The sequence below is a fragment of the Lolium perenne genome, chromosome 6, assembly GCF_019359855.2.
Source record: "Lolium perenne isolate Kyuss_39 chromosome 6, Kyuss_2.0, whole genome shotgun sequence".
In the NCBI taxonomy this organism is placed as follows: domain Eukaryota; kingdom Viridiplantae; phylum Streptophyta; class Magnoliopsida; order Poales; family Poaceae; genus Lolium; species Lolium perenne.
The window spans coordinates 43,319,488-43,391,576 of record NC_067249.2 but is presented as its reverse complement, the minus strand read 5'-3'; the positions used below and the strand labels follow the sequence as shown (position 1 = coordinate 43,391,576).

Here is a 72,089-nt window from a genome sequence, read left to right as displayed (position 1 = left end):
CTCTAAAATGAAGCTTTAATTTTGGGAGGTTTTTGAAATTTCCATGTTTGAAACCAAAAACCACTTCTCTTCATGCTTGACTTCATAAGACAGAGTTTATGGTTTTAGAGGGGTAGATACATGATTTGTCTTATTTGAATATGTCTAGCTAGACCTTGTTTATCAACTTTTGAATGCTTACTATATATATGTATGTGACATAAGAAAACCATGTGCTTTGGTTTTTCATTTTTCTGATTTTTTTTTGGAATTTTGATGCACATTTGAATCTTGGTCAAATCCTAGGTTTGACCAAGATTTAAACAAGTATAGAACATGAAAATGAAAAGGGAAGCCTGTATCCTTCTTAATTAGTCACCCTAAAATGAAGTTTTTGGGAGGTTTTTGAAATTTCCATGTTTGAAACCCAAAACCACTTATCTTCATGCTTGACTTCGTCATAAGACCGAGTTTAGGGGTTAGGGGGTAGATACATGATTTGTCTAGCTAGTTTGAATATGTCCAGACCTTGTTTATCAACTTTAATGCTTACTATATGACATATAAGAAGACTATGTGCGCTTTGGTTTTTCATTTTTCTGTTTTTTTATTTTATGCCCATTTGAATCTTGGTTAAATCCTAGATTGACTTCATAAGACAGAGTTTAGGGTTAGGGGTAGATACACACATGATTTTTCTGGTTTGAATATGTCTAGACCTTGTTTATCAACTTGAGTGTTTACTATATGACATAATTAAGAAGGCTATATATGTGCTTTGGTTTTTCATTCTTTAGATTTTTTGTCTGAATTTTTATGCCCATTTGAATCTTGGTCAAATCCTAGGTTTGACCAAGATTTAAATAAGTTTAAAACATGGAAATGAAAAGGTAAGCATCGATCCTTCTTAGTAGCTCTAAAATGAAGCTGAATTTTGGGAGGTTTTTGAAATTTCCATGTTTGAAACCCAAAACCACTTCTCTTCATGCTTGACTTCATAAGACGAAGTTTAGGGTCGATAGGGGGTAGATACATGATTTGTCTGGTTTGGATATATCTAGACCTTGTTTATCAACTTGAATGCTTACGATATGACATAAGAACACTATGTGCTTTTATTTTTTATTTTTTTGTGCCCATTTGAATCTTGGTCAAATCCTAGGTTTGACCAAGATTTAAACAAGTATAGAACATGAAAATGAAAAGGGAAGCCTGTATCCTTCTTAGTCACCCTAAAATGAAGTTTTGGGAGGTTTTTGAAATTTCCATGTTTGAAACCCAAAACCACTTCTCTTCATGCTTGACTTCTTAAGACATAGTTTAGGGGTTAGCGGGTAGATACATGATTTGTATGGTTTGAATATGTCTAGACCTTGTTTATCAACTTTAATGCTTACTATATGACATAAGAAGACTATGTGCTTTGGTTTTTCATTTTTCTGTTTTTTTTTTGAATTTTCGGCCAATTTTGTTTGACCAAGATTTAGACAAGTTTTACACGTGAAAACGAATAAGTAAGCCTGGATCCTTCTTAGTCACTCCAAAATGTACCAATTGATAGGTGCGTTAACTTTGCTTCATGGAAAAAATAATGTCATGTAAATGAGTTAACTTGGATTTCCTACCCTTGAATCCATAGGAAACTTTGTTCTAATGCACTATAATAATCAACCGAGCTTTTACACCAGCAGGTCTGTCACTTGCGTGTGGTGCCCATGCGTGAGGTCCCACACTTCAGTGAGCACAAGTCACGTGCAATAGGTACGCAAACTCCCAGCCATTTTCTTTGTCAAGAGAAGACGCATCAGGATGCGTATTGGAAGTCTATGGGTCCTTCTGGATCCTTCGGTTGTCCCTCTCACACAAAAAAAACAAATCTCTCTCATTCTCGGCCTCGCTCGACTCGCTCGCTCGCTCGCTCGCACCTCCTGCTCACTGACAAACCCTGCACAAAAGTCAACATCATCACCCGAAAAAGGGGAGACACCATAATTCTCTCCCTTCTTCTCTCCTTCCGAGTGATCCCTCTTCCTCCGAGTTTCACTCGACGGGCAAACACACATGTGCTGCATAGTAATAATAAAAAGGTAGAAAAATTGACCTACGAATCTATAATTAAATAGGTTAAACTAGGGTTTTGCCCAGTACTACAGATCAAGGTTCAAAAAATCCAACTACGGGGTTCGAACAACCCCATTTCTAATCCAAGATTTTTTTCGACCTCATCCAATGGCCTCAAACTATAGGCCGGGTTAGCATCTAGTGTAGTATGTGTGAGAATGTATGCACTATGTGTGCTATAACTTGTGTGTCTTTCAAATTTGAACCAAATTTGAATAAGTTTGAAATATTTGAAATGGGGCTTTTGGCTTAAACGTTTGAAACCCAAAACGACTTCTCCTCATGCTAGACTTCATAAGACCGAGTTTAGGGTTAGGGGGTAGATACATGATTTGTCTGGTTTGAATATGTCTAAACCTTGTTTATCAACTTGAATGCTTACTATATGACATAAGAAGACCATGTGCTTTTGTTTTTCATTTTTCTATTTTTTTAAGAATTTTATGCACATTTAATTCTGGTCAAATCCTAGGTTCAACCAAGATTTAAACAAGTTTCAAGCATGAAAATGAAAACGTAAGCCAAGATCCTTCTTAATTAGTCACTCTAAAATATATGAAGCTTTTGGGACGTACTTGAAATTTCCATGTTTGAAACCCAAAACCAATTCTCTTCATGATTGACTTCATAAGACAGAGTTTAGGGTTAGGGGTAGATATACACATGATTTTTCTGGTTTGAATATGTCTAGACCTTGTTTATCAACTTGAGTGTTTACTATATGACAGAATTAAGAAGGCTATGTGCTTTGGTTTTTCATTCTTTAGATTTTTTGTCTGAATTTTTATGCCCATTTGAATCTTGGTCAAATCCTAGGTTTGACCAAGATTTAAATAAGTTTAAAACATGGAAATGAAAAGGTAAGCATCAATCCTTCTTAGTCGCTCTAAAATGAAGCTGAATTTTGGGAGGTTTTTGAAATTTCCATGTTTGAAACCCAAAACCACTTCTCTTCATGCTTGACTTCATAAGACGAAGTTTAGGGTCGATAGGGGGTAGATACATGATTTGTCTTGTTTGAATATGTCTAGACCTTGTTTTATCAACTTGAATGCTTACTATATGACATAAGAGGACTATGTGCATTGGTATTTCATTTTTTGATTTTTATGCCCATTTGAGAATCTTGGTAAAATCCTAGGTTTGTTGAGCAAGATTTAAACAAGTTTAACATGTGAATATGACAAGGTAATTAAGTCTGGATCTTTCTCTTAGTAACTCTAAAATGAAGCTTTTGGGAGGTTCTTGAATTTACCATGTTTGAAACCCAAAACCACCGTACTTCTGTTCATGCTTGACTTCATAAGACAGAGTTTAGGGTTAGGGGTAGATACATGATTTTTCTGGTTTGAATATGTCTAGACCATGTTTATCAATTTGAATGCTTACTATATGACATAAGAAGGCTATGTGCTTTGGTTTTTCATTCTTTCGATTTTTTTCTGAAATTTTATGCCCATTTGAATCTTGGTCAAATCCTAGGTTCGACCAAGATTTAAACAAGTTTAAAACATGACAATGAAAAGGTAATTAATCATGGATCCTTCTTAATTAACCAGCCAGTCTAATTAAAATGAAGCTTTTTGGGAGTTTTTTGAAATTTCCATGTTTGAAACCCAAAACCACACTTCTCTGCATCATGCTTGACTTCATATATAATTAAGACAAAGTTTAGGGTTAGGGGGTACATGATTTGTCTGGTTTGAATATGTCTAGACCTTGTTTATGAACTTGAATGCTTACTATATGACATAAGAAGACTATGTGCTTTGGTTTTTTATTTTATTTATTTTATATTTTATGCCCATTTGAATATTGGTCAAATCCTAGGTTTGACCAAGATTTAAACAAGTTTAAAACATGAAAATGAAAAGGTAAGCCTGGATCCTTCTTAACTAGTCACTCTAAAATGAAGCTTTAATTTTGGGAGGTTTTTGAAATTTCCATGTTTGAAACCAAAAACCACTTCTCTTCATGCTTGACTTCATAAGACAGAGTTTATGGTTTTAGAGGGGTAGATACATGATTTGTCTTATTTGAATATGTCTAGCTAGACCTTGTTTATCAACTTTTGAATGCTTACTATATATATGTATGTGACATAAGAAAACTATGTGCTTTGGTTTTTCATTTTTCTGATTTTTTTGGAATTTTGATGCACATTTGAATCTTGGTCAAATCCTAGGTTTGACCAAGATTTAAACAAGTATAGAACATGAAAATGAAAAGGGAAGCCTGTATCCTTCTTAATTAGTCAACCTAAAATGAAGTTTTTGGGAGGTTTTTGAAATTTCCATGTTTGAAACCCAAAACCACTTATCTTCATGCTTGACTTTGTCATAAGACAGAGTTTAGGGGTTAGGGGGTAGATACATGATTTGTCTAGCTAATTTGAATATGTCCAGACCTTGTTTATCAACTTTAATGCTTACTATATGACATATAAGAAGACTATGTGCGCTTTGGTTTTTCATTTTTCTGTTTTTTTATTTTATGCCCATTTGAATCTTGGTTAAATCCTAGATTGACTTCATAAGACAGAGTTTAGGGTTAGGGGTAGATATACACATGATTTTTCTGGTTTGAATATGTCTAGACCTTGTTTATCAACTTGAGTGTTTACTATATGACATAATTAAGAAGGCTATATATGTGCTTTGGTTTTTCATTCTTTAGATTTTTTGTCTGAATTTTTATGCCCATTTGAATCTTGGTCAAATCCTAGGTTTGACCAAGATTTAAATAAGTTTAAAACATGGAAATGAAAAGGTAAGCATCGATCCTTCTTAGTCGCTCTAAAATGAAGCTGAATTTTGGGAGGTTTTTGAAATTTCCATGTTTGAAACCCAAAACCACTTCTCTTCATGCTTGACTTCATAAGACGAAGTTTAGGGTCGATAGGGGGTAGATACATGATTTGTCTTGTTTGAATATGTCTAGACCTTGTTTTATCAACTTGAATGCTTACTATATGACATAAGAGGACTATGTGCATTGGTATTTCATTTTTTGATTTTTATGCCCATTTGAGAATCTTGGTAAAATCCTAGGTTTGTTGAGCAAGATTTAAACAAGTTTGACATGTGAATATGACAAGGTAATTAAGTCTGGATCTTTCTCTTAGTAACTCTAAAATGAAGCTTTTGGGAGGTTCTTGAATTTACCATGTTTGAAACCCAAAACCACCGTACTTCTGTTCATGCTTGACTTCATAAGACAGAGTTTAGGGTTAGGGGTAGATACATGATTTTTCTGGTTTGAATATGTCTAGACCATGTTTATCAATTTGAATGCTTACTATATGACATAAGAAGGCTATGTGCTTTGGTTTTTCATTCTTTCGATTTTTTCTCGAAATTTTATGCCCATTTGAATCTTGGTCAAATCCTAGGTTCGACCAAGATTTAAACAAGTTTAAAACATGACAATGAAAAGGTAATTAATCATGGATCCTTCTTAATTAACCAGCCAGTCTAATTAAAATGAAGCTTTTTGGGAGTTTTTTGAAATTTCCATGTTTGAAACCCAAAACCACACTTCTCTGCATCATGCTTGACTTCATATATAATTAAGACAAAGTTTAGGGTTAGGGGGTACATGATTTGTCTGGTTTGAATATGTCTAGACCTTGTTTATGAACTTGAATGCTTACTATATGACATAAGAAGACTATGTGCTTTGGTTTTTTATTTTATTTATTTTTTATTTTATGCCCATTTGAATATTGGTCAAATCCTAGGTTTGACCAAGATTTAAACAAGTTTAAAACATGAAAATGAAAAGGTAAGCCTGGATCCTTCTTAACTAGTCACTCTAAAATGAAGCTTTAATTTTGGGAGGTTTTTGAAATTTCCATGTTTGAAACCAAAAACCACTTCTCTTCATGCTTGACTTCATAAGACAGAGTTTATGGTTTTAGAGGGGTAGATACATGATTTGTCTTATTTGAATATGTCTAGCTAGACCTTGTTTATCAACTTTTGAATGCTTACTATATATATGTATGTGACATAAGAAAACTATGTGCTTTGGTTTTTCATTTTTCTGATTTTTTTTGGAATTTTGATGCACATTTGAATCTTGGTCAAATCCTAGGTTTGACCAAGATTTAAACAAGTATAGAACATGAAAATGAAAAGGGAAGCCTGTATCCTTCTTAATTAGTCAACCTAAAATGAAGTTTTTGGGAGGTTTTTGAAATTTCCATGTTTGAAACCCAAAACCACTTATCTTCATGCTTGACTTTGTCATAAGACAGAGTTTAGGGGTTAGGGGGTAGATACATGATTTGTCTAGCTAGTTTGAATATGTCCAGACCTTGTTTATCAACTTTAATGCTTACTATATGACATATAAGAAGACTATGTGCGCTTTGGTTTTTCATTTTTCTGTTTTTTTATTTTATGCCCATTTGAATCTTGGTTAAATCCTAGATTGACTTCATAAGACAGAGTTTAGGGTTAGGGGTAGATATACACATGATTTTTCTGGTTTGAATATGTCTAGACCTTGTTTATCAACTTGAGTGTTTACTATATGACATAATTAAGAAGGCTATATATGTGCTTTGGTTTTTCATTCTTTAGATTTTTTGTCTGAATTTTTATGCCCATTTGAATCTTGGTCAAATCCTAGGTTTGACCAAGATTTAAATAAGTTTAAAACATGGAAATGAAAAGGTAAGCATCGATCCTTCTTAGTCGCTCTAAAATGAAGCTGAATTTTGGGAGGTTTTTGAAATTTCCATGTTTGAAACCCAAAACCACTTCTCTTCATGCTTGACTTCATAAGACGAAGTTTAGGGTCGATAGGGGGTAGATACATGATTTGTCTGGTTTGGATATATTTAGACCTTGTTTATCAACTTGAATGCTTACGATATGACATAAGAACACTATGTGCTTTTATTTTTTTATTTTTTTGTGCCCATTTGAATCTTGGTCAAATCCTAGGTTTGACCAAGATTTAAACAAGTATAGAACATGAAAATGAAAAGGGAAGCCTGTATCCTTCTTAGTCACCCTAAAATGAAGTTTTGGGAGGTTTTTGAAATTTCCATGTTTGAAACCCAAAACCACTTCTCTTCATGCTTGACTTCTTAAGACATAGTTTAGGGGTTAGCGGGTAGATACATGATTTGTATGGTTTGAATATGTCTAGACCTTGTTTATCAACTTTAATGCTTACTATATGACATAAGAAGACTATGTGCTTTGGTTTTTCATTTTTCTGTTTTTTTTTTTGAATTTTCTGCCAATTTTGTTTGACCAAGATTTAGACAAGTTTTACACGTCAAAACGAATAAGTAAGCCTGGATCCTTCTTAGTCACTCCAAAATGTACCAATTGATAGGTGCGTTAACATTGCTTCATGGAAAAAATAATGTCATGTAAATGAGTTAACTTGGATTTCCTACCCTTGAATCCATAGGAAACTTTGTTCTAATGCACTATAATAATCAACCGAGCTTTTACACCAGCAGGTCTGTCACTTACGTGTGGTGCCCATGCGTGAGGTCCCACACTTCAGTGAGCACAAGTCACGTGCAATAGGTACGCAAACTCCCAGCCATTTTCTTTGTCAAGAGAAGACGCATCAGGATGCGTATTGGAAGTCTGTGGGTCCTTCTGGATCCTTCGGTTGTCCCTCTCACAAAAAAAAAAAACAAATATCTCTCATTCTCGGCCTCGCTCGACTCGCTCGCTCGCTCGCTCGCACCTCCTGCTCACTGACAAACCCTGCACAAAAGTCAACATCATCACCCGAAAAAGGGGAGACACCATAATTCTCTCCCTTCTTCTCTCCTTCCGAGTGATCCCTCTTCCTCCGAGTTTCACTCGACGGGCAAACACACATGTCTTTGCATAGTAATAATAAAAAGGTAGAAAAATCGACCTACGAATCTATAATTAAATATGTTAAACTAGGGTTTTGCCCAGTACTACAGATCAAGGTTCAAAAAATCCAACTACGGGGTTCGAACAACCCCATTTCTAATCCAAGATTTTTTTCGACCTCATCCAATGGCCTCAAACTATAGGCCGGGTTAGCATCTAGTGCAGTATGTGTGAGAATGTATGCACTATGTGTGCTATAACTTGTGTGTCTTTCAAATTTGAACCAAATTTGAATAAGTTTGAAATATTTGAAATGGGGCTTTTGGCTTAAACGTTTGAAACCCAAAACGACTTCTCCTCATGCTAGACTTCATAAGACCGAGTTTAGGGTTAGGGGGTAGATACATGATTTGTCTGGTTTGAATATGTCTAAACCTTGTTTATCAACTTGAATGCTTACTATATGACATAAGAAGACCATGGACTTTTGTTTTTCATTTTTCTATTTTTTTAAGAATTTTATGCACATTTGATTCTGGTCAAATCCTAGGTTCAACCAAGATTTAAACAAGTTTCAAGCATGAAAATGAAAACGTAAGCCAAGATCCTTCTTAATTAGTCACTCTAAAATATATGAAGCTTTTGGGACGTACTTGAAATTTCCATGTTTGAAACCCAAAACCAATTCTCTTCATGATTGACTTCATAAGACAGAGTTTAGGGTTAGGGGTAGATATACACATGATTTTTCTGGTTTGAATATGTCTAGACCTTGTTTATCAACTTGAGTGTTTACTATATGACATAATTAAGAAGGCTATGTGCTTTGCTTTTTCATTCTTTAGATTTTTTGTCTGAATTTTTATGCCCATTTGAATCTTGGTCAAATCCTAGATTTGACCAAGATTTAAATAAGTTTAAACCATGGAAATGAAAAGGTAAGCATCGATCCTTCTTAGTCGCTCTAAAATGAAGCTGAATTTTGGGAGGTTTTTGAAATTTCCATGTTTGAAACCCAAAACCACTTCTCTTCATGCTTGACTTCATAAGACGAAGTTTAGGGTCGATAGGGGTAGATACATGATTTGTCTTGTTTGAATATGTCTAGACCTTTTTTTATCAACTTGAATGCTTACTATATGACATAAGAGGACTATGTGCATTGGTATTTCATTTTTTGATTTTTATGCCCATTTGAGAATCTTGGTAAAATCCTAGGTTTGTTGAGCAAGATTTAAACAAGTTTAACATGTGAATATGATAAGGTAATTAAGTCTGGATCTTTCTCTTAGTAACTCTAAAATGAAGCTTTTGGGAGGTTCTTGAATTTACCATGTTTGAAACCCAAAACCACCGTACTTCTGTTCATGCTTGACTTCATAAGACAGAGTTTAGGGTTAGGGGTAGATACATGATTTTTCTGGTTTGAATATGTCTAGACCATGTTTATCAATTTGAATGCTTACTATATGACATAAGAAGGCTATGTGCTTTGGTTTTTCATTCTTTCGATTTTTTACGAAATTTTATGCCCATTTGAATCTTGGTCAAATCCTAGGTTCGACCAAGATTTAAACAAGTTTAAAACATGACAATGAAAAGGTAATTAATCATGGATCCTTCTTAATTAACCAGCCAGTCTAATTAAAATGAAGCTTTTTGGGAGGTTTTTGAAATTTCCATGTTTGAAACCCAAAACCACACTTCTCTGCTTCATGCTTGACTTCATATATAATTAAGACAAAGTTTAGGGTTAGGGGGTACATGATTTGTCTGGTTTGAATATGTCTAGACCTTGTTTATGAACTTGAATGCTTACTATATGACATAAGAAGACTATGTGCTTTGGTTTTTTATTTTATTTATTTTTTATTTTATGCCCATTTGAATATTGGTCAAATCCTAGGTTTGACCAAGATTTAAACAAGTTTAAAACATGAAAATGAAAAGGTAAGCCTGGATCCTTCTTAACTAGTTACTCTAAAATGAAGCTTTAATTTTGGGAGGTTTTTGAAATTTCCATGTTTGAAACCAAAAACCACTTCTCTTCATGCTTGACTTCATAAGACAGAGTTTATGGTTTTAGAGGGGTAGATACATGATTTGTCTTATTTGAATATGTCTAGCTAGACCTTGTTTACCAACTTTTGAATGCTTACTATATATATGTATGTGACATAAGAAAACTATGTGCTTTGGTTTTTCATTTTTCTGATTTTTTTTGGAATTTTGATGCACATTTGAATCTTGGTCAAATCCTAGGTTTGACCAAGATTTAAACAAGTATAGAACATGAAAATGAAAAGGGAAGCCTGTATCCTTCTTAATTAGTCACCCTAAAATGAAGTTTTTGGAAGGTTTTTGAAATTTCCATGTTTGAAACCCAAAACCACTTATCTTCATGCTTGACTTCGTCATAAGACAGAGTTTAGGGGTTAGGGGGTAGATACATGATTTGTATAGCTAGTTTGAATATGTCCAGACCTTGTTTATAAACTTTAATGCTTACTATATGACATATAAGAAGACTATGTGCGCTTTGGTTTTTCATTTTTCTGTTTTTTTATTTTATGCCCATTTGAATCTTGGTTAAATCCTAGATTGACTTCATAAGACAGAGTTTAGGGTTAGGGGTAGATATACACATGATTTTTCTAGTTTGAATATGTCTAGACCTTGGTTATCAACTTGAGTGTTTATTATATGACATAATTAAGAAGGCTATATATGTGCTTTGGTTTTTCATTCTTTAGATTTTTTGTCTGAATTTTTATGCCCATTTGAATCTTGGTCAAATCCTAGGTTTGACCAAGATTTAAATAAGTTTAAAACATGGAAATGAAAAGGTAAGCATCGATCCTTCTTAGTAGCTCTAAAATGAAGCTGAATTTTGGGAGGTTTTTGAAATTTCCATGTTTGAAACCCAAAACCACTTCTCTTCATGCTTGACTTCATAAGACGAAGTTTAGGGTCGATAGGGGGTAGATACATGATTTGTCTGGTTTGGATATATCTAGACCTTGTTTATCAACTTGAATGCTTACGATATGACATAAGAACACTATGTGCTTTTATTTTTTTATTTTTTTGTGCCCATTTGAATCTTGGTCAAATCCTAGGTTTGACCAAGATTTAAACAATATAGAACATGAAAATGAAAAGGGAAGCCTGTATCCTTCTTAGTCACCCTAAAATGAAGTTTTGGGAGGTTTTTGAAATTTCCATGTTTGAAACCCAAAACCACTTCTCTTCATGCTTGACTTCTTAAGACATAGTTTAGGGGTTAGCGGGTAGATACATGATTTGTATGGTTTGAATATGTCTAGACCTTGTTTATCAACTTTAATGCTTACTATATGACATAAGAAGACTATGTGCTTTGGTTTTTCATTTTTCTGTTTTTTTTTGAATTTTCTGCCAATTTTGTTTGACCAAGATTTAGACAAGTTTTACACGTGAAAACGAATAAGTAAGCCTGGATCCTTCTTAGTCACTCCAAAATGTACCAATTGATAGGTGCGTTATCTTTGCTTCATGGAAAAAATAATGTCATGTAAATGAGTTAACTTGGATTTCCTACCCTTGAATCCATAGGAAACTTTGTTCTAATGCACTATAATAATCAACCGAGCTTTTACACCAATGGTCTGTCACTTACGTGTGGTGCCCATGCGTGAGGTCCCACACTTCGATGAGCACAAGTCACGTGCAATAGGTACGCAAACTCCCAGCCATTTTCTTTGTCAAGAGAAGACGCATCAGGATGCGTATTGGAAGTCTGTGGGTCCTTCTGGATCCTTCGGTTGTCCCTCTCACAAAAAAAAACAAATCTCTCTCATTCTCGGCCTCGCTCGACTCGCTCGCTCGCACCTCCTGCTCACTGACAAACCCTGCACAAAAGTCAACATCATCACCCGAAAAAGGGGAGACACCATAATTCTCTCCCTTCTTCTCTCCTTCCAAGTGATCCCTCTTCCTCCGAGTTTCACTCGACGGGCAAACACACATGTGTTGCATAGTAATAATAAAAAGGTAGAAAAATCGACCTACGAATCTATAATTAAATATGTTAAACTAGGGTTTTGCCCAGTACTACAGATCAAGGTTCAAAAAATCCAACTACGGGGTTCGAACAACCCCATTTCTAATCCAAGATTTTTTTCGACCTCATCCAATGGCCTCAAACTATAGGCCGGGTTAGCATCTAGTGCAGTATGTGTGAGAATGTATGCACTATGTGTGCTATAACTTGTGTGTCTTTCAAATTTGAACCAAATTTGAATAAGTTTGAAATATTTGAAATGGGGCTTTTGGCTTAAACGTTTGAAACCCAAAACGACTTCTCCTCATGCTAGACTTCATAAGACCGAGTTTAGGGTTAGGGGGTAGATACATGATTTGTCTGGTTTGAATATGTCTAAACCTTGTTTATCAACTTGAATGCTTACTATATGACATAAGAAGACCATGTGCTTTTGTTTTTCATTTTTCTATTTTTTTAAGAATTTTATGCACATTTGATTCTGGTCAAATCCTAGGTTCAACCAAGATTTAAACAAGTTTCAAGCATGAAAATGAAAACGTAAGCCAAGATCCTTCTTAATTAGTCACTCTAAAATATATGAAGCTTTTGGGATGTACTTGAAATTTCCATGTTTGAAACCCAAAACCAATTCTCTTCATGATTGACTTCATAAGACAGAGTTTAGGGTTAGGGGTAGATATACACATGATTTTTCTGGTTTGAATATGTCTAGACCTTGTTTATCAACTTGAGTGTTTACTATATGACATAATTAAGAAGGCTATGTGCTTTGCTTTTTCATTCTTTAGATTTTTTGTCTGAATTTTTATGCCCATTTGAATCTTGGTCAAATCCTAGATTTGACCAAGATTTAAATAAGTTTAAACCATGGAAATGAAAAGGTAAGCATCGATCCTTCTTAGTCGCTCTAAAATGAAGCTGAATTTTGGGAGGTTTTTGAAATTTCCATGTTTGAAACCCAAAACCACTTCTCTTCATGCTTGACTTCATAAGACGAAGTTTAGGGTCGATAGGGGTAGATACATGATTTGTCTTGTTTGAATATGTCTAGACCTTTTTTTATCAACTTGAATGCTTACTATATGACATAAGAGGACTATGTGCATTGGTATTTCATTTTTTGATTTTTATGCCCATTTGAGAATCTTGGTAAAATCCTAGGTTTGTTGAGCAAGATTTAAACAAGTTTAACATGTGAATATGATAAGGTAATTAAGTCTGGATCTTTCTCTTAGTAACTCTAAAATGAAGCTTTTGGGAGGTTCTTGAATTTACCATGTTTGAAACCCAAAACCACCGTACTTGTTCATGATTGACTTCATAAGACAGAGTTTAGGGTTAGGGGTAGATACATGATTTTTCTGGTTTGAATATGTCTAGACCATGTTTATCAATTTGAATGCTTACTATATGACATAAGAAGGCTATGTGCTTTGGTTTTTCATTCTTTCGATTTTTTTCTGAAATTTTATGCCCATTTGAATCTTGGTCAAATCCTAGGTTCGACCAAGATTTAAACAAGTTTAAAACATGATAATGAAAAGGTAATTAATCATGGATCCTTCTTAATTAACCAGCAGATCTAATTAAAATGAAGCTTTTTGGGAGGTTTTTGAAATTTCCATGTTTGAAACCCAAAACCACACTTCTCTGCTTCATGCTTGACTTCATATATAATTAAGACAAAGTTTAGGGTTAGAGGGTACATGATTTGTCTGGTTTGAATATGTCTAGACCTTGTTTATGAACTTGAATGCTTACTATATGACATAAGAAGACTATGTGCTTTGGTTTTTTATTTTATTTATTTTTTATTTTATGCCCATTTGAATATTGGTCAAATCCTAGGTTTGACCAAGATTTAAACAAGTTTAAAACATGAAAATGAAAAGGTAAGCCTGGATCCTTCTTAACTAGTCACTCTAAAATGAAGCTTTAATTTTGGGAGGTTTTTGAAATTTCCATGTTAGAAACCCAAAACCACTTCTCTTCATGCTTGACTTCATAAGACGAAGTTTAGGGTCGATAGGGGGTAGATACATGATTTGTCTGGTTTGAATATGTCTAGACCATGTTTATCAAATCCTAGGTTTGACCAAGATTTAAACAAGTTTAAAACATGAAAATGAAAAGGGAAGCATGTATCCTTCTTAGTCACTCTAAAATGAAGTTTTTGGACGGTTTTTGAAATTTCCATGTTTGAAACCCAAAACCACTTCTCTTCATGCTTGACTTCATAAGACATAGTTTAGGGGTTAGGGGGTAGATACATGATTTGTATGGTTTGAATATGTCTAGACCATGTTTATCAACTTTAATGCTTACTATATGACATAAGAAGACTATGTGCTTTGGTTTTTCATTTTTCTGATTTTTTTTAGAATTTTGATGTACATTTGAATCTTGGTCAAATCTCAGGTTTGACCAAGATTTAAACAAGTATATATAGAACATGAAAATGAAAAGGGAAGCCTGTATCCTTCTTAGTCACCCTAAAATGAAGTTTTTGGGAGGTTTTTGAAATTTCCATGTTTGAAACCCAAAACCACTTATCTTCATGCTTGAGCAAGATTTGACCAAGATTTAAACAAGTTTAAATCATGAAAATGGAAAGGTAAGCATGGATCCTTCTTAGTCGCTCTAAAATGAAGCTTTTGGGATGTTCTTGAAATTTCCATGTTTGAAACCCGGCCAAAACGACTTTTCTTCACGCTAGACTTCATAAGATCGACACGGGGTACATACATGATTTGTCTGGTTTGGATATATCTAGACCTTGTTTATCAACTTGAATGCTTACGATATGACATAAGAACACTATGTGCTTTTTGTTTTTCATTTTTTTGTGCCCATTTGTATCTTGGTCAAATCCTAGGTTTGACCAAGATTTAAACAAGTTTAAAACATGAAAATGAAAAGGGAAACATGTATCCTTCTTAGTCACTCTAAAATGAAGTTTTTGGGAGGTTTTTGAAATTTCCATGTTTGAAACCTAAAACCACTTCTCTTCATGCTTGACTTCATAAGACAGAGTTTAGGGTTAGAGGGGTAGATACATGATTTGTCTTATTTGAATATGTCTAGCTAGACCTTGTTTATCAGCTTTTGAATGCTTACTATATATATATGTGACATAAGAAGACTATGTGCTTTTGTTTTTCATTTTTCCGATTTTTTTAATTTTATGCCCATTTAAATCTTGGTCAAATCCTAGGTTTGACAATGATTTAAACAAGTTTCAAATATGAAAATGAAAAGGTAAGCATGGATCCTTCTTAGTCACTCTAAAATGAAGCTTTTGATAGGTTTTTGAAATTTCCATATTTGAAACCCAAAACCACTTCTCTTCATGCTTGACTACATAAGACAAAGTTTAGGGTTAGGGGGTAGATACATGATTTTTCTTGTTTGAATATGTCTAGACCCTTGTTTATCAACTTTAATGCTTACTATATGACATAAGAAAACTATGTGCTTTGGTTTTTCATTTTTCTAATTTTTTTGGAATTTTGATGCACATTTGAATCTTGGTCAAATCCTAGGTTTGACCAAGATTTAAACAAGTATAGAACATGAAAATGAAAAGGGAAGCCTGTATCCTTCTTAGTCACCCTAAAATGAAGTTTTTGGGAGGTTTTTGAAATTTCCATGTTTGAAACCCAAAACCACTTAATCTTCATGCTTGACTTCGTCATAAGACGAGTTTAGGGGTTAGGGGGTAGATACATGATTTGTCTAGTTTGAATATGTCTAGACCTTGTTTACCAACTTTAATGCTTACTATATGACATATAAGAAGACTATGTGCGCTTTGGTTTTTCATTTTTTCATTTTTTTATTTTATGCCCATTTGAATCGTGGTCAAATCCTAGATTTGACCAAGATTTAAACAAGTTTAAAACATGAAAATGGAAAGGTAAGCCCGGATCCTTCTTAGTCGCTCTAAAATGAAGCTTTTGGGATGATTTTGAAATTTCCATGTTTGAAACCCAAAACCAATTCTCTTCATGCATGCTTGACTTCATAAGACAGAGTTTAGGGTTAGGGGGTTAGATACATTATTTGTCTAGTTTGAATATGTCTAGACTTTGTATATCAACTTGAATATATTATTGTACCATGTCTCCACACAGCCGAAAATGCACATATTTTCAAAAGTTTTCATGCATGAGTACTTGTAACTAGTAAAAATAGAAAGTAAAAATAGGAACCCCATGTATGAAGGATACTAAAAAGAACTCTTTCACATTTTTTTGGTATAGATTATGAGTTTGCTTGGCTTCATACACAAGTGAGTACATGTCATGCAAAAATTAACACGAAATTTAGTTATCATGACCCATTTTTGGCAGGCATTGTGCATATCGCCTTGAGAAACATCTTTGCGAGCTAGTGTATTAAACGTTTATTCACATAAAATGGATTTTTTTTTACTTTATTAGTGCACACAATGACATAATCGGCCAAATGTGTATGATTTTTGTGAAGGTGCTAGAAAAACAAGATGCACTACGATGAAGCATGAAAGGAGGCAAGGGGAGGGATAGTGAAGAGGTGGGAGAGACCGAGAGATGAACCGCAAGGTAATTAAAAAATTGGGGCCAAAACGATTCCAACTTCCTAGGCATTGACCAACTTTGCCCCTCTTAACCCAACGTGGCAGTGAACCCGTATAAGCAACAACTTCCTCTTACTCCGCTTCTCCGAAATGGTAAGAGAGCCTCTCCAGTTTAAGTGACCAATCGACATAGCTATGGCCTTCCGACTTGGCTCTGGTCGCCGCGCGCGTAGTCCTACCACCGACGAGGAAGCGGAGCATCAGCGCCGCCTTCGCTTCGTCCATCGCGCACCAAGGCATAAACCGCCCGCTCTGCACTGGCCGGTTGTTCAGCCCGCGGCGGCGGCGCTGGCCGTGGAGCCCTCGCCAGCCGCTTCCCGTGCGGGCCGATGGATCCAGAGGCAGGGATCTCCCACGCAACCCCGCATGCGACGCCCGCTCGGCCCTGGCCGGCTTTTCCGCCCGCGCATGCCGCATGGTTTTCTTTGCCAGCAGGTGAGATCCCCTTCCCGGCCGGCGTGAACGATGCGGAGGCAGGGAGCTCCCGTGGCCAGCCGCCTAATCCGACCGCACTTCAGGCGGTGCCGGCCGTGGAGCCAGGCCGTTCTTTCGAAGCGCATCACGGCGACGCCCTTTGCAGGAGCAACACCACCAAGGAGCTCGTATATAACGTGATGTTCCCGGCACTCTATAGATGCCGGGATGCTCTGCAAGCTTTCGTGCGAGGCTAAGAATGCGGCGGCTGCAAATCCCAGGGACGCAGCATTGCAGCGGCGCGCCGATGAGGCTAAGGTGGCGCACGCTTTCCACCAGGCGTGCCTCGACGGGCTTAACATCCGGCACGGCTTCGTGCAACCGCCAAACGCCGCTCCAGCTAAGATCCAAAAATACTCCGGTGAGCATATCACTCCGGAGTAGAACAATCCAATTTCTAGTACTGTAGGAGTACTTTATTAGTGCACAAACCTGGCGAAATTAAAGGTGTGTTCTTTGTGTGTGATGTAAATCTAAAAATTTGAAGGTTATAGCAAAAACATTTCTTCACAAATATTCGATGTGTTTGCTTGGCCTTATCTATATATCCGGTGAGCATATATGGATGCCAAATCCTTTACAAACTTAGGGCTCCTTTGATTCATAGGAATATGAAGAGTGTAGGAATAGGAAAGGTGTAGGATTGGAATGTCATGCCAAGTTGAATCCTATAGGAATATGGTGTGTCTTTGATTGTAGCAAAGGAATTTTTCCATGAGGTATGAGCTAATGCTTTTTTCCTATAGGATTTGTACTACAAGATTCATGTAGGAATAATTCCTATAGGATATGTTCCTATGAATCAAATGACTTGTATAGAAATTTTCCTATAGGATCCAATTCCTACATAATTCCTATATCAATCCTATGAATCAAAGGAGCCCTTATATTTTTTAAGAGATCGATGTGCATGCATCTATCTCGCCATGGTAAATTAATGAAACAAGTTGCATATTTGCCAGAATTCCAAACTTCGTGAGCAGTATAGAGATCGAGACCTTAATTAATTATTATGGGTAGGATGCATGCATGCATGGCCATTTTCTAGGGTTTTAAAGGATACTAGAGCTTTTCTAGGTTAATTTGCAACTATATGTATATTTGTTTTCTAGTTACGGGCTGATCATTAAACTCAACATTGAGTTGTAGATTATGTGAAATTAGTACATGCCATAAAATATAGTAATTTTTTATGTACCCTACGAGGCAGTACGTGTGGTGTACCCTTAATTATTAATTGGTAGACATGTACCGTTGGCATGTTTGAAGAAAATTTGAATTTGGAAGAAGTTTTTTAAGTAAAATTAACGCAAGCACAAAATCATGTGTGATGGTGAAATTTCTAGAACAAATTAATACAAACCTAGTAATATGAGTTTGTTTGGCTTTACGCCCACAAGTGAGTATTGTGCGCATGTACTTTGATGCAAAATCCCGCCATACAAAACTTTTTAGTTATAATATGACCTCAAGTTTGGAAGAGATCGTATTTTAAGCAACTTCACAAACAAGAGATTCTAACAATTATATGCATGCATGAAAGAATGATTTCCCTTTTTTATTACTCTACAAAAATGGCTAGATGTGTGTTATTTGTGAAGGAGGGCTACCAAATTTTAACAGTTGCACATTATTGTCATAATTCCACCTTTTGGAAGCAGTAGGGTAGACATGCTTTCCGCTTGGTAGGATGTGTTAGTGCCATCAATTTTGTAGATATAGGTTCAAGGATTTGTTCATCTTAATCTGCAACTATATATGGATTTTTAAGCTTTTGCCTAGTAATTAAACTCATAATTGAAATAATGTAGGTTATTTAACTACATACATGCCATAAATTCTGACAGGAAATACTTGGACGTGCCTTGCGAGGGTGGTAACAAACAAGAACACAATGACCAAACTTCAAATGCCAATCCACCCACCAAGCTATACGATTGGCATGTACAATCGATCGACTCCTTCTAATCAAATTTGAATACAATAGAAGAAGTTTAAAAAAATTTCAAAATGAGATCAACTTGTGCATTGAGTCATCCTTTGTTATTTATTTGCTTGTAAAAATAGAAACATAGGCATATGAATGTATTCGAAACACTTCACTTTTCAACGGGGAAGGGACCCGAAGGTCCCAGAAAAACAAAAAAAGATTACAATAGTAGTACTCCTTTGAGAAGGCAGTAGAAGAAGGATCCTCGAAGAGCCAAATGCTTTTATTATCCACAGCTGTTCGGCTCTTTTCCTTCTCGTGTAAGCTATCGCGCAATGATTATACTAATGGTCGGGTGGTAGTACAACCATTTTCGCAAACTTCTGCGCCCTTCGTCATGTCAGCATCGTATCCCAGTGTGCAAGCGATGCTGCTCGAATAAAATACTCCTAAGTACGTACGGTATTCCCTCCAAAGACACACCACACGGTATTCCCTCCAAAGACGCACCGTCGCCCCGATCTGCTCGAATGAAATACTCCAAAATACTTCTGCGCCCTTCATCATGTCAGCATCGTATCCCAGTGTGCAAGCAGTCTCCTATGAAATGGAGACGACATTTTGTTGAAAAGTGTCGGTGCATGCTATATACCACACTAGTATGAGAGTTTTTACAGCATTATTCCGATTTCCACATAATGCATTAAATTTGGACGCGATGCCACACTGACAAGAGTGGTTTAAACAAGGCCATTATTTTTATTATGTTATATTACTACAATACTCCAAGGTAGCACTAGTAGCCTTCGGTTGTACTCTGCCGGTCGCGCTGCCTCATTCGACCAGACTTTATTCTTCTTCTCATATATATATATACAAAATACTGTCTGCCGAGGTTCGATGACCGCACCGTCGCCCCTCTCCGCGCCGCCGTCTTGGGCCGCGCCACCATTCTCCCAGCCGAGTTCTCCCCCGTCCCCGACGCACCACCGTCAAGCACCACCGGACCGATCTTCGCAGGTATGTACATCTCCAACCTCCGGCGAGTACAGAGGTTCATCGGTCATTGTGTTCGATATAACCTTAATTTGGGGATTGCAATGTGAGTAACTTACTGGGTTTTCTAGGAAATGAAAACGGCGTCGCTCGATGCCTACACTGCGTCGGCGGATACATGGAAAGCGGAGACGGATGCTCTGCATGCATCGGCAGAGATATGTAAAGCGGATGCGGATGCGGATGCGGAGGCAAAGGCGAAGGCGGTGGCTAGGACGGGCCCGGGCGCTGTGGCGCTGGCAAATGCTCGTATCGAAGCTGCATTTTGTTGGAAAGTCTTGGTGCGTGCTTCGAGAGTTTTGGCGGCGCAGCCGGGAGAACCGTCGGAGGCTTCGAAGCTGGCTGCTTTGAACGCGTCGAGAGCTTGGATGGTGACTTCATCTAAGGCGGCGCTTGTTGCATATGATCATGACTCGTCAACCCCTTTGTAAGTTCTACCTTCCCCAACTGCAATGAGGTTAGATCTGGTGGATTGGGTTTTTTGCCCAAACCAGACGTGATGATGCATTGAGATGTTTTTGCATTTTTGATGATGCATTCTGCTTCTTTTGTAATTTGGGTGATTCATTATGCTTTTTAGGTAGTAATTTTTCTGATGCACTCACCTCTTCAGGAATTTTTCATGGTTTTTTTTGTTTTTTTTTTCTGTCAACCTAGCTAATGCTCTCTGCTGTTTAGACAAAAGTTGGATGATGAATTGTACTGTTTACATATATTTTACTCCGATGATGCATTTTGCTCTTTTAGCCTTTTAGGTAATTTTTCTGATTCCTTGAACAGTGTGGGAAATTTCGATGAAGAATTTTGCTGTCAACTTAGATGATGTATTGTGCTATTTACATTTTATTACCTATATCAAAGCTAACCCCATCTGATGTTACCACAGCGTTTTGGGTCCTGTAGAGGTCTCTTTTTCCTCCAATCGTGTTGACATGTTAGCAATTATTACTGTATATGCGAGATTGCCTTCCGTTGGTGCGTCCTATTTTTGTGGTGTTTTTTTTGCAAATTAAGGGCTTCATTGATTATGCAACAGGATTACAATTGCATTGTCCTGTTTACAATATTTTGATTTTGCTGATGCATTGTGCTGTTCACATTATTTTGATTTTGCTGATGCATTGTCCTGTTTACATTATTTTGATTTTGCTGATGCATTGTGCTGTTTACACTATTTTGATTTTGCTGATGCACCGTGCAGTTTAGGAAACTTTGATGATGAATTAGATGATGCATTTTGCTGCTTAGTCAAATTAGATGTTGCATTTTGTTTTAAAAAATAGATGATGCAGTGTGCTGTTTACATAATTTTGACGATGCATCGTGCGATTTGCATAATCCTACCAGCTTCAGTCGAAGGACACCCACAACAATCAACGATCTGCCTGGAGATGTAGTCTCTCAGATTCTTGTCAGGCTTCCTCCCCATCCAACCTGCTTACTAGCTGCATCAGGCACCAAGAAAGCATGGAGGCAATGTATGGGAAGCAATTATTTCAGAAAGCTAACTGTGTCACACAACGGAGGAAACCCGTTGCTAGGGTTTTTCACCAACAACTCCGAGGACAATCGATTCATCACAGAGCATGATCTTCACCCGGCCATCTTGAAGATGCTGGCAATCCCGTCTCAAGTGAACGGTCCCAAAATCTATGTCCTGGGATGCCGCGATGGTATGGTGCTACTCCATTCTAATGTATCCAGTGGGTATATATCAGTCTGGGATCCAATTAGGTAAGTTCTCATAGCGATACCAGAACCACCATTGTGGCGCAATCACACAATTGAAAGCAGCGGCTCAATTCTCTGTTCGAGAAACAACTCTGAACCGTTTACACATTGTGGCAAGTTCTCGGTTGTTTGGATAACAACTAAACGTTACGATGCACAGGCTCATATCTACTCACCAGATTCAAAAGAATGGGAGTTTCTAGCTCGATCAACTCCGATCTTTGTCGAGAGATTGACCGTAGACCGGCAACTCTCATAGGGGGTATTTTGTACTGGCCAACGAAGTCTAGATATATCATTGAGCTTGACCATGCAAAGAAGGCTCTGAAATATATTCAGTGCCCTCATGAGACGCATGATATATTCATGCTTAACATTCACATCTTCAAGGGACATAATGGAGATGTTGCCCTTGCTGTTATAAGAGACTTCACCCTACAAACATGGGCCAGTACAAGATCATCAACAGGCGATCACGAGTCATGGACATGTCATATAAATTTTGAATTGGATACTTTTTTTGGCCTTGACACATCATTTCCATACAATTGGAAACATGCAGTAAGGTTACTCTGCGTATTTGAGGACAAAAATGAGCTGGTTGTACGGGCAAAGGAGGGAGTATTCCAATTAGATATGAGCAATCGGCGTGGAGAAAGTACAATTCTGCTAGACGTTGGTGCACTTTACATCCCTACTCGGTTAGACCGGGTTAGTCATTCTTCTGTAACCGTTGCATTCCTTTACATATGACTTTTGCTGATCTATTTGTTCATTTCTGACGATGTAACCGACCTGATCCAGTGCAACATCAAGGACACGAAAAAGAACGCTACCGTCGAGAACCCATCTAATTCAAAGTTCAACATCCATAAGAGAAAAGGAAGTCGCATATGAAGGAGCAAGGCTTGTTTGGGCAAGAAGTGATAGCCCAGCTTTTGTTTGGTCTGATGTCTTTTAGTTTTCGTTCTGGTGGAAATGTCGCTGCACCATTTGTTTGTACTACAGCTCCATAGTGCTAGCTGCTAGTACGTTGGCGCTGTCCCACGCTCGCTTGTTTTGGGGGCATAAATATGCCACGAAACCTTTGTTTTATGTGATCAAACGGTCATCTCTGCATGTATATGTTCGGGTTACGATGAAACCTTTTTGTGATCTGTACATATATTTGAGTCGGTCTGTGTTTTGTTTTATGATGGGCAGGAGTATTTGTTTTACTACACCATTGTTTATCCGAATTGTATTACTCACTCTATTCAAAAAGTTAGCGGCTCACCTTTTTCCTTCAAGATACGGATGTATCTACACACTAAAAACATATATAGATGAAACCATCTTCAGACAAAGTTTAGTCACTTATGTATGGACGGGGGTAGTATTATTTATGTTGTGCTCCCAAACAAGTTGGAACATCGGACAGACTTTTGTTTAAAGTTCATATGTGTAATCTTATTCCCTTTGGAAGTTAAGCATTAAACTCTACTAGTACAACCGTGGTGGTCTTGTGATGTAGTACTCTTTTGATGCATTTGTGATGTAGTAGTACAGTACTTTTTTTTGAACTGGTATAGTACTATCTAAGAAGAGTACTCCCTCCGATTCACATTCATTTTACACCAAGAAATATGGATCGGAGCGAGGGAGTAAATTAAACATGGCATCTCGTGCATGAAGCTTGACAGATCGATCAGGTTGGCTAGAATGGCAATACAATGCTCCTCATTAGGCAAATGCATGCCATGTACGATAGTATATATCGATAAGAAGTCTATCTTGACATAAAAGACTACATTGGGGATGAGAGTCAATTGGGGAATCTACAATACATAAAATCTTGCTCGTAGCTGATTTTGGCTAAGAGGGTTTTACTCACATTACACGTGCCACTTTCCTTGTCTTCAAAACAAGTTCCAATAAAGGAAGAGGAAAGAAGAGGACATTGTGGGCGAGATTGAACACCTTTTTATGTGTTAAGCTGAGGCCTTGTTTAGCTGAGGATTTCGACTTAGGCCTAACAGCTCAGCACACCCAGAAATAAATTTCCTTGCGCGCACCATTGTCAGCAAAAATAACAAAATTAGCATGCAAGATTAAGAACGAAGTGAATTTAAGTAACTTGGTTAGCTTTTCAGCAATATATTCAGAGAAAGAGCACACATGTCCGGCTAGAAATAATCGTAAGAGAAGAACAATAAATCTAAGGCATCCCACTTCATATGCAGAAGGGACGCGACAGCGCATGGATTCATACCTTGAGTCGACTCTGGCTCGTAGAAGGGCGGTCGCGCCTCGAGGATGCCGGTGACGTCTCCACCTCGATCTCACATGTGACTGCTTCTCGGTGGGCGGTGCGCCACGCCATGTAGAAGATCTATCAAAAGAGGAGAGCCCGATGACGCTACCGACGCCTCAACCTTGATAGCACCGGCTTGTTGCTCCGCACCGAGATGCGCCACGTGCAAGATTTAGCGGATGCGCCAATTTTAGAGATATGTCATGATCATTGTAACAAATTTCAACATGATGATGATTTGATCCTGCACTCGGCCTTGAACATAAGTACTAGTACAGTCTCACAATTTTTTTTATCATTATACTTTGCGAGATTTAGCGGATGCGCCAAATTCAGAGATAGATCATGATCATGGTAACACAATTTTCAATGTAATGATGATTTGATGTTGCACTAGACCTTGAACATAAGTACTAGTACGGTCTCACAATTTTGTATCATTATACTTTGCAAGTTTTAGCGGATGCGCCCATTTTCAGAGGATCATGGTAACAAATTTTCAACGTGATGATGATTTGATGTTGCACTCGACCTTGAACAGAAGTACTACTACATCGTCTTACAATTTCTTTATCATTATACTTTGCAAGATTTAGCAGATGCGCCAAATTCAGAGATAGATCATGATCATGGTAACAAATTTTCAACGTGATGATGATTTGATGTTGCACTCGAACTTGAACAGAAGTACTAGTACAGTCTCACAATTTTTTTATTATTATACTTTGCGAGATTTAGCGGATGCGCCAAATTCAGAGATAGATCGTGATCATGGTAACACACTTTTCAATGTAATGATGATTTGATGTTGCACTCGACCTTGAACATAAGTACTAGTACGGTCTCACAATTTTGTATCATTATACTTTGCAAGTTTTAGCGGATGCGCCCATTTTCAGAGGTAGATCATGATCATGGTAACAAATTTTCAACGTGATGATGATTTGATGTTGCACTCGAACTTGAACAGAAGTACTAGTATGGTCTCACAATTTTTATTATCATTATACTTTGAAAGATATAGCGGATGCGCCAATTTCAGAGATAGATCATGATCATGGTAACAAATTTTCAACGTGATGATGATTTGATGTTGCACTCGGCCTAGAATAGAAGTACTAGTACGGTCTCACAATTTTTTTATCATTATACTTTGCAAGATATAGCGGATACGCTAATTTCAGAGATAGATCATGACCATGGTAGTGACCAATATTCAAGGTGACGATGATTTGATTTTGCACTCGGCCTTGAACAGAGGTACTAGTACGGTCTCACAATTTTTTATCATTATACTTGGACCTTAGCGAAATTCAAAATCTCATAGCGGCAAAACTTCCCGCCTACAAAATACAAAAATTTCACACGCTTCCAAATTCCCATTCTACCCCTGTGGAGATGACAACAAAGTCGGTTGGTGGGGGGGTCTGCCCGTCATTTTTTGGATCACCACCTCCCTAGCCCGGAAACCCTCCCAAAAAAAATTCATTTACCTCAGACCACCGGAACTTCCCAAGTCCCTCTCTCCCACCTCCACGACCACCGCACCGGAACATCCCCGCCGGACTTCCCTGGCCTACCCGAGCCCTCGCGATCCTCGTCATCCGGCTGCCTGCCGGAGCCGCTTCATTGACGCCGTCATCAACCGGATCGGATCATCCCCGCCGAACCTCGAAACCATATGCTCATCTAGCAGTCTACCGCAGTCGCTTCAGCTGCGGTATCGTCCACCCCACCGGAGCCGCTTCGCCGGATCCGTCGTCCACCGCATCGGATCTTGCTCACCGACACCGCTGTGCACGAACCGGATCTGCTTCATCGGCGCCGTGCATGATCTAAACTCTTCTCAAGCCGCTTTTCTATTACTTGCCCGCAAGTTCTTGTTTAATCTTGGGGAACCTATTTGTGCTAACGACGCCGTTACATTTTTGCAGATGAGATGAGTAATCATGAAGTGTAATGGCCGTCTCTCCAACCCCAAGTAGCACATGTAGCGTACTTCATCACCGGATCTATCAACCCCGGGAAGATCTGTGACTCCCACAGAGTGCTTCTCCTAATGTAAGTCCCTTGTTTTAGCGCCATGTTCGGGTTGAGATGCTTGTTTGTCTCAAGCTCTTTTAGTTCATTCCTAGCTATGACCGTAACACGTTGCTATTTTCTACTTCATTGCTAACTTTAAGCGATTGAACATTTTGGTTTGCATTCCTCGCTCTGTAGATGTAGCCATCATAACTTCTATCTTGCTCAGTCGTTGTTACAAAAATTATAGGTATTATAGTAACATCCTCGCTATTATTTAGTTCATGGCCAATTTTAAGTAATTGCACATGTTGGTTCGCATTCCTCGCTCTATAGCTTTTGGCATCGTAACTTCTATATTTGATTTACATTCCACTGCTCTGTAGATCTAGCCATCATAACTTTATCTTGCTCAGTCGTTGTTACAAAAATTATGGCCTGCTACTATGTTGTTTGTGCCAATTTTTTACTCCATGAACATGTTGGCTTGCATTCCCTGTACTACAGGTGATGCCATTTTTGTATCTAGTTCATTGTAAGCTAACAAAGTAAGGACTTAGTTTGGCATGCTATCACTCGTTTATCTAGCATGTAGTACAAATAAACTTGTCATACTACTAGATAATAATTTTGCGTGCCATCTTGTTCTTCAAAAGCTGCATTATTGACTTGTTTCTCCGACTTGGCATGACGCTCACATATGGAAAGCTGAACATATTGGTTTGCATTCCCTCTTATACAAGTTCACAGTGATCCCACTATATTACGTATCTCGGTCCATCCTAAGCTCCAAAGATTAACTATCCTCTATGTGTTGCTCATTACAAGTTTATATCCCGAAACATCTTGATTTGCATCCCCTTCACTATAAGTTCAGGAGTATTATTTAGTTCACGGCCAAAATGAAGTAATTGCACTTGGCACATGTTGGTTCACATTCCCTCCTCTTTAGCTTTTGCCATCGTAACTTCGATTTTTGGTTTACATTCCCTGCTCTGTAGATGTAGCCATCATAACTTCATCTTGCTCGATCGTTGTTACAAAATTTATAGCCTGCTACTATGTTGTTCATGCCAATTTTGTACTCCCCGAACATGTTGGTTTGCATGGGACTCGACAAGAGTAAGTCTCTTTGTTTCATTCTAACATGCTCTGTTATATTGGTTGTTGGTATGCGGCATGCACTCTTTGTTTGCTTATTGTGCGCATTACAATGATCTTGTTATAACGACGAAATGATGAGTTCCAAATTCTTTGGCAAACAATATTGTAGTGTCTTTGCCTTTCCATTGTTCTTTGTCTTAACTTGTAATGTCTTTGTTTCGGATATAGGTGCTGCATGGACAACTTAAAAGATTGCCGATCCCTTCATTGTATTGCTAGGTTTAATTACCATTCAATTTCTCTCGGGTTACGTAATATTTTTTCAATGCCTTGCAAATTGATGTAATATTTAGTTAGTTTTTATAGTTCTTTCGCGCATTTTTTCTTTGGTGCTTGTGGTAAGTGAGGCTATCCGACGTAAATCAATGCTGCGTAAATATTCTCGTATCTAAATCACGAATTCCCATCCCTTAAACGGCCCAATTAAGCGAAATCACATATGTGCCGCCCGCAAAATCCTAAAGCGCCTATTACGCGGCATATAAACAGCAACTAAACGGGCTGGCCCACTTACTTATTGGGCCACCCACTTGATTTATCGTGGACCCCCCACTCTTATTGGGCCGGCCCCCTGGCTTTAAGGTGGACCCCACCCACGACCGGGCCGGCCCACTAACTAGTTGGGCCAGCCCAATTGCTTTTGTGGTGGTCCCCACATACTCCACGGGCCGGCCCTTTAAGACGACAGTGGGACCCACTGTGTTTTTGGCCCGGCCCACTAACTTGTTGGGCCGGCCCACTTGCTATATGGTGGACCCCACATACTAAATGGGCCGGCCCTTTAACAGAAAGTGGGACCCACTGTGTTTTTGGCCCGGCCCACTAGCGTGTTGGGCAGCCCACTTGCTATACGGTGGACCCCACATACTAAATGGGCCACCCTTTAACAGAAAGTGGGACCCACCGGTGTTTTGGCGCGGCCCACTATCTTGTTGGGCCGCCCACTTGCTATATGGTGGACCCCACATACTAAATGGGCCAGCCCCTTTAACTGGAAAGTGGGACCCACTGTGTTTTTGGCCCGCCCACTATCTTGTTGGGCCCGCCCACTTGATTTATGGTGGACCCCACATACTAAATGGGCCGGCCCTGTAACCGGAAAGTGGGACCCACCGGTGCTTTTGGCCCGCCATCGGCTTGTTGGGCCAGCCCATTTGATCAAATGTGGACCCCACGTACTAAATGGGCGGCCCTGAGCACAGGAAAGTGGGACCCACGAGCTAATTGGGCCGCCCAATAACTTCTTGGCCGGCCAGTTGCTTTAATGTGGACCCCACTTTGTAAATGGGCCGGCCCGATACCAGGAAAGTGGGTCCCACATGTCTTGTGGGCCGGCCCTTTTGCCTGTTGACCGGTCAATCGAGTGCATTCGGCCCGGCCCACATGCTTAGTGGGCCGGCCCATTAAAGTTTTGACCAGTCTACCTTAGAGGTTAGGCCCGGCCCACGTAACTAATGGACCAGCCCAGCTATATAGTTGACCGGTCAAACTAAGTCAGCTGGCCCGGCCCGCAAACTTAATGGGCCGGCCCGCTTAAGACGTGGCAGGCCTCGTGTGGGCCTACCATCTACCACGGGGTTTCAGCCGGTTAACGCCGTTAATCGCGATTAACGGCGTACGCCACGTGTCGGGCTTTGCATGACGTCGTGATCAACGGGCTCCCGGAAACACTTGGGCAACGGTCCGATTTTCCGTGGCGGAAGGGCGCCCAAGCGCGACGGACCGAAAAAATCGTCGTAGGACTTTGCCTGACGCAGTTTCCACAACAGAACCCATATTGTCGGGTTAGGCCCATAGGCGACGAAAAATACCCCTTAGCGGACGATTTTGAGACGTTGTCTATCAGAACTTTTCTTGTAGTGTCAAGAAATGGGCGGACGCGGTAACGCGCGCTGATGACCCACAAGTATAGGGGGTGTATCGTAGTATCTTCGATAAGTAAGAATGTCGATCCCAACGAGGAGCAGAAGGTGTTGACAAGCAGTTTCGATGAAGGATTCACTGTAATGCTCACAGACAAGTATTCATGGGGTTTTGATGTAACAGATGAATAAAGTACGAGTAAGTAAAGCGCGAGAGAAATAATTGCAGCGAGTGGCCCAATCCTTTTTAGCACAAAGGACAAGCCGGTTTGTTTACTTATAATGACCAAACGTTCTTGAGGACACACGGGAATTTTAGTCTAGTGCTTTCGCTTCATACAGCTGATTAATCTTCATTGTTTTGATAAGTGTTGTGTGGGTGAACCTATGCTAATGTACCGCCCTTCCTAGGACTAATACATACTTGTGATTATACCCCTTGCAAGCATCCGCAAATACAAGAAATCTAACCACAACCTTAAACTCTGAGATCCTGCGATCCCTCCTGCATCGATATACCAACGGGGGCTCAGGTTTCTGTCACTCCGGCAACCCCGCAATTAGCAACCGAATACAAGATGCACTCCCCTAGGCCCATAAATGGTGAAGTATCATGTAGTCGACGTTCACACGACACCACTAGAAGAATGACACCACAACTTAAATATCATAACATTGAATATTACTCAACCATAGTTCACTACTAGCATTTAGACTTCACCCATGTCCTCAAGAGCTAAACGAACTACTCACGAGACATCATATGGAACATGATCAGAGGTGATATGATGATGAATAACAATCTGAACATAAACCTTGGTTCAATGGTTTCACTCAATAGAATCAATAACAAGTAGAAATCAACACCGGGAGAGTTTCCCCTATCAAACAATCAAGATCCAACCCGAATCGTTACAGCGGTGACGAGGTGCAGCGGTGGAGATGGCGGTGATGATGATGATGATGATGGTGATGGAGATGATGTCCAGCTCGATGACGGTGACGATGGCGTCGATTTCCCCCTCCGGGAGGGAATTTCCCCGGCGGATTCCTGCCCGCCGGAGAGCTCTTTTCTCTCTGGTGTTCTCCGCCCCGCAGAGGCGGCTGTGACTCTTCGCGACTATCCTCTGGGGCTTAGGTTTTCGGGACGAAGACGTACGCGAAGAAAAGGAGGCGAGAGAGGGTTGTGGGCCCCCTCCTCACAGGGCGGCGCGGCCAGGCCTTGGGCCGCGCCGGCCTATGAGGTGGGCCCACCTCGGGTCCCCTCGGCTCCCCCTTCTGGCTCCCTTCGTCTTCTGGAAAAATAGGAATTTTCATATAATTTTCGTCAACTGCTGATCTTCCGAAATATTGCATCCTGACGGTGCTTTTTCCAGCAGAATCCTGGCTCCGGTGCGCGATCTCCAAATAATCACGAAACATGCAAAATAGATGAAATAACATAAGTATCATCTCCAAATATGAAATATATCAATGAATAACAGCAAATTATGATATAAAATAGTGATGCAAAATGGACGTATCAACTCCCCCCAAGCTTAGACTTCGCTTGTCCCCAAGCGAAACTGAGCTCAGTAAACAAGACCACATGTTTATGGAGTGAAGAGTCGATAAATAAAATACGGACAAGAAGCATCATATTAATTCACACAAGATATAATAGTGAACAACTTCCTCATATAATTCAACTTGAAGCAAGTAAAAGGAAATCACAAGTAAAGGTGCATAGAAAATCATAATTGGTGATGGCAAACTTCGTTCTTGGTCAAAGAACAGTTAACAGATTATACTTATCTATCGAGCGGAGCTCTTATATTAAAGCTTATATATAGCACAACTTGCATACTCAATCATAATAATCTCCTCATAATCATTAATAATCTTCAAATCTATATTCATCAGATAAAACTTGTACTAAACAAGGAAGAATAAAAGACATGATTAAATATATCACAATATAGATGGTTGGATCACAACAACTCAAATGCTTGCTTAAGATGGAGGGAAATAGGTTTACTGACTCAACATAAAGTAAAAGATAGGCCCTTCGCAGAGGGAAGCAGGGATTAAATCATGTGCTAGAGCTTTTCAAGTTTTGAAATCATATAGAGAGCATAAAAGTAAAGTTTTGAGGGGTGTTTGTTGTTGTCAACGACTGGTAGCGGGTACTCTAACCCCCTTGTCAGACAAACTCTCAAAGAGCGGCTCCCATAAAGTTTTCTTTTTGGTTGACACTCCTTCCAACCTTTGCTTTCACAAACCATGGCTAACTGAATCCTCGGGTGCCTGCCAACAATCTCATACCATGAAGGAGTGTCTTTTTATTTTAGTTTTATTTAGATGACACTCCTCCCCACCTTTGCTTTCTCAAGCCATGGCTAACCGAATCCTCGGGTGCCGTCCAATCAATCACATACCATGGAGGAGTGTCTATTTGTAAAATTACGAAAGTTAATTAATTTGGGACTGGGAACCCCATTGCCAGCTCTTTTTGCAAAGTTATTGGATAAGTGGATGAAGCCACTAGTCCGTTGGTGAAAGTTGCCCAACAAGATTGAAAGATAAACACCACATACTTCCTCATGAGCTATAAAACATTGACACAAATAAGGAGTAATAAAGTTTTGAATTGTTTAAAGGTAGCACATGAAGTATTTACTTGGAGTGGCAGGAAATACCACATAATAGGTAGTTATAGTGGACACACATGGCATGGGTTTTGGTTTAAAGGTTTGGATGCACGAGAAGCATTCCCTCTCAGTACAGGTCTTTGGCTAGCAAGGTTAATTAGCAAGCATAGGAGTTGAGGGAAGCAAGCAAATATACATGTGATAGAAACAATCATGCATCTTACTTGTAAGTACAAACAATTTTAACTTCAGAATACTAAGCTAAGAACTAACAAGAAAGATAATAACATGTATTTCCTCTTCTCTACTTAAAACTCAAAGTGTTGTTGCTATTGACCAATGCTAAGTTTGCCAAAACCAATAGATTTACTCAATGCTCCCAAAGTGATACCAATACTAACAACAAGGTCAACCACATAATAGAGATTGCAAACTAAAATAGGATGTGCAATATGTAAATGATAAAACTTCTCATTAATATTTCATAACGATAACTCACACCAAGGGATACATAGATAACCAACTAAAGAGAGATACTTCCATACCGCAACACATCTTATATGATAACTTCCCTACTCATGATATGACACTACTTGATAATAAAAAGTAAAAGATAGCGATGATGTGATACCGCGGCACTCCCCCAAGCTTGGAACAAACCAAGGGGATGCCAATACCGATGGTGAATTACTCCTTCGGTGGTGATGGTGAATTCTTGACAAGCTTCTCAACAAGCTCCTGAAGCTCATCAATCTTGTACATGAGGTTGCGGATCATCTCCGAGTTATGCTCGACGCGGTTAAGAAGTATGTCCGACGGCGAGTCCCAACTCTTGGAGTTATTTCCCCACTCTTCAGTTTCAGACTTCATCCTTCCTGCAGTGTTAGAACGATCTATATCCCAATTGCTAGGCAATGCTGCCTTGGGAGTCCTTTCAATTTGATTATTGTAAATTAGATTGCGGAAGGGGTGATGAGTGCCTGGAGAAGATGTCTTTGGAGTTAGGTAGTGACGTGGAAGTCTTCCTCCGGTGTGAATTCTTGCGCTCTTCTTTGCATTAAAAGGGTTCTCCACCACCTCGATGCTTGCAATGGTAGCACGCGGGTACGCGCGCGAATCTTCCTCCACTTCTTCTTCATCTTCTTCCTTGACGCTCTCGTCCACCTCTTTCCACTCGGGATCTTGAATATTTTCCTCCATAGGCTCCTTGTCTTTGTTGTTGGAGACCATGGCGCTTCTAGATCAAAAATAGATCCTGGCAGAAACAGCTCGAAACAAAACACGTCGAGAAAACGATATACGGACCTCCAGGGGTCCGGGGGATTATATAGCAGGAATTTTTATGACAAACGGAAAGTACCAGGTCGAACCAGAGTCGGAGGGGGACAACGAGGCGGTGTCCTCATAGGGCGGCGCGGCCAGGCTGGGGCCCGCGCCGGCCTATGGGGGCACGCCCTCGTGCGTCTCCTCCACTCCGTTTCGATCTCGTAATTTTTCATATTTTCCAAAAACAGCAAAAACATTGTTCAGAAAGTAAATCACGGACTTTTTCTTACCAGAACTGTTACCTATTCAAAGTCGGATTCTGCAGGACTGTCAACTTGACTTTTGATGAAAGCCTCTGGTGTTTCCACTCGAATAACATCAACATCTACATTATAGGAATCACCTGAGATATAATGCTTGAGTCTTTGTCCATTCACCACTTGCGTGGCATTGCCTTGGAGAGAACTAATTTTAATTGCTCCTGAACGATACACTTCCTCAACAACATATGGTCCTTCCCATTTTGAGAGTAATTTCGCTGCAAAGAATCTGAGACGAGACCGATACAATAGGACTTTATCCCCAACATTAAATTCTCTTTTGATAATTCTTCTATCATGCCATTTCTTAACTTTCTCTTTAAAGAGTTTAGCATTTTCATATGCTTCACTTCTCCATTCATCTAAAGAACTCAATTGGAGCAATCTCTTCTTACCGGTAAGTTTGAAATCTTTATTTAGTTCCCTTACAGCCCATTAAGCTTTGTGCTCTAGTTCTAAAGGTAAGTGACAAGCTTTTCCATAAACCATTTTATAAGGTGACATACCCATAGGATTTTTATAAGCAGTTCTATAAGCCCATAATGCGTCCTTCAATTTAATAGCCCATTTCTTTCTAGATTTATTAACAGTCTTTCCCAAAATAGATTTAATCTCTCTATTTGATAATTCTACTTGCCCGCTAGTTTGAGGGTGATAAGCGGAAGCAATTCTATGATTAATACCATACTTAGCAAGAGTTTTTCTAAAACCTCCATGAATGAAATGAGAACCTCCGTCAGTCATAATATATCTAGGTACTCCAAATCTAGGAAAAATAATATCTAAAAGCATTTTTAAAGAAGTCTCACCATCGGCACTTTTTGTGGGTATAGCTTCTACCCATTTAGTAACATAATCAACAGCGACAAGTATATGAGTGTTACCTTCTGAAGAAGGGAAAGGACCCATGAAGTCAAATCCCCAACAATCGAATGGTTCAATAACAAGAGTATAATTCATAGGCATTTCATTGCGCCTGGAGATATTACCAACCCTTTGACATTCATCACAAGATAAAATAAACTTCCTTGCATCTTTGAAGAGAGTTGGCCAATAAAATCCTGATTGTAGAACCTTTTGTGCGGTTCTATCTCCGGCGTGATGTCCTCCATAAACACTACCATGACATTTATTCAATATCTCCTGTTGTTCATATTCAGGAACACATCTTCGCATAATACCATCCACTCCTTTTTTATATAAGTGTGGGTCATCCCAAAAATAATGCCTCAAGTCATAAAAGAATTTCCTCCTTTGCTGAGCTGAAAAGGTTGGAGGCAAGTACTTGGATACAATAAAGTTAGCATAATCAGCATACCAAGGGCTATCTCGCGAGTTTACCTTAATTACAGCCAATTGTTCATTTGGAAAACTATCATTAACAGGAACAGGATCATAAGTAATATTTTCCAATCTAGATAAATTATCAGCAACAGGATTATCAGCACCTTTCCTATCTATAATATGTAAATCAAATTCTTGCAAAAGAAGTACCCATCTAATAAGCCTTGGCTTAGCATCTTTCTTTGTCATAAGGTATCTAATTGCAGCATGATCAGTATGAATCGTGACTTTTGAATCAACAATATAGGATCTAAACTTGTCACAAGCAAAGACTACCGCTAACAATTCTTTTTCAGTCGTAGCATAATTTCTTTGAGCAGCATCAAGAGTCTTACTAGCATAATGAATAACATTTAATTTTTTATCTACTCGCTGTCCAAGAACAGCGCCTACAGCAAAATCACTAGCATCACACATAATTTCAAAAGGCAAATTCCAATCAGGAGGTTCAACTACAGGAGCAGTTGTTAAGGCTTTCTTTAGAGTTTCAAAAGCTTCCTTACAATCATCATCAAAAACAAAAGGTACATCTTTTTGAAGAAGATTAGTAAGAGGCTTTGAAATCTTGGAGAAATCTTTAATAAATCTCCGATAAAACCCAGCATGACCAAGAACACTACGAATACCTTTAACATCCCTCGGATAGGGCATCTTCTCAATTGCTTCAACTTTAGCTCTATCAACTTCAATACCTCTCTCGGAAATTTTATGTCCCAATACAAATCCTTCATTAACCATAAAGTGGCATTTCTCCCAATTAAGAACAAGGTTAGTTTCTTCACATCTCTGCAAAACTTTATCGAGGTTTCGCAAGCAATTATCAAAAGAATTCCCATAGACGGAAAAATCATCCATGAATACCTCTACAATACTCTCGCAAAAGCCATGAAAAATAGCAGACATGCATCTTTGAAAAGTAGCAGGAGCATTACATAAACCAAAAGGCATACGTCTATAAGCATAAGTTCCATAGGGACAAGTGAAAGTGGTTTTCTCTTGATCTTTAGTTTTAACAGCAATTTGTGAAAACCCAGAATAACCATCAAGAAAGCAAAAATGAGTATTTTTAGACAACCTTTCTAGCATTTGATCAATAAAGGGTAAAGGGTAATGATCTTTCTTAGTAACTTTATTAACTTTTCGAAAATCAATGCACATTCTATACCCTACAACTACTCTTTGAGGGATGAGCTCATCATTATCATTAGGTACAACAGTCATTCCTCCTTTCTTAGGAACACAATGCACAGGACTAACCCATCTACTATCAGCAATAGGATATATAATACCAGCTTCAAGAAGTTTTAATACCTCATTCCTTACCACCTCCTTCATCTTCTGAATTAGACGACGTTGATGTTCAACAACAGGCTTTGCATCATCTTCCATATTAATAGCATGTTGGCAAATAGAGGGAGAAATCCCCTTCAAATCATCAAGAGTGTAGCCAATAGCTCCTCTGTGTTTCTTCAATACTTCCAATAACCTTTCTTCCTCAATATCTGAAAGCTTAGAACTAATAATAACATGATATATTTTCTTATCATCAATATGAGCATACTTAAGATTATCAGGCAATGGTTTTAAATCAAAAACAGGATCTTCCTTTGGTGGTGGTGTTGTACCTAGATCTTCAACCGGCAAGTCATGTTTAAGAATAGGTTGACGAAGGAAAATTTCATCAAGCTCATTTCTTTCTTCCCTAAAGACTTCACTCTCACTATTCTCCAAATGTTGCTGCAAAGGATTATTAGGAGCAAGAGCAATAGACGCACACTGTTCAACTCTAAAATCATTATTAGGCAAATCAGCTTTATAAGGGGTTTTGGCAAATTTAGAGAAGTTAAACTCATAAGATTCACCAGCAAATTTAGTCAAAATCTTTTCCTTTTTGCAATCTATAACAGCTCCACAAGTATTTAGGAATGGTCTACCAAAAATAATAGGACAATATTTACTAGCAGCAGAACCAAGTACCAAAAAGTCAGCAGGATATTTAATCTTACCACATAGAACTTCCACATCTCGAACGATACCAATTGGAGAGATAGTTTCTCTATTAGCCAGCCGAATAACCACATCAATATCTTCAAGCTCACAAGAACCAATTTCGTGCATAATCTCCGTGTAAAGCTCATAAGGAATAGCACTAATACTTGCACCAATATCACATAAACCATAATAACAATGATCACCAATTCTAACAGATAGCATAGGAACACTAGCTTTCCTAGACTTATTAGGATGCGAAACAATATTAGAGGCATCTTCGCAGAAAATAATATGACCATCCTCCACATTTTCAGTCACAAGATCTTTAATAATTGCAACAGCAGGTTCAACTTTTATTTGTTCTTCAGGTTATATAGGTTTCTTTTCACTTTTATTAACCACACTAGATATAACAGAGTACTCCTTCATTTTAGCAGGAAAAGGAGTGTTTTCAATATAAGCTTCAGGAATAACATGATCAACAGTTTCTATTACAACACATTTGTTTATAGATGAATCAATTTTATCTTTATACGGTTCATGATACTTATCAAAATTCTTCTTAGGCAATTCATAATGAGAGGCAAAAGCTTTATAAAGATTTGCAACGACTTGAGAATCAAGACCATAAGTAGCACTAATATTATGAAATTTATCAGTATCCATAAAAGCTTCAATGCATTTATAATCATAATTTATACCTGACTCTCTATCTTTGTCGTTCTCCCATCCTTCAGTATTCTCCTGGATCCGATCAAGAAGGTCCCTTTTAAACTCTTTTTTGTTGCGTGTAAATGATCCCGAACAAGAAGTATCCAGCAAGGTCTTGTCTTGAAAAGAAAGTCTTGCATAGAAATTATCAATAATAACATTACCAGGAAGCTCATGAATGGGGCATTTGAGCATTAAAGACTTCAATCTCCCCCAAGCTTGGGCAATACTTTCTCCATCATGAGGCCAGAAATTATATATGCGGTTCCGATCTTTGTGAATTTCACTTGGAGGATAGAATTTGGAATAAAATAAAGGCACAATGTCCTCCCAATTAAGAGAATCCCTATTCTTCAGCAATTTATACCAGTGCGCTGCTTTACTCGTACAGCGATATAGAGAATAGTTTCTTTCTAACTTCATCCATAGCAATACCTGCACATTTGAATAACCCGCATAATTCATGTAAAAACAGTAAATGATCACCAGGATGGACAGTTCCATCCCCTTCATAGCGGTTATCCATAACACGTTCAATAATTTTCATAGGTATTTTATATGGTATTACTTCCTCACCTGGCGCCTCATCCACTACCGTTGCAGTAGTAGTAGATTTCCCAAATAGAAATTGAAGAGAAGATCTCTCCATAATGACTTATAGCAGTAGGCAGAAATAAAATCAGCACAAGCAGTAAAGGTTTTCCTTACCAATTCCACTTACCAATAGCGCTTCACTCCCCGGCAACGGCGCCAGAAAATAGTCTTGATGACCCACAAGTATAGGGGGTGTATCGTAGTATCTTCGATAAGTAAGAATATCGATCCCAACGAGGAGCAGAAGGTGTTGACAAGCAGTTTCGATGAAGAATTCACTGTAATGCTCACAGACAAGTATTCAGGGGGTTTTGATGTAACAGATGAATAAAGTACGAGTAAGTAAAGTGCGAGAGAAATAATTGCAGCGAGTGGCCCAATCCTTTTTAGCACAAAGGACAAGCCGTTTGTTTACTTATAATGACCAAACGTTCTTGAGGACACACGGGAATTTTAGTCTAGTGCTTTCGCTTCATACAGCTGATTAATCTTCATTGTTTTGATAAGTGTTGTGTGGGTGAACCTATGCTAATGCACCGCCCTTCGTAGGACTAATACATACTTGTGATTATACCCCTTGCAAGCATCCGCAAATAGAAGAAAGTAATTAAGATAAATCTAACCACAGCCTTAAACTCTGAGATCCTGCGATCCCTCCTGCATCGATATACCAACGGGGGCTCAGGTTTCTGTCACTCCGGAAACCCCGCAATTAGCAACCGAATACAAGATGCACTCCCCTAGGCCCATAAATGGTGAAGTATCGTGTAGTCGACGTTCACACGACACCACTAGAAGAATGACACCACAACTTAAATATCATAACATTGAATATTACTCAACCATAGTTCACTACTAGCATTTAGACCTCACCCATATCCTCAAGAACTAAACGAACTACTCGAGACATCATATGGAACATGATCAGAGGTGATATGATGATGAATAACAATCTGAACATAAACCTTGGTTCAATGGTTTCACTCAATAGCATCAATAACAAGTAGAAATCAACACCGGGAGAGTTTTCCCTATCAAACAATCAAGATCCAACCCGAATCGTTACAACGGTGACGAGGTGCAGCGGTGGAGATGGCGGTGATGATGATGATGATGATGATGATGATGGTGATGGAGATGATGTCCAGCTCGATGACGGTGACGATGGCGTCGATTTCCCCCTCCGGGAGGGAATTTCCCCGGCGGATTCCTGCCCGCCGGAGAGCTCTTTTCTCTCTGGTGTTCTCCGCCCCGCAGAGGCGGCTGTGACTCTTCGCGACTATCCTCTGGAGCTTAGGTTTTCGGGACGAAGACGTACGCGAAGAAAAGGAGGCGAGAGAGGGCTGTGGGCCCCCTCCTCACAGGGCGGCGCGGCCAGGCCTTGGGCCGCGCCGGCCTATGAGGTGGGCCCACCTCGGGTCCCCTCGGCTCCCCCTTCTGGCTCCCTTCGTCTTCTGGAAAAATAGGAATTTTCATATAATTTCCGTCAACTGCTGATCTTCCGAAATATTGCATCCTGACGGTGCTTTTTCCAGCAGAATCCTGGCTCCGGTGCGCGATCTCCAAATAATCACGAAACATGTAAAATAGATGAAATAACATAAGTATCATCTCCAAATATGAAATATATCAATGAATAACAGCAAATTATGATATAAAATAGTGATGTAAAATGGACGTATCACGCGCTATCATGGTCTAGTGTTGTCATAAGCCACATGCGGGGTGCGTGTGTTACTTTGACTTTAACATTTACTTGTCGAGGAGAGGAGAGAAGAGGAGAGGGTGTTCTACTTTGAGATAGATACGTATCCCTGTCATGTATAGCCGTTAGTGAGATGATTGAATCTCAATCGTGCAGTATATCACCAGTCGTAGCCTGAGCGTCATCTTGCATTTGTTAGATTTGTTTGACAAATCGAATCAGAAATTATTATGCGTGTCGCCGTGTCTATGCTTCCTAGTAGTTGTATATAGTCAATCAATTATATAATTCCCAAAAGGCCTAGAACACATCTTCGTTGTTCATGCAAGATGGAAGACTACGAACATAATTTTCACAAAAGAAAGTGTAATCGTGTAATAAATAGAATTATTAAAGAGTCCAAAAAATACATAGATCTAGATACTTCGAGCCAGTAGAATCGAAGAGAAACAATGAGAAGATCTACGAAAACCCTAGCTAGTCTTGATCTACAAACTCTCTCAATGGCTTCTCCAACTGTTTCATCACTGCCTCCCACCCTGCATGAGTCGGGTGCATGTCGTCCCAGTAGAAAAATTTGCTGGACTTGTCGCACACCGTGTAAAGAAGCTCTGACGACTTGCCTCGTTGTCCACAGTAACCCTTTGAATCGAAACTCTCACAGCACGGCGACAGCTTCCGCTTGAATTGCTTGGATAGCTCTTGTCCTTTACCTATAGGTACATCATCCAGATAAAATTGTTCATATCAATTTTAAGCACACAATCAAATCCATAGATTATAAATCTTTATACTTAATAGCATTGACACTTGCAGATGCATGCATGGATGTACCTGGAACATTATCCACGATGCTAGTGAAGGCGGTGTAGAGATCGACAACGTGGACATTCTTTTTTGCTGCTATCACTTGCTTCAGGTTATTGTTATGGACAGATGCACCCAGGTTTCCGAAAACATCGCAACTGGTGTAGTTGTTCGTCCGTGTTTGTGTTGGCGTGCAGCCGACAGGGTGCAAGTTGTTCACAAGAACCTTTATCACCCCGAGCTTCTGCAGTTGGTCCACATTGTCGGCAATCTCCTTGGTCACCTTCCCAATATAAGCATTGATCTGCATACATACATGATAGTATCAAAATTAGCAAGTAAAAAGCAGAGATAAATTAATTAATTAATTGTTTAATGTTTTGTTCTGCTGATAGGTAGCTACTTACATCGTTTTGGGCTGTCAGGCCAATCACGCCGGTGTTCCCATAGTAGTCATTGCCGGAGATGGCCACGAGGGCCACGGAGCGACTCAGTTGCTTCTCTGAGATAATCCCGTCTTTAACCATCTTCCTGAAATTGTCCACTTGCTTGGCGAGTGTGGGGACATTGTGTGCTGACGTGGTGTCCAGCACGCCAGCGCCACCATGAGCAAAGGTCATGCCGGACGGGTCGCATGTTTTCTCCGCCGTGAGGGCATGGGCTGGAGGTGCTTCCTCGAGCCCCAGGATCGTTGCTGAAAGTTACAAGAGATCACACGTGTGAGTATATATACTATAGCCAATTGGCAATCATAAATAATCATACTAGCTAATTGAAATAATCATAAGGTGCATACCAATGAAATCGGACTGAATTTTATAGTTGGAGAAGCGTCCCGACGGAGTATTTGGTCGTGGGTTTCCATCGGCGTCAACGTAGGAGGAGCCGTAGGGGTACGCCCACTGCCGCGACATCTGGGTGACGGGGTCGGTTAGCGGGAGGTTCCCGTTGTCGGCGAAGTCATCCCCGAAGACGAAAAGGCTGTAGCTTGACGATTTCTTCTGATGGCCGTCGGCAGGGGCAGGCCGTGCCTCAACGCCATTGGGGTTTAGAACAAGGGCGAGGAGAGGAGGATGACGCCCAGGACGGCCGTATGAAGCTTCATTGACTCTAGTGCTTATGTTGCGGACGCGGATCGTCGAGCCGGTTTCAGCTGTGTGGTACTTAGCCGCACGGCCAGGATCATCGAACTTTGTCTTCTGCGATGCGCTCCTCTCTTGTATTTATGGAACCAGCAACGCAAAGCTCAAACACCAGGAAGGTGAAGTCGTAAACGGACTCGCGGTATCGGTCGGAATCGGAGACCATAGCTATACGTACATGCTACAGCACGGTTGGACACGGAGTCGCATACGCGTCACGTACGTACAGCACAATCGGACACGGAGTTCACTAGCCAAGTCAACGACCAGCTGCACGTCATGGCCGATGGCCCTCATTGTATATGGTGAACCCTTCGGGCTTTCTCCTTTGGACATTTTAAGAATCGAGGCGAAACCTTGGCTTATTATTTATTTATTTCGTGAAAATTTTATCGATATATCAATATTTATCATAGCAGTACAAAAAACCTAAGAAGTGACAAAAAAATATAAATAGATCCATAGACCACCTAGCGATAACTACATGCATTGTCACTGCATTGGGTCAAAGCTTCTCTTTTTTTTTGTGAATTGGTCAAAGTTTGTCGTAGTAGAACATGTTGTAGTAGAAAAAAAAGGAAAGCCATCATGCTAAGAGCATCTCTAGCACAGCCCTTAAACGCCCTTAAACACGTGAACTGAAAAATGCGAGTTCAGTTCACCAAACTCGTGTTTACGGGCCGGAAAACCGTTGTCACGGATTAGAAACCATAAAAGTGGAACTGAAAAGCGGAATTCGAAATGGCGCGGGTAAATTAGGCGATGATCATAGTTTGACATGAAATTGATGCTCCGATTGAGCATCAAAACTTAAATTGTTCGACAAATTAAAGCTATATTACTGGTACACCGGTGAGCCCTACTTTAGCTAAGCAAAATGCGGCCAATATAGTGACCTACGCGTGCGGTGGTGCCGGTGGTGGCGCAGCGTGTCGGCGACAGACGGCGCCGACGCTGTCGTGGATGAGCTTCACGCGTCGTCGGCGCCAAGCTCAAACGCGGCGGACGCGGGCCTCCCGGCGGGCCGCCTCGTATTCTCGGACCTGGCGGACGGTGACCGCCTGACGGCCTTGGTCTGCGCGAGGACAGCCTCCTCCTCGTCACTTCCGTGGACGTAGTCCCCGACGGAGATGGTGGGCGACCGCGCGGGGATGAGGTCCCGTCGTCGCTGCTATCCGCGACGGGGAGCCGCGGCGCATGGCTTGACTGGCCGAACGAGGAGCCCTCGCCAGCGTTGCCGTACCTGGCGAGCTTCCCTGGGGGCGTGAGCCCCGTTCGTCCACCGGCGGGCGCTGCGCTTGCGCGCGCCCTCCGACTTCTTCCATTCCCGCCGCTCCGCCTCGGTGCGGAACATAGGCGGATGAGGCGGCAAGTCGCCGCCGCCCAATCTGGCGCCACGGCCTTGGGAGACGCCACGGGACGCTATCGCGCCGACGCGGGGGCTGGATCGCTGCTTGGGACTCGCTGGATTGCTCGCCGGAAAAAGTTCTTGGCGGCGGCGAAGGGAGTGGAACGGTGGAGGGGAGTAGGGTTTGCGAACCGAACTTCCCTCCGTGAAACCTTTTAATACGGGGCGACCGATGGATTTCTCGGGGGCCCGAACTCGCTTTACGGGCCAGGCCGCAAGTTCGGGCTCCGTTCTGGCCCAGTTTTAGCCCGAACCCCTGTTCTCACTGGAATTTTACGGTTTCGACCGCGAGTTCGGGCTCCGCTAGAGATGCTCTAAGGCTGCAAAGAACCAACGCACGGGAGCAACCATCGTCAAAGATGAGAGTCGTAGGTCATAAGAGATAGAACTAAAACTGCACCAACAAACACGAAAACCGACTAGATCCCAGGAGATTCACGGGATGCAAACTCTAGGCACCCTCCGCCGGTTCTAAACGCACCACCAAAGAAATGATAGAGTGGGGAGGACCTTATTTTGACTTCAAGATATAGTCGCCGCCTCACCGTCTGAAATAAGACACTGAGAAAGAAATCCAAAGAAAGAACGGGAACAGTTTCGCTGGCGAGGACCCGTAATCCGACACGTCTCCAAGTCTCCAGGGCCATAAGAGGCGGAACGGATTGGCGGCGGATTGAGGTAGACCAAGAGAGACATCGTTCTAGTGGTGATGTCCACGCTCCTAGTTCGGGCTTATAATTATGATTTTTCTAAAAGGAGATAATGACCCGGCCTCTCTGCACCAATCAATGCAGACGGCCTTATAATTAATGAACCTGCTTACGAATTAAGGGCTCACTCTCCCAATTGTATTATTCAAGTCCATAATAGGTTAGTAAGTCTAGAAAAGAAGTGACCGAGAGCACAATATCGAAGCCTCCCATACCAGAGGGCAAAAACTAATACTCCCTCCGGTTTATATTACTTGATACTAAAATAGATATATCTACAATTAAAAAGCATCTAGATACATCCATATTAATCTATATTAGTGTCAAGTTTATGAATCGGAGGGAGTACAATCTGATAGAAAAACTTCAAGGAACGGAAAGCGCAACAAACCGTTTCAAAAGTAATAAAGGAAACACAACATATGATATTAATAGTTAATATTTAATTAAATCAAGAAGCAATTGGGGAATTTAAATAAAGGAATGAAGTATACAGGGATGCTGGCTAGACAGGTTCTAATAAGAATAACTCAGCATAGGACAAAAGCTTCCCTCTCTACCCACCTATTCTCTCGAGAATTTTATCAATGAGTTGCAAAGCAACCCTAGTGAGTTTTTTAATGGTGATGAGGTATCCCCAAATAATGGGGAATTTCCCAATGGGACCTGAATAAATGGTCTAGTTCTATTTGGTATGAGTTCACTTCTGCCATATTTTATCCCCATACTAGACGTATGCTCAGAGCTGGTGATGATCCACTTAAGATTTGTAGCCAGTTGCTCATCATTTCCAGAGAAAAGAAATGTTGTCATCTGTATACTAGAGGCGGTTGACACCACCATGAAAAGCATATCCAAATAAACGCATAATCAAACCAACATCCCAAGCTTCAACCAGCATTTCTTGTGAGAACATCCACAACCATGCTGAATAGCAGGAGACAAGGTGTCACCGTGTCTTTAATCCTCTGCTAGTGTGATAAATTTTCCAACCATATATATTAGTAGTACGTATTTAAGTTTTACACGCATAGAGATCCACCCCAAAACAACCCTGCCAACGAGGGATTCAGATTCTCTTAGCCAACATGTTTGGAAGAAATTACAAGCTCACCTTATCGAAAAGGCCTTTACATAATTGATTTTTAGAACGAGCCATGTGACTTAGAATGACTAGCATAGTGTAGAATATCATGTGGTGTAACAACACTTTTAAAAGTATATCTACCTTTAACGAAGGAGAGAACACCACAGCACCAGCCTAAACGTAAGCTTGGTGGATCCACCAAACATGGCGACGTCAACTCTTGCGTCCAACGCTAAAACTTAGAGCATCTCCAACACGACGATGTAAACGGACGCGCGTTCGTTTGTAATCGCGCGGTTGAAAATGCGTCTGCACCCAGGTCCAGCAGCCTGATGCATAATGACCGGCCTATCCATCAAGACGTAAATATGGTCAAAATATGCTCCACGAATGCGTCTACACAGATGTCGTGTGGTCAACGTACGTGGTTAGCGGACGCGTCCACGCGGTCCTCGCATGGGCCCTCCTGGCAGCGACCTTTGTCGATGCGTCTTCTCAGTCGTGCCACTACTGGCGATGAGGCATCACTTCGGCAGTCTGCGCCACGTTAATGCCGATGTCTTGCCTGCCGAGCGTTTGCCACCCACCTATGCTAACGAAGTTAATGACGATGCCATGCGTGCCGCGCCCCTCGGTTGCCTCCGGCATATATAAAGAGGGGCGCGTGCGTGGCTGCCTCATCTCCTCCACACAAACCCTAGCCGCCGCACAACCTCCATCGTAGTGCTGCCTCACACCTCTCCTCCACCTTTGCCATGATGAGTAGCGCCGGCGGCGGCAAGGATACTCCGCCTCCACCTCCGACTCCACCTCTCCCGACCGACAGCTCCGACGATGAGAACGAAGATAGCGCGAACAACGTCATCGATGCGGCCATGGACGCGAAATTCATGGCTGGCGCAGAGTAGGATGCAGAGGAGGAGCGGGCGGCCCACGCGGCGTCGACACGGAGCAGCATCGCCGCAGGGAGGCGGCGGCCGCAGAGGAGGAGTCTGACGATGACGACGACTTCGACTGGAGCGGGCCTGACCCGGAGGATAAGGTGGTGGAGAAGGGAGCCAACGACGGGACCGGGCTGTCAACCGCCCCGAGGGGCGACAAATAGTCTAGGGGCGTTGTTCCTTCTTGTTTTTCCTTTATTTTGTATTTACATTATGTTTTTTAGTGGAATGAAAAATTTGTTGGAAAAATAATATGCATCGGTCGGGTGGAGGCACACCGAGATGCAAACGGATGCGTGGAAAAAAAATGATTATTTTGGTGTCCGTTGGACGACTCTAACAGACGCAGCCGGTTGATTTTGACGTCCGATTTGCCTCGTCTTGTTGGAGATGTCCTTAACGAAAGTGAAACCGTGGACACAGATGAAAGACGAAAACTGTGGCGTCCTCCATCGGCCGGCGCGGACATATATATACGTACCACACCATTGTAGTGTTATATCTTGGGGTGCTTCCTTAACGAAACGAACAATTGATGTACCTCCGCTGTTCCAGAAAGCATGCATAAATTAAGCAACGTACATGCATGTCCCGTGGGGTGGGGTAAACCATCCATGCAATCCGTCTGGCCCTGTCCGTGCAAACGGCGTACACACCCATGCATACACTTTACTGATCTGTACCCGGCGGCGCTGTTGAATGCCCCGCAAGTACTACTAGGCTTAGCGCGCACGCAAACCGTCTCATCTTATCCGCAATCAATCCGTAATGAAGCTCCTCTAACCGACGGCCCCGGCCGGGCAGCTAGCAGCACAGGTCACTGCAGGACCTTCCTTCAAATTATTGGGGGTGGCGCCAAACGCCAGCTCGTCACCTCGTCCACGCGCTACAAATACCCCTGCCTCGGTGCTCCTCTGGATCACTCATCGATCGAGATCCAATACCTCCTCAAGCCTCGTGTCTCTCTCTCTCTTCTCCTCCAGCAGAGCCGTGGCCGTGAGCTCTGCAACTCGGACATGGCGGCGGTGTCGCTCCTCGTTAGCGTACTGCTTCTGCTGTCGCCGGCTGCGGCGGAGCTGCAGCGGGTGCAGCACGCGCCCAAGGATGATGGGTCGCTCACCGTGCTAGCCGTCGGCGACTGGGGTAGGGGCGGGCAGTTTAACCAGACTCTTGTGGCCGAGCAGGTATATATACGTTAAAACTTCCGTCTCATGTTTGCGGATTGGTGAACCAAGGCATAGCCTGGTGGCAGTGAGCTGCTGATAGCTCTCAGCCCGCCCGAGTTCGAGTGTCCCTACTCGCATTCTCGGTGTTGTGCACACAATTACCGCTATCAATAACCAGCGCTGCTGGGTTTCTTCCCCAGTACGGCCAATCATTTTTTTTTTATGTTTGCGGATTGCTATATCAAGTTTTTTTTAGGAAACCAGTGATGCACACCGCTTTTCTAGGGCTAACAAACTAAATCCTTGCTTGGATAGTCTAACCAATAACTGGTTGGGTGTCTAAGTCGTCTGAGAACTAGTTTCGTTCTCAATCAAATGATATCATCAAATCTTAATTGCAACTCATATTGACTAGCACAAATCACGAAATAAACCAAATGGTGTAGGACCTAACTAAGCACAAATTTAGTTCTCAACTAGCTAAGAACTAGCAAATCCCTTTTTGGAAACCAGTTATGCACACACCGCAGCCCTGCCCTCCATCGGCGTCACGGTGCATGGCCAGCACCTGCGCCGGAGGAGCTCGGGAACGGACTGTTCACATTGCTGCCCGCGTCCCCGGCGAGCCTCCCAGCGCCGGAGCAGTTGATGGCCAGGTCGCCCGCCGATGGCGCCGGTGTCTTCAAGAGTAGCAGCATGGACATCCTAGCTAACAAATCCTCGAGCCACGGGCGACGTGGGTGACCTCGACGGTCTGCCTGTCGGCATCGCCGGAGACAAAAGAGACAAAACAGCTTGTGTGCTAGTGGTTGCGCGCTGACCTACCGTAACCGGGCCTATTGCTCGACGTCCTGGATGGGAAACATTGAGGCTGCTTTACATGGAGGACACCATGCCACGTGTTTTCCTGCACATAGCGCAGCCAAACAAGATTTTCTACAAACCTATTCGTATGCAAAAAGTTAGTAAAACCGGTTTTTTTAAAATTCCTATTAAAACTTGTTTTCGAAAACCTGATCGCTAATCCGCGTTAGCCAAACAACCACTTAGAGAAATACTACTAGTTTGCTTTCTAGTACTCCTACTCATATCTATAAAGCTTTGGCAGGGTAGAATCAGTATTCAGTAACCCTATAGTGATTAATCCCATTAACGCACATGTTTGGTGCTCTAACCGATTTCAGTTGCTCTTTTCTTTAGGTAACTAGCCGAAAGCGCGAAAGTAGTGGGATGGCCGTCATTTATATCTATAGTATTAGTTAGAGTACGGTCGCACTATACACTTCCCTTATAACCAGGAGATCTTTTTTCTTTTAGAAAACACGCCTATATCTTACATATTTATCAGGGGAAACATAGGATATTACAAGCAACGGACAGCAAGTCTCAAAACAACCAATGACAAAGAAAATCATAATGGCCGCCTTCTTCCTTCGCTCGCTCTTCGTCATCCGGAGATTATAATAGGCACCAGAATAGACAGTAAGGGATAGAGACCGCAAACACCCCTCCCCATACAAAGGCTTTGAAGACAGCAAGGCACCGGAAATTACATTCGGCTCCCGGGTGCGTATGCTCCATCTACCAAAAAATCATATTTTGAAATGTTGAAAAATTCTAACAATTTTTTTACATGTACATCTTCATAATATATTTGTGTTCGTCAAGTTTCACGAAAAATTAATATTTTTTGTGGTCTATGTAAAAAAGAGAAAACTTATCTTGTGAAAAGCATTATTTTTAGCACTGAGTTTTGTCTTTTTTACACACGTCACATGACAAGTCAATTTTTTATGAAACAACTTTGTGAGCATGTAGCACGAGAAGATGTACATGCGGATTTTTTGTTTAATTTTTTTGAAATTCAAAATATGTGTAAGATGCATTTTAAAATAGAGGGAGCATATGCTCCCACGTTTCCAAAACACCACTCCCACAAGGCACTTGATGATGTATTAAAAAGAGCAGGTCATTTTATGAATGGATTATATGTGTCAAAGTGGGCGATGCATTATTACTTACACTTACTGACTGGGAAAAGTTGCATAGAGCAGGTGCACATCTTTTTGATTTTCTTTTTTTTGTATCTTTCAATTTATATAATATTCCGATTTGATTTTTTTGCAACTCACTCAAAAATAAAAAATAGAGTCGGGGGGGGGGGGGGGGGGGAAAACTTCGGATTGTTTTGCAATTTGAAATTTCAAATTATTTTAAAATTTAAAATAAATTCTTAAAAAATATATACATAATGACATAAACAATTCAAAATATTTTTCCCATGTTCTAGTTGTTATGTTTAAGTGATCTGCCAAATCTTAAGTTCAAAGATTTTGTGGTGTGAGAGATACAAAAATGAGAAGTTATTTGAGAGGGAAAAAAGAGTTAGCACGGATCTTGATGCAATATAGACAATGTAGATAGGGGTGCGTGCTAAGCACATGCTCTGAAAGTTCTCTTTCTGAATGACCTAAGTCGACTATATAAGTAACCGGACGTCCTATTGTTTCCCCTAAGAAGTCAACTTAGAACAGGCTTATTTTTCGGCTAGCCTAGAACTTGCAAAATGGTTCAATTAAGAAGCTAGTTCTCGGTGTTGAGTATGATTGACTTGTTCTTTGTCCGTTAGATGGGTCTATTGGTTGAGCTATCTAGAGCATGAAATTCCACACTTGGTCGATCGATCTAATTTATTCTCTAATTTTAATTGGCTGGAGTTGAAGGGCGTTCAGGCCAAGTGACTATTTACGAGGCTTCGTTGAAATATTTATGTTGCTCTTTTAGTAAAGTTTTGTATTGTGCCAGCCATTTTGTCGCAGATCCTCAACAATATTCCTCAACCAATGCCTAGAACTATCTTAATCCAAGATCGTCCTAGAACCAATTAATCAGCCATGCAATCTTGTTTACACGTACAGATGGGAGTAGTCGGGGAGAAGCTGAGCGCTGATTTCATCATCTCCACCGGCGACAACTTCTACAACGACGGCCTCTCGGGTGACAACGACACGGCTTTCTTCAAAGCGTCCTTCACCGACATCTACACCGCCGACAGCCTCCAGAAGCCATGGTACATCGGTAATGCCACCACAACCAGTTAATTGTGTTTATCGAAAAGATCTACGTACGTACTATGTCCGGAGACTTAGCTATGTCTCGTGTGACACGCAGTGCTCGGCAACCATGACTACACCGGCGACGCGCTGGCGCAGCAAAGCGCCGCCATCCGGGAAGTCGACAGCCGGTGGACCTCTGTTAATAAGTCCTTCATCGTCGAAGCAGGTATAGTATACCATATGGTGTGATTTTATTTTGTTATCTTAATTTGTATTTTGCTGAACACACACAAACAAATAGATATCGTGGACTTCTTCCTGGTGGACACTTCGCCCTTCGTGCTCAAGTACTGGAACGAGAGCAAGTTCGACTGGAGGAACGTTGCTCCTCGTGACACCTACATCGCCAACCTCCTCAACGACCTGGAGGACGCCCTGACGGGGTCCAAAGCGACCTGGAAGATCGTGGTCGGCCACCACCCCATCAGCAGCGGCTGCGAGCACGGCAACACCACCGAGCTCCGTGAGCACCTCCTCCCAGTCCTCAAGGTATTAACCAAACTAGCTAGCTAGCTATTGTGCATTATTGGCATCGGCAGTTTAATCAGAAATGTTTGATCTTGCTCCTGAAAGTTGCTGGCTCGCCTGATGCCCAACATTTATCCCCGGTCTCTTTTCGCAGACCCATGGAGTGGACATGTACCTGAACGGCCACGACCACTGTCTACAGCTTATCAGCAGCGTAGACAGGTGAGGAGAGCATGTTTATCCGTCAAATAGCTAGTTCGCCTTCAAACTTCTTTCATCTTTTCTTATTTTTTCATGAATCAAAAGGTAGAAATAAGATTTCCTTTTTTCTGTACGAGCGCAGCCCCGTGGAGTTCGTGACGAGCGGCGGAGGATCTAAAGCGTGGGCGGGTAAGTTCAAGCCGACCTCCGACAAGATGGAGTTCCTCTACGACGGGCAGGGGTTCCTGTCCATGCATCTCACCGCGGCGGAGGCCAACTTCGTCTTTTATGACGTTGCCGGGACAGTCCTGCACACCTGGGGTCTCACCAAGTCGGCCGCCGCCATCATCGTGAGCTGATCCATTTCACACGTCGGACCGACGATCCCATGTTATTACTGTTAACCTGTCTCAACCGATGGGATGCAAATGCTTCTCCTAGTGCCTTCTTTGTGTCGAACCAGCGTACCTCTGTAACAAAATGTTCTGCTCGGTTCATTACTTAATTATTACCATTGTGCCCACTGTGGAAGTTTTTATTTTGAAACCAGGGCAAAAGCCTTGCCCCAATATATTAAAAAAAAATGAAACCGTGTCTAGGAGGAACTAGACACGTTTTTGATATAGTAGAAGCGGGACTTGACGGGATAATTCCGAAATTCGTCCCTGCCAAGAATCGAACTCCGGTCGTTGGGGTGCGCCACTGCGACCCCAACCACTGGCTAAACCCACGCCATCAAAAATGAATTAGTGCTACGAGGAACTAGGCACTAAATGATATAGTAGAAGTGGGACCTCGGCGTGAAAATTCCAGAAATTCGTTCCTGATAGGATTCGAACTCTGGTCGTTGGGGTGCGCCACTGCCACCCCAACCACTGAGCTATGCTCACGTCCTCTTGCCCCAATATATTAATTAAGAAGAAGAAAGTTTTACAAGACCGTAAATATTTATTACACGAATTGCCCTCCCAGCATCATTTCGCCTAAGTGTTTCGCACCCGCAAGTACCCAAAGCCGCGCCTCTCTCTTAATCTTATCCAAGATGGTGCGGCCTAAGGCCCCATGGGTTGCCCGATATCACAAATTGACCACAAACACGAGGGGGTAAGAGATGAACACGAAGAACATGATGAACACACGCACAACTAACCCGATACTATCCGGTTTCACTACAGGAATGGCGCGATATGCCGATGGCCCGACATCGGGGCCATCGGCGTATGGACCGGCCAGGCCAGCCTGCCAGTCCGACCCTCGGCGTAGCGTTGCCGTCGGCGTAGCAAGGTCTACGCCGAGGGCAGCCCTCAGCATATCTTTGGCCCTAGGCATAGACAGGGCTACGCCGACGGCCACCCTCGGCGTAGGCCATTTTTTAAATTTGTCTAATTTTGTAAAAATCATAACTAATTCATATGATGTTAGAAAAATGCGTATAAGGTATCAAAATGTTCAGAAAAACATCATCTAACCGTTTATGTCAAAATCATGCATATGTGAATCATGCACAGTACCATGTTAACATAGTAACAATTCAAACACTTTCTTATATGTCCTCGGGTTCCTGTTTTGGCCAGATGGCAATTTAAACGAAGTCAGAAAATCCCGCGGAGCCGCATGGCATCATTTTATGTGTCCTAGTAACCACTCCAAAAGATGGAATTGGGATACGGCAATTATTTTGGAAAACCCTTCACGAACAGGGCTATCAAGTCCGGAGTTCTATGGCTTTTAGGGAAATGAGTAGAAAACGGCCCGTGACACCGCATAGTTTGTCGGAACGAGGCCATATTTGGCACGTGCGTGGTCCCTGAGATGGGAAGCAAGGCCCCGGGAGAGGATTTCCAATCCGACCCATGGACGATGGTTTTTTTCATTTTCGGGGTGCCAAAACAGGGTTTTTTTTTGTGAAGCAGCTACATGAGACGCATTTTAGTATTGCGCGAGACCTCCACGTAGTGGTAGGACACCGCCTTCGCACCACATATCACATGCCATATGTGCGCGCTAGCTATCTGGCAATCCATGCGGCTTCCTGCGGTGTCCCGCCGAATCCGCTGGAAACTGACCGGATTTGAACTAGGGCTACACTTTCCGTCGCTCAATAAATTCCGGGAAAAATGTTTTCAGGTCTATAACATATCACTTTATGTGCTAAATTTTTCCCATTTAGCGCGATGGTGAACGGGTGCACCAGCGCGCCCGGTACGGCCATACCGCATCTCCGTAGGGGGGGGGGGCGTTTTGGCCAAATGGCAATTTAAACGATGTCAGAAAATCCCGCGGAGCCGCATGTCGTCATTTTATGTGTCCTAGTAACCACTCCAAAAGTCGGAATTAGGATACGGCAATTATTTTGGAAAACCCTTCACAATCAGGGCTATCACGTCCGGAGTTCTATGGCTTTTAGGGCAAATGAGTAGGAAACGGCCCGTGACACCGCATAGTTTGTCGGAATGAGGCCATATTTGGCACGTGCGTGATCACTAGGATGGGAAGCAAGGCCCCGGAAGCGGATTTCCAATCCGACTCATGGGTGATGGTTTTTTCATTTTCGGGGTGCCAAAACGAGTTTTTTTTTGTGAAGCAGCTACATGGGACGCATTTTAGTATTGCGCGAGACCTCCGCGTAGTGGTAGGGACACAGCCTCCGCACCACATATCACATGCCATATGTGCGCGCTAGCTATCTAGGAGTCCGTTTAGCGTGTTGGTGAACGGTGCACCAGCGCGCCTGGTACGGCCATTTCGCATCTCCCGAGGGGGACGTTTTGGCTTGATGGCAAACTAGACGTCATATTTGGATTCCTCTAATTTTTAGGTTCAAATGATGATATGGATGTTATATTTAGATTCCTCTAATTTTCTTATTGATTTAGACATATTATTTGTGGAATTTCGATTTTTGATTTAAAGATATTAATTATTGCATATTAAATAAAAAAAGACCAAAAAATAAAATCATTTTATTGTTATTTGAATTCAATATTATTATTACTTATATATTCATTTTTGTTTACTTAAGTAATTGTTTAGAATTTAAAATAAATATATGTGACATCACGGTCCAAGGGTTAATAGGGTTGATATGATATTATTATTAGCAAGGTGTTAATTATTTAATGGAATCTCATCCGAATGGAACCAAGAAGTTAAGCGTGCTGAGGCTGGAGTAGTGTGAGGATGGGTGACCGACTGGGAAGTTTAACCACGATTGTAATTTGACCTAAAATTAAGTGTACTTAGTGATGGGGATATGCCCTAGGGGGTGTATCACCAGTCCCACTCGCCATGCAGTAAAGTGCCCAAGAAGGATGTCGGTCGCCTGTGCGACTGGGTGACTGGGCCATGGAGCGACTGGGCTAAACCACCTGGGCGGGCCGACTGGACGCCAGGCCCGTGCGACTGGGGGAGGAGATTACTTGCAAGAGGAGCGATGAATCCCGGATTATTAGCAACTAATATGATTCGGACTTATCTTCATGTAACCCTATATCGGGGGTGCCTATATAAACCCCCGAGCTAGACCCTAGAAGGACACATTGCCTGAGATCCAATCTCTCCCTCATAGCTCTCGGCACAGCCGCCGACTGAGCCCCTTATTGTAATTCTGCACTGAGTAATAGATCTAGCAGGACGTAGGCCTTTTACTCTCCGGAGGGGCTGAACCTGGGTAAACCCTTGCGTCTTGTGCACCTCGTTCCGCAGATGGCTATGTCTCCTTGCTCCCGCATCAACGAAGTGTTGCACCCTGTAGCACCTGCCGTGGTCATATCCACGACAGTGGCGCCCACCGTGGGGCATGGGACATCATGCCTCCGAGCTGCGGCGAGGCCCTACTCGCCAATTCGCCGGTCGGTTGCCTCCGGCAGGATGATTGCCACGGGCAACTTCTTCCACATCCAACCGAGCTCCTACCAGCCGGCCTCGTCACCCCTCACCCATGCTTGGATGGTGCCGGTTGGCACGATCAACCTCTTCGTCGGGCTCGCCGGCGTCAGCGACCCCACCGAAGCTCGCCCTGGCCCGCTGCACGACCCCTTCGCGCCAGGGCAGCTCCTCACTGCCACTCTCCCCCTCTCCGATGGCACACACGTCGGGGACAAGTCGGCCCTGGAGGACGACGTAGATTCGGCGGCCGCGGCGTCGGCCGCCGGATCCATCGTCGCGGCGTCATTAGGGGACTCCATCACCCCAGTCTCCCACCTGAGCGACTTCGAGGACAACTCCATCCTCCCTCTCTTCGACTCCGACTCGAAGACCGACTCCGTCGACTCCCCGCGCTACCAGTACCCAATCGCCGTCCTCATGGCGACTGGTGATGAAGTACCTCCGAACGATCCCTTCTCCATGCCCCTCCCCGCAACTGCAAATGCGACCGAGATCGAGGCGCATCGGGCGGCCCTCGAGGAGCAGAGCAAAAAGGAGCTCGCCGAGCAACAGAAATTCCGCCTCGAGTAGGAATCAGTGAGAGCCGTGTCCCACTATCGCCAAGAGCGCAATCGCCTGTGCATGGAGCACGCCCGTGAGCAAGGCTTCCCCGGCGCTCGCCTCAACTTCGACGATCCGGACGGAGAGGTCCGGGTCGCCCAAATCCAGAATCACGGCGTCCCCAAATCGAGCCGGGCCGCCGCCGGCCGAGTGGCGCACGGCGCGCCACCACCGCCGCCCCCACCACCACCCGAAGGACGGCTGGCTCCCCGCATGGAAGTCGACGCCAACGGCCTGCCCCTCCATTCGTCATCGGCCGACAATGTCGCGGCTGCTTAGGCCGCTCTCGCTAACCTCGCCGACACAGGAGATGGCGCGATCTTCGTCCAGCACGCCAAGGCCCTAGTCGCCAAGGCCCTGGAGCAACAGCATGCCGCTGCCGACTCCCAAGGACGACTCTATTCACGTTTGTCAGCCAGCCGCGCCGCGTGCTCCGCGGTGGCGAATCGCGCAGTCGCGAACGTCAACAACTGCCCGCCACTAGCGCCACGCGCCGCCCACTCGACCAATCGCCGAGTCGAGCCGCGTCCCCCTGATACGTCTCAAACGTATCTATAATTTCTTATGTTCCATGCTAGTTTTATGACAATACCTACATACTTTGTGCACACTTTATATCGTTTTGATGCGTTTTCCGGAACTAACCTATTGACGAGATGCCGAAGGGCCAGTTGCTGTTTTCTGCTATTTTTGGTTCCAGAAATCCTAGTAAGGAAATATTCTCGGAATCGGACGAAATCAATGCCCAGCATCCTATTTTTCCACGAAGCTTCCAGAACACCCGAGAGGAACCAGAGGGGGGCCACAGGGCCACCAGACACTAGGGCGGCACGGCCAGGGCCTGGGCCGCGCCCCCCTGTTGTGTCGTCGCCTCGTCAGCCCTCCGACTCCGCCTCTTCGCCTATTTAAAGGTCCCTGACCTAAAACCTCGATACGGAAAAGCCACGGTACGAGAAACCTTCCAGAGCCGCCGCCATCGCGAAGCCAAGATCTGGGGGACAGGAGTCTCTGTTCCGGCACGCCGCCGGGACGAGGAAGTGCCCCCGGAAGGCTCCTCCATCGACATCACCGCCATCTTCATCAACGCTGCTGTCTCCCATGAGGAGGGAGTAGTTCTCCATCGAGGCTAAGGGCTGTACCGGTAGCTATGTGGTTAATCTCTCTCCCTATGTACTTCAATACAATAATCTCATGAGCTGCCTTACATGATTGAGATTCATATGATGATGCTTGTAATCTAGATGTCATTATGCTAGTCAAGTGGGTTTTACTTATGTGATCTCCGGAGACTCCTTGTCCCACGTGTGTAAAGGTGACAGTGTGTGCACCGTGTGGGTCTCTTAGGCTATATTTCACAGAATACTTATTCACTGTTATGAATGGCATAGTGAAGTGCTTATTTATATCCCTTTATGATTGCAATGTGTTTTGTATCACAATTTATCTGTGTGCTACTCTAGTGATGTTATTAAAGTAGTTTATTCCTCCTACACGGCGTAATGGTGACAGTGTGTGCATCGTGTAGTACTTGGCGTAGGCTATGATTGTGATCTCTTGTAGATTATGAAGTTAACTATTGCTATGATAGTATTGATGTGATCTATTCCTCCTTTCGTAGTGTGAAGGTGACAGTGTGCATGCTATGTTAGTACTTGGTTTGGTGATGTTGATATGTCATGCACTCTAAGGTTATTTAAATATGAACATTGAATATTGTGGAGCTTGTTAACTCCGGCATTGAGGGTTCGTGTAATCCTACACAGTTAGTGGTGTTCATCATCCAACAAGAGGGTGTAGAGTCTAGCATCTATCTATTTATTCTGTTATGTGATCAATGTTGAGAGTGTCCACTAGTGAAAGTATGATCCCTAGGCCTTGTTCCTAAATACTGCTATCGATGCTTGTTTACTGTTTTACTGCATTTATACTGCCTGCAATATTACTACTATCAACTGCACACCAGCAAGCACTTTTCTGGCGCCGTACTACTGCTCATATTCATTCATACCACTTGTATTTCACTATCTCTTCGCCGAACTAGTGCACCTATTAGGTGTGTTGGGACACAAGAGACTTCTTGTATCGTGATTGCAGGGTTGCTTGAGAGGGATATCTTTGACCTCTTCCTCCCTGAGTTCGATAAACCTTGGGTGATCCACTTAAGGGAAACTTGCTGCTGTTCTACAAACCTCTGCTCTTGGAGGCCCAACACTGTCTACAAGAATAGAAGCACCCGTAGACATCAAGCTATATTCTGGCGCCGTTGCCGGGGAGGAAAGGTAAAAGGCATTCATACTTCGGTCCCAGGTAATAAGTACTTTTCTGGCGCCATTGTGTGTGTGCTCGAAGCTATTTCCTTTAGATCCTGCAATTGCATCTTTTTGTTTCTTGTTTACACTAGTTTGGCATAATGGACAACAGTGAGCTTCTTATTCTATTTCCTGATTTAAGACATGGATGGTTTGATGCGAAAATTAAAAAACCCATGGAACATATTAGTACGAACACTTTGAATACCATTGTTGCTAATGATATAGAAAGTTCTAAGCTTGGGGAAGCTGGTTCTGATGAGCATGATCTTTTTAGTCCCCCAAGCATTGAGGAGAAAATTTACTTTGATGATACTTTGCCTCCTATTTATGATGATTATAATGATAGTAGTCTTTTAGTACACTTTGTTATGGAGGATAAATTTGATTATGATTACAATATGCCTCCTATATTTGATGATGAGAATAATAATGATAGCTACTTTGTTGAATTTGCTCCCACTATTACCAATAAAATTGACTATGCTTATGTGGAGGGTAATGATACTTTTATGCATGTGAATAAAGATGTTTTATGTGATACTTATATTGTTGAGTTTGCTCATGATGCTACTGAAAGTTATTATGAGAGAGGAAAATATGGTTTTAGAAATTTTCATGTTACTAAAACACCTCTCTATGTGCTGAAATTTTTGAAGCTACACTTGTTCTATCTTCCTATGCTTGTTACTTTTTTCTTCATGAACTTGTTTATTTACAAAACTCCTATGCATAGGAAGCATGTTAGACTTAAATTTGTTTTGAATTTGCCTCTTGATGCTCTCTTTTGCTTCAACTACTATTTCTTGCGAGTGCATCATTAAAACTGCTGAGCCCATCTTAATGGCTATAAAGAAAGAACTTCTTGGGAGATAACCCATGTCTTTATTTTGCTGCTGTTTTGTTGAGTCTTGGAAGTTGTTTACTACTGTTGCAACCTCTCCTTATCTTTATTTTATTGCATTGTTGTGCCAAGTAAAGTCTTTGATAGTAATGTTGATACTAGATTTGGATTACTGCGCAGAAACAGATTTCTGTCTGTCACGAATCTGGGCATAATTCTCTGTAGGTAACTCAGAAAAATCTGCCAATTTACGTGCGTGATCCTCAGATATGTACGCAACTTTCATTCAATTTGGGAATTTTCATCTGAGCAAGTCTGGTGCCACTTTAAAATTCGTCTTTACGGACTGTTCTGTTTTGACAGATTCTGCCTTTTATTTCGCATTGCCTCTTTTGCTGTGTTGGATGGATTTCTTTGTTCCATTAACTTCCAGTAGCTTTGTGCAATGTCCAGAAGTGTTAAGAATGATTGTGTCACCTCTGAACATGTGAATTTTTGATTATGCACTAACCCTCTAATGAGTTTGTTTCGAGTTTGGTGTGGAGGAAGTTTTCAAGGGTCAAGAGAGGAGGATGATATACTATGATCAAGAAGAGTGAAGAGTCTAAGCTTGGGGATGCCCCGGTGGTTCATCCCTGCATATTTCAAGAAGACTCAAGCGTCTAAGCTTGGGGATGCCCAAGGCATCCCCTTCTTCATCGACAACTTATCAGGTTTTTTTTCTCTTGAAACTACATTTTTATTCGGACACATCTTATGTACTTTACTTGGAGCGTCTGTTTGTTTTTGTTTATGTTTGAATAAATGCTTGTGTGGGAGAGAGACACGCTCCGCTGGTTCATATGAACACATGTGTTCTTAGCTTTTAATGTTCATGGCGAAGGTTGAAACTGCTTCGTTCATTGCTATATGGTTGGAAACGGAAAATGCTTCATGTTGTAATTGGTATAATGTCTTGAATAACTCGATACTTGGCAATTGTTGTGCTCATATAGATCATGTTTAAGCTCTTGCATCATGTACTTTGCACCTATTAATGAAGAACTACATAGAGCTTGTTAAAATTTGGTTTGCATGATTGTTCTCTCTAAGTCTAGATATTTTCTGGTTGAGGTGTTTGAACAACGAGGAGACGATGTAAAGTCTTATAATGCTTACAATATGTTTATATGTGAGTCTTGCTGCACCGTTTTATACTTGAGTTTGCTTCAAACAACCTTGCTAGCCTAGCCTTGTATTGAGAGGAATTCTTCTCGTGCATCCAAATCCTTGAGCCAATAACCATGCCATTTGTGTCCACCATACCTACCTACCACATGGTATTTCTCCGCCATTCCAAAGTACATTACTTGAGTGCTACCTTTAAAATTTCCATTCTTTACCTTTACAATATATAGCTCATGGGACAAAATAGCTTAAAAACTATCGTGGTGAAGAATATGTACTTATGTGTCTTATTTCTTAGTAAGTTGCTTGTTGTGCGGCAACCATGTTTCTGGGGACGCCATCAACTTTTACCTTTGTTGAATATCATGTAAGTTGCTATGCATGTTCGTCTTGTCTGAAGTAAGGGCGGTTTTCACAATCAAATGGTTTGAGTATGCATACTGTTAGAGAAGAACATTGGGCCGCCAACTAAAGCCATGAATCATGGTGGAAGTTTCAGTTTGGACATAAAACCTCAATCTCTTATGAGAATATTAACTGTTGTTGAATGCTTAAGCATTAAAAGAGGAGTCCATTATCTGTTGTCTATGTTGTCCCGGTATGGGTGTCTAAGTTGAGAAAGATCAAAAGCGAGAAATCCAATGCGAACCTTCTCCTTAGACCCTTGTACAGGCGGCATAGAGTTACCCCTTTCTGACACTTGGTTGAAACATATGTTATGCAATGATAATCAGTGTTAACCCAAGCTAATTAGGACAAGGTGCGAGCACTATTAGTATACTATGCATGAGGCTTGCAACTTATAAGATATCTTATACATAACTCATATGCTTTATTACTACCGTTGACAAAATTGTTTCTATGTTTTCAAAATGAAAAGCTCTAGCACAAAAATAGTAATCCATGCTTCCCTCTGCGAAGGGCCTTTCTTCTACTTTATTGTTGAGTCAGTTTACCTATTCTTTCTATCTTAGAAGCAAACACTTGTGTAAACTGTGTGCATTGATTCTTACATGTTTACCTATTGCACTTGTTATATTACTTTGTGTTGACAATTATCCATGAGATGGGCTCAGGGGTACAATGTGTGGGAAGCCAGGTCACAAACAGTTTAGGCTTCTTCTGAAGCAGTCAACCTCTCTAGGGCAGAACAATGCAGTGGCTGATTTTACTTTTACTAGCCCTGGTGTTCAGCTGAAGAAAAAAGGTGGTAAGAGGTCGAGAAAGCAAGAAACCCCTTTAGTGGATACCATGGTTAGAAGAAGCACTAGAAGCTCGGCGCAGAAGGATGGTTACATGCATAAAGCACTGCCAGATACTAGAGCTACACCAGCCAAGAAGAGGAAAGTTCAGAAGAATAAGGACCAGGAAGAGGGGCCCTCTGTTAACGTTGTGAAGAGCAAGAGGACACAGAAAGAGAAGTTTCCTGCAGATCCAGACAGTAACTCTTGTGATTTTCCTCCAACCCCTATCTCTGTCATGCAAAGGGTGGGCTTGGCTCTTGGTATGGAGGCTACTGACCTCACTAAGGAGAAGTTTATGACTGGTCCTGATGATAAAGCTCCTACAGATGTTCCCAATGAATAAGTGTCAAACAGTTTGCCCTTGGTCCTTTTGGTGTTTGGAAGTCCTGTGTTCTATCTCTATTTCAGTGTCATCTTATATTCTCTATGTCCCTGTAATTGGAACTGTTCTATTGAGAATGTTGCCCTTCATGCTTGTAATGGTATCCTGCCTAGATGTGGGTTCCTCTAGTCTATCCTATTTTGTGGTTTGTAATGGATAATATCAGTACAAGGAAATGGTGTGTGCTTGATTTGATTGTTAGAGGTCTTAATTCTGAACAAAGGCAGCTTAATGTCAGGGAAAAAATTGAAGAGAGCCACTGTTCTATAATTTGCCTGCAAGAAACAAAAATGGATTTTTTTGATCAGAGAATTATTAGGAAATTTTGTCCTAAAAGATTTGATAATTTAGTATATTCTCCTTCTGTGGGAGCCTCTGGAGGTATCATTGTGTTGTGGAATTCTGCTGTATTTGCTGGGGTACTGATTGAGATCAAAAGATTTGCCATTGTTATTAATTTCATCTCCACTCATAATTCAGATAGTTGGACAATGGTTACAGTATATGGGCCGTGTAAGGGTGTGGAAAGAGATGAATTTGTGCAATGGTTATATAACCTTACTATCCCTGTTGACTCTCTTTGGCTTTTGCTAGGGGATTTTAACTTTATTCGATCATCTGACAATAGAAATAAGCCTGGGGGAGATATTAATGAGATGTTTCTGTTTAATGATATTATTGGACATTTGGGGCTAATTGAATTACCCCTTAAAGGAAGGTTATATACTTGGTCAAACATGCAAAATGAGCCTTTGCTTGAACAACTAGACTGGTTTTTTACCACCCCTTCCTGGACAATAAAATTCCCCAATACAGTGGTGCTTCCTATGGCCAAATCTTCATCTGATCATTTTCCCTGCATGGTCACCATTGACACTGTTATTCCCAAGGCAAATCTTTTCCGTTTTGAGAATTATTGGGTGGATAATCCTACTTTCCTAGAATGTGTAAGGAATTCTTGGAAGAAGAGGTCTTATAAGAATAATTCTGCTGCAATTTTAGCACATAAATTTAAGGTGCTCAGGCAAGATTTGAAAAAGTGGCAGACTGGTCTCTCATCAATTAAGACACTCATTGAAAATTGCAATAAGGTGATACTATTCTTGGATGATTTGGAGGAACAGAAAAGGCTTACTACACCTGAGTTTAATTTCAGGAATATGGTTAAGCTGCATCTTGATAAGCTGCTGGTGGCCCAGTGCAAATATTGGAGAAAGAGATGCTCAATTAGATGGATTAAAGTGGGTGAAGACAATACTAAGTTTTTCCATGCTATGGCTACACAGAGATACAGGAAAATAATATTGCTAGTTTGAAATCAGAGTCAGGAGAGATTGTTTCAGATCATCATCAGATGGCAGTGATTGCTTTAAACAAATTTAAAGAGAGAATGGGACAGGCAAAGGGAATTGTAATGGGGTTTGATCTGTCAACTTTACTCACCCCTGTGGAAGGTTTGCATGTTCTTACTAGGCCTTTTGAGAAGGAAGAGATGGATTTAGTGATTAAGCATATGGCTCCTGATAAATCCCCAGGTCCAGATGGGTTCAATGGGTTGTTTTTGAAGAAATGCTGGGCTCTTATTTCCCAAGATTTCTATAATTTGGCCTCTGATTTTCATAAGGGGTTGGTCAATTTGGAGAGTTTAAATTCCTCTTATATTACTCTGATCCCAAAGACTAACTCGCCTAAGACTATAAATGATTATAGGCCTATATCCCTCACCAATGTGTGTCTCAAGTTTCTTACTAAAATGGCAGCCAACAGACTACAGGATCATATTCTGCAATGTGTGCACAAGAACCAATATGGGTTCATCAGATCTAGAACCATTCATGACTGTTTAGCTTGGTCTTTGGAATATCTGCATCAGTGTCATGCTTCTAAAAAACCAATTGTCATCCTCAAATTAGATTTTGAGAAAGCTTTTGATTCTATTGAACATGAGGCTCTGTATATGATTATGAGGTATAAAGGGTTTGGGGAGGACTGGATCAGATGGGTGAAAGATTTTCTCTCCACTGGAGTTTCATCTGTGCTTTTGAATGGGGTGCCAGGTAAACGGTTTTACTGTAAGAGAGGAGTAAGGCAAGGGGATCCTTTGTCCCCCTTGTTGTATGTGTTGGGTGGAGATTTGCTGCAATCTGCAGTTAATAATTTGTTGCTTTTGGGAGGAATTCAGTTACCAATAGATACTGCAGATAAGGATTTTCCTATAATTCAATATGCAGATGACACTCTTCTAATTCTTCCTGCTGAGTTGGATCAGGTTTTGGCATTAAAGGAGGTGTTACAGACTTTCTCTTTATCCACTGAACTGCATATTAATTATCACAAATCTTCCATGATGGCTATAAATGTGGAGAGTGAAAGGATGGAGGCTCTTGCTCAGGGTTTTGGCTGTCAAATTGGCTCTCTGCCTTTTCCTTACTTAGGACTTGCAGTGGGCACCACTAGGCCATCCATTCAAGATCTTACTCCTGTGGTGCATAGGTTGGAAAGGAGGTTACTGGCTACTTCTAGTTTTCTTTCTCAGGGAGCAGGATTGCAGCTTATCACATCGGCTATTTCTTCCATGCCCATTCATATGTTGTGTACGGTGCATCTTCCACCAGGGATAACTAAGCAATTTGACAGAATTATCAGGCAATACCTTTGGAGGGATAATGTGGATACTCCAAAGCAATCCCTTGCTTCTTGGAAGATGATCTGTAAGCCAAAAACAAAGGGTGGATTGGGTATTATTGATTTCCAGAAAAAGAATGCTGCTTTGCTCATGAAATTTTTACATAAGTTCTATAATAAGAAATTGGATATACCCTGGGTCAAACTTATTTGGGAATCTTATTATGAGGATGAGGTACCTCATGCAGCCAAGGCTTGTGGCTCATATTGGTGGAAGGATTTAATTAAACTGATGGATCAGTACAGAGGTTTTACAAAGCCAGAGGTGCAGAGTGGAGAGACTGTTCTTTTCTGGTCAGATTCTTGGGAGTTGGATGGTTCTAGAGTTCCTTTGAGGGATAGATTTCCCAGACTCTTTTCCTTTGCTAAAGACAGTAAGGTTTCTGTGAGGGAAATGGTGCAGCTGCAGAACAGAGCTGAGGAATTTCATCTTCCTCTTTCCAGTAGGGCTTATGATGAGTTTTTATTACTTCAGGGGTGGTTGGATAATGTTCATCTTCAGCCAGTGGGGGCTGATATTTGGAGTTGTGAAGGAGGGGATTACAGAGCTAATGCTTATTATGCCTCTCTATACAAGCATGTGCTGGTTGACCCACAGTTTCAGTGGATTTGGAAGAGTAAGTGTATCATGAAGATCAAAATGTTTTCCTGGCTTATGATCAGTGATCGGTTAAACACAAAGGATCTTCTCCAGAGAAGACATTGGAATGTGACTAATGATTATAGTTGTGTGTTGTGTCCTGGTCATCATCATGAAGACAGGGATCATTTGTTCTTTAACTGTGTTTTTAGCAGCAGAGTTTGGATTTATTTGCAAATTCAGTGGGGTACCTCTGCAAATATGGTTCAAACGGCTGAAGTGGCTAGAATGAGGTTTGGGCATTTTTTCTTCACAGAGGTGGTGGCTTTGGCATGCTGGCATATATGGAAGGTTAGGAATGCAAGGGTTTTTGAGAATGTGCAGCCTAGATTTGCTGTTTGGCGTCGAAACTTTGTTGAAGACTTATCCTTACATGCTCACAGGTTTAAGGAAAACAAGCAAGCTCAGATTTTACAATGGATTTCCAGTTTACACTAGGTTTCTTTTCACTAGTTTGTTCTTTTTAGATTTTAGGTTTTGCTATATCTCATAGCTCTTTTGTTCTCTGTAAACTTTTTTAGCCTATTTGGCTACATTCTTTAATAAAGGGAGGCTGTGGGGCTTTTGCCCTACAGTAAATAGTCAAAAAAAAATTATCCATGAGATAAATATGTTGAAGTTGAAAGCAACCGCTGAAACTTATATCTTCCTTTGTGTTGTTTCAAAGCTTTCTACTAAGAACTTATTGCTTATGAGTTATCTCTTATGCAAGACTTATTGATGCTTGTCTTGAAAGTATTATTCATGAAAAGTCTTTGCTATATGATTCATTTGTTTACTCATTATCTTCATCATTGCTTCGAATCGCTGCATTCATCTCTTATGCTTTACAATAATGTTGATCAAGATTATGTTGGTAGCATGTCACTTAAGAAATTATCATTGTTATCGTTTACCTACTCGAGGGCGAGTAGGAATTAAGCTTGGGGATGCTTGATACGTCTCAAACGTATCTATAATTTCTTATGTTCCATGCTAGTTTTATGACAATACCTACATACTTTGTGCACACTTTATATCGTTTTGATGCGTTTTCCGGAACTAACCTATTGACGAGATGCCGAAGGGCCAGTTGCTGTTTTCTGCTGTTTTTGGTTCCAGAAATCCTAGTAAGGAAATATTCTCGGAATCGGACGAAATCAATGCCCAGCATCCTATTTTTCCACGAAGCTTCCAGAACACCCGAGAGGAACCAGAGGGGGGCCACAGGGCCACCAGACACTAGGGCAGTGCGGCCAGGGCCTGGGCCGCGCCCCCTGTTGTGTCGTCGCCTCGTCAGCCCTCCGACTCCGCCTCTTCGCCTATTTAAAGGTCCCTAACCTAAAACCTCGATACGGAAAAGCCACGGTACGAGAAACCTTCCAGAGCCGCCGCCATCGCGAAGCCAAGATCTGGGGGACAGGAGTCTCTGTTCCGGCACGCCGCCGGGACGGGGAAGTGCCCCCGGAAGGCTCCTCCATCGATATCACCACCATCTTCATCAACGCTGCTGTCTCCCATGAGGAGGGAGTAGTTCTCCATCGAGGCTAAGGGCTGTACCGGTAGCTATGTGGTTAATCTCTCTCCCTATGTACTTCAATACAATAATCTCATGATCTGCCTTACATGATTGAGATTCATATGATGATGCTTGTAATCTAGATGTCATTATGCTAGACAAGTGGGTTTTACTTATGTGATCTCCGGAGACTCCTTGTCCCACGTGTGTAAAGGTAACAGTGTGTGCACCGTGTGGGTCTCTTAGGCTATATTTCACAGAATACTTATTCACTGTTATGAATGGCATAGTGAAGTGCTTATTTATATCCCTTTATGATTGCAATGTGTTTTGTATCACAATTTATCTGTGTGCTACTCTAGTGATGTTATTAAAGTAGTTTATTCCTCCTACACGGCGTAATGGTGACAGTGTGTGCATCGTGTAGTACTTGGCGTAGGCTATGATTGTGATCTCTTGTAGATTATGAAGTTAACTATTGCTATGATAGTATTGATGTGATCTATTCCTCCTTTCGTAGTGTGAAGGTGACAGTGTGCATGCTATGTTAGTACTTGGTTTGGTGATGTTGATCTGTCATGCACTCTAAGGTTATTTAAATATGAACATTGAATATTGTGGAGCTTGTTAACTCCGGCATTGAGGGTTCGTGTAATCCTACACAGTTAGTGGTGTTCATCATCCAACAAGAGGGTGTAGAGTCTAGCATCTATCTATTTATTCTGTTATGTGATCAATGTTGAGAGTGTCCACTAGTGAAAGTATGATCCCTAGGCCTTGTTCCTAAATACTGCTATCGCTGCTTGTTTACTTTGTTTCTTGCATTTATCTCTTTGCAATATTACTACCATCAACTGCACACCAGCAAGCACTTTTCTGGCGCCGTACTACTGCTCATATTCATTCATACCACTTGTATTTCACTATCTCTTCGCCGAACTAGTGCACCTATTAGGTGTGTTGGGGACACAAGAGACTTCTTGTATCGTGATTGCAGGGTTGCTTGAGAGGGATATCTTTGACCTCTTCCTCCCTGAGTTCGATAAACCTTGGGTGATCCACTTAAGGGAAACTTGCTGCTGTTCTACAAACCTCTGCTCTTGGAGGCCCAACACTGTCTACAAAAATAGAAGCACCCGTAGACATCACCCCCGCGAGCGATGGTCGCTGCTAACGGGCAGCCAATCGATGCGCGCACACACATCGTCAACGACCAAGAATGGCGAGCGCGCAACCGCTTGAACGACCACTACGCGGACGAGCCCCCGCGCCAGAGCGCGTTCAACCAAGTCGGCCCAGCATGCTTCGACCCCATGATCAGAGGCGAGCCCTACCCCGCGGGATTTAAGGGCCCCCGCGACATTGAGAAGTACGACACACACATCGACCCCACGGTCTGGATCGATTCGTACACAATGGCGATGGGTATCCAGGGCTACTCCGAGCTACTCGTCGCCCGCTACCTGCCCCTCATGATGGATGGGGTGAATCGCCATTGGTTCAACACCCTCACCCCAAACAGCATCGACTCATGGGAAGAGGCACGTGCCGCCTTCATCCAGCACTTCGCCAGCGCGTACACCCGCGCCACCACCATCGAAGACCTGGACCGTTGCATCTAGGGCCCACGCGAATCGACTCGCCGATGGGTGCAACGCTGGCAGGACATGTGGACGACCTCCAGCGGCATCAGCACAGACACGGCGATCTACTGCTTCCGGCGGTGTTGCCGGTACGAGCCACTCGACGCCAAGCTCCGACGCGTTAGCAGAGACAACATCTCCATCGCCGAGCTCTTCGACATCGCCCAGCGCTACACCGACGAGGACCCTACGGTCGACTCGGACGACGAGTACGGGCAGCGGCGAAATCAACGCCCCAGTCATGCCGACACTCGCCGCGGGGATTACCGCTTCAACTCCCGCCCAAGCAACGGCAAGCGCCGCGCTGACGGCGTTCACACCGAGTTCGTCGCCAACACTGACTACGAGCAGCACGACCCGAAATCTTCCGCCGCGACAACCGTGCGCCAAGGGAAGACCGCCCCCCGGGCAAGCGGTTCGACGCGTGTAGCCTGCTGGATGACCCGTGCATTTACCACAGCAGGGAGGGCAAGCCCTCCATGCACACGACCGCAAACTGCTTCTCCCTGAAACAGATAGAGAAGGCCCGCCGCGCCAAGGAAGGCAACGGTGGTAACCAGAACAAAGATCGCAACCAGGACCAGGACCAGCACAAGGAAGATGGGTTCGGTCGTAGTGTCGGCGCACTGCACACCTTCACCGGAGTCAGCGACTGATACGTCTCCAACGTATCTATAATTTCTGATGTTCCATGCTAGTTTTATGACAATACCTACATGTTTTGTTCACACTTTATATCATTTTTATGCATTTTCTGGAACTAACCTATTAACAAGATGCTGAAGTGCCAGTTCCTGTTTTCTGCTGTTTTTGGTTTCAGAAATCCTACACATGAAATATTCTCGGAATTGGACGAAACAAAAGCCCAAGGCCTTATTTTCCACGGAGGGTTCCAGGACGCCGAAGGAGAGACGGAGAGGGGCCACGAGGTGGCCACCCCACCTGGCGGCGCGGCCAAGGGGGGCCCTATCGTGTGGGCCCCTCGGGACCCCTCCGAGGCCGCCCTTCCGCCTATATATTCTCTCCGTCGCGAAAACCCTAAAATGTCAAGTCATATTCCACGAAGAGTTACGTAGCCGCCGCCATCGCGAAGCCAAGTTCGGGGGACAGAAGTCTCTGTTCCGGCACGCCGCTGGGACGGGGAATTGCCCCCGGAATCCATCTCCATCGACTCCATCGCCATCTTCATCGCCGTTGCTGTCTCCCATGATGAGGAGGGAGTAGTTCTCCCCCGAGGCTGAGGGCTCTACCGGTAGCTATGTGGTTCATCTCTCTCTCCCATGGTGTGATCTTTATGTGATCATGAGCTTTGTATCACTATTAATCTATGTGCTACTCTAGTGATGTTATTAAAGTAGTCTATTCCTCCTCCATGATGTAAAGAGGACAGTGTGTGCATCATGTAGTACTTGGCGTAGGCTATGATTGTAATCTCTTGTGGATTATGAAGTTAACTATTACTATGATAGTATTGATGTGATCTATTCCCCCTTTCATAGCTATTGTTGACAGTGTGTATGCTATGTTAGTACTCGGTCTAAATTGCGACCGTATTATCTTGGATTATGATTTGATGAGGATATCCCTATGAGTGGTGTTTGTCAAGTACTTGATGAACTTTGAGTGGAGCTTTTGTAGCCACTACGTGATGATTAGTGATTCCAATAGGAGAGTAATTCAGAGTAGCACAAGTGAAGAGAAGTTATCTAATTGTCCAATTATGTGATCAATGTTGAGAGTAGCCACTAGTGAAAGTATGATCCCTGGGCCTTGTTTCCAAATACTGCAAACATCGCTTACTTACTGTTTCACTGCATCTTTATTTCCTGCAATATTTATTTCAGATCGCAATTACCGTTTATCACCATCTTTACCATCTGCGTTTTAATATCTCTTCGCCGAACTAGTGCACCTATACATCTGACAAGTGTATTAGGTGTGTTGGGGCCACAAGAGACTTCTTGTATCTTAATTGCAGGGTTGCTTGAGAGGAATATCTTTGACCTCTACCTCCCTCAGTTCGATAAACCTTGGGTGATTCACTTAAGGGAAACTTGCTGCTGTTCTACAAACCTCTGCTCTTGGAGGCCCAACACTGTCTACAGGAATAGAAGCGTGCGTAGACATCAAGCTATTTTCTGGCGCCGTTGCCGGGGAGGTAAGGTAAAAGGTTTTCACATCCTCCGACTACTAAGCTATTTCCTAGTACTGTTGCCGGTGTGTGAGTGCTCGAAGCTATCTCCTTTAGATTCTGCAATTGCATCTTTTTGTTTCTTGTTTTTATTTTTCACTAGTTAGGCATAATGGACAACAAATTTAGTGAGCTTTTTAATCTTTTTCCTGAGTTAAGACATGAATTGTTTGATGCGAAAATTAAAAAACCTGTGGAACTGTATTTGCATGCTAGTAGCAATGTTATTAGTATGAACGTAATTACTGCTAATGCTATGGAAAAGTCTAAGCTTGGGGAAGCTAGTTTTTATGATCTTTCTAGCTTCCCAGTTTTAGGGGAGAAAATTTGCTCTAATAATACTTTATCTCCCATATGCGATAACTCTAATGATGCTTGTGATATTTTAAATCCACCTACTGAAAATATTCCTTTCAAGATACCTATGAAAATTATTGAACTTGTTGTGGATAACCGCTATGAAGGGGATGGAACTGTCCATCCCGGAGATCATTTACTGTTTTTACATGAATTATGCGGGTTATTCAAGTGTGCAGGTATTTCTATGGATGAAGTTAGGAAGAAATTGTTCTCTATGTCGCTGTCTGGTAAAGCAGCGCATTGGTATAAACTGCTTAAGGATGGGCATTCTCTTGATTGGAAGGATATTATGCCTCTCTTTTATTCTAAATTTTATCCTCCTCATGAAGTGCATGTTGATAGGAATTACATTTATAACTTTTATCCTCGTGATGGAGAGAGTATTTCCCAAGCATGGGGGAGATTGAAGTCACTAATGCTCAAATGTCCCATTCATGAGCTCCCCAGTAATGTTATTATTAATATTTTTTATGCAAGGCTTTCAGGACACCACAAGGACTATCTAGATGCCTGTTTGGAGGGATCTTTCACAAGCAAGGATGTTGAAGCTAGATGGGATCTTCTTGAAAGAATTCAAAGCAATACTAAAGATTGGGAGAATGACAAAGGTAAAGAATCAGGTATAAACTATGAGTATGATTGCATTAAGTCTTTTGCTCAAACTGCTAATTTTCAAGAGCTTAGTGCTAAATATGGTCTTGATCCTCAAATTATGGTCGATTTCTATAGAGCCTTTGCTTCTCATGTTCCTAAAGAAAATTGGTATATGTATCATGAACCTTTTAAAGACATCAGCATGAAGGATGAAATTGTTATTAATGATTGCAATGAACATGCCCAAACTTCTGAAAATACTATTTCTTATAAGCATGTTAATTTCTGTGGAATGCATAGACCTTGTGGAATTAATCAAATCGAAGATGAATATTTTATCCATCACAGGAATGAAAAAACTAGAAAGTGGTCTAGGGCTCTAGATGATCTTGGGGAAAAAGTCTGTGCCCTCTATCCTTTTATTTGTGAACTTTGCCATAGAGTGGGTCATTTTAATTTTCAATGTTCTGGTCATGATGATAGTATTTCGAATTTAATGAGTACTTCAAGTCTATATTGTGATAACATGATCACTGATAATCAGCATGATGAACTTACTTTATTCTTGGGGTGTGAAGAGTTATCAAGAAAAATTTCTTTGTTAGATATGAGTGATCTTGATATGCATAGTGTGTTGCATGGATGTTATCTCTATTGTGTTAATAATTGCCATGCCAACACCTACATACAATGTGTTATAAAGGATGGGACTTTACCAAAATATGACAGGACTAATATGTGTTTTGTTCTTATTAATGAAATAGAGGTATCCTCCCAAGTTTCTTCTATTGTTTCTAATAATAAACCAGGTTATGTGGAGAAGCTTCCTTTCAAACCTCTCCTTGCTAAAGAGGAAAAGAAGAAGAAGAGGAAGAAGTAGAAGAAGAAGAAGAAGAAGAAGAGGGGGAATAAGAAGAAAGAGCTAACGGCATATCCCCGCGTGTATGAGATAACGATAGGTAACCGTAAGTATGTTGCTCCTAATGATTATTATGATAATGAATCTGAGTACAATGATCTTCCTATGCCCTTTACCCATATTAGTGATCATGATTTGGAAGAGCACACTACCTTTGATACTGAAAATCTCTTTGGTACCGATTATGAAAGTAATGATGTTAGCACTATCCATGTTCCCTCAAACGATGATATTGAAAGCTCTAAGCTTGGGGATGTTGTGCTTGAAGATCCTATATTTGAGACCTTTACTTTTAGTAAAAATGATGATATTATATCTTCGGGTTTAGATAATCGTTATAGAGATGGCTATGACACAGGTTATAATTATCCTTATGAAACTTATC

General features: G+C 41.7%; 2 protein-coding genes across 2 annotated transcripts; one reads left to right on the top strand and one right to left on the bottom strand.

The window, feature by feature from the left end:
* Positions 1 to 40,171: 40,171 nt before the first annotated feature.
* Positions 40,172 to 45,806, bottom strand: LOC127321324 (GDSL esterase/lipase At5g03600-like). Its single transcript, XM_051350346.2, has 5 exons — positions 45,659 to 45,806; positions 41,298 to 41,717; positions 40,909 to 41,195; positions 40,529 to 40,805; positions 40,172 to 40,407 (listed from the first exon to the last, which is right to left on the bottom strand). The coding sequence occupies exons 1-5, from the start codon at positions 45,804 to 45,806 to the stop codon at positions 40,172 to 40,174; spliced, it is 1,368 nt and encodes a 455-aa protein (XP_051206306.2).
* A 908-nt stretch (positions 45,807 to 46,714) lies between these two features.
* Positions 46,715 to 51,245, top strand: LOC127321323 (purple acid phosphatase 17). The gene is made up of 6 exons (XM_051350345.2): positions 46,715 to 46,973; positions 49,874 to 50,033; positions 50,127 to 50,237; positions 50,313 to 50,560; positions 50,694 to 50,761; positions 50,883 to 51,245. Exons 1-6 carry the CDS (start codon positions 46,806 to 46,808, stop codon positions 51,097 to 51,099), a joined length of 972 nt encoding a protein of 323 aa, XP_051206305.1. The 5' UTR covers positions 46,715 to 46,805; the 3' UTR covers positions 51,100 to 51,245.
* The last annotated feature ends 20,844 nt before the right edge of the window (positions 51,246 to 72,089 follow it).

What these genes read in the sequence shown, in the direction of transcription:
- LOC127321324 (XM_051350346.2), bottom strand. Translation starts at nt 45,806, where the DNA reads ATGCTGCTCCGTGTCGACGCCGCGTGGGCCGCCCGCTCCTCCTCTGCA. An exon ending in GGAGCTGTCGGTCGGGAGAG is followed by an intron (nt 41,718 to 45,658) that starts GTGGAGTCGGAG and finishes CATAAATACAAG; the next exon opens with AGAGGAGCGCATCGCAGAAG. An exon ending in AATTCAGTCCGATTTCATTG is followed by an intron (nt 41,196 to 41,297) that starts GTATGCACCTTA and finishes TGTAACTTTCAG; the next exon opens with CAACGATCCTGGGGCTCGAG.
- LOC127321323 (XM_051350345.2), top strand. Translation starts at nt 46,806, where the DNA reads ATGGCGGCGGTGTCGCTCCTCGTTAGCGTACTGCTTCTGCTGTCGCCG. An exon ending in GTCCTTCATCGTCGAAGCAG is followed by an intron (nt 50,238 to 50,312) that starts GTATAGTATACC and finishes ACAAACAAATAG; the next exon opens with ATATCGTGGACTTCTTCCTG. An exon ending in CTTATCAGCAGCGTAGACAG is followed by an intron (nt 50,762 to 50,882) that starts GTGAGGAGAGCA and finishes GTACGAGCGCAG; the next exon opens with CCCCGTGGAGTTCGTGACGA.